The sequence below is a fragment of the Ammospiza caudacuta genome, chromosome Z (assembly GCF_027887145.1).
Source record: "Ammospiza caudacuta isolate bAmmCau1 chromosome Z, bAmmCau1.pri, whole genome shotgun sequence".
In the NCBI taxonomy this organism is placed as follows: domain Eukaryota; kingdom Metazoa; phylum Chordata; class Aves; order Passeriformes; family Passerellidae; genus Ammospiza; species Ammospiza caudacuta.
The window spans coordinates 22,336,464-22,408,552 of record NC_080632.1 but is presented as its reverse complement, the minus strand read 5'-3'; the positions used below and the strand labels follow the sequence as shown (position 1 = coordinate 22,408,552).

Sequence of the window (72,089 nt, the reverse complement as noted above, 5' to 3'; positions counted from 1 at the left end):
AGCTTTCTCTTCAGTGCTGGGACTGTGTCAGGGTTTGGTTGGCTTTTACCACAGCCAAACAGGAATGTCTGCCCCATGCATAAAAAGGAGTGCTCCGTGCAGAGTTGCTCAATCCAACCAACCTCTGAGGCACACTGCCTTCTGAGCAGATAACTCAGGCCATGCCAGGGGACTGATGTGGAGCCTCAAATGCAGTTGTTACAGTTTGAAGACAGAGGATTCAATTAACTATATTGGCAAGTACTGTAGTTTTGTTTTAAGTCCCAGTTAGTGCAGTAACATTATCTGACTTCCTCCTTATTAATAAAAAAATTAGGATTCTGGTCTTCAGAGTGGCAGAGAAAATCTTGAAAAATAGGGGCATACAAGAGACTCAAACACTAAAAAAAGACAGTAAGAAGGCAAAATACATTGATTTATCGTTTTAAGTAAATATCAGTAGCTTTTCAATATAAAAAAACTGAAAATTCTTTGCAAAGCAAAGAATTTAACACTACTTCACAAAATAACTGATGCTTTCTGAACTCTTGGAGATTAGAGAGACACAGATTTGCCCAGTTTCTTTAGTAGGAACTGAAAGTTAACTTATACCAGGAAACTGTAAGCTGACTCTCAGTTTATAGATAAGGGTTTCTAGGCCAAATTTTGCAATACCCTTTGAACAGAACATGATAATAAAGCACTGTTTAAATGCCCTTTTCAGAGTGAAAAGTTTTCCCTCTTCCAAATGACAGACTCCAGCAGACCCATTCACAAACTCTGAGCAATACAGTATTTTGTGGCACATGCTCTCTGGGTCAATACTGGTAGAGGATGTTTTTGGAGTATCTGACACACAAACCAAAACACTAAAGGATCATAAGCTATATAGAAACCCCTGAGTTAACATACCCCAGGCCTGTCAGAAGGCAAAAAACTCTCAAGATAAGATTGCTATTTAGGCTTGAAGAAATGGGAATTTGGGAGAATGATTATTCACATAGTGCCCCAGGTTACAAAGGTGCGCTGTTTAGCCAGCACTTGCAGGACTGATTCTGAGACTGTTGCAAGACTGTGCACCTCCTGCAGAACTTCCACTGCAGGAGCAAGAAGCACTTCTTGAAGGAATACCAAAGTGCTTGCTGCACTTTTTAGATATGGCAATAACAGTGGAGCTCCTTTGTGGCTTTGGCACTGCCTCCTTCATCATGCTACTCATTCCTTCAATCCACCAGACCATTCCCCCTCTGGAGCAATCACAATGAATCGAGCCATCCTGGTCCACCTAAAAATAAAAAGCCCAGTGTTGTACACATCTATTTTCCCTCAACAATTCCTGGTTGCTAAATGTGAAATTGTAACAGTGCTTAGTCATGATTTGCCTACAGGAAGAGGAAAAAAAGTCCCACGGGTGTATCCTTGCCCTGTAATAATGTATAATTTTTCCAAACAGTCTCAACCACTGGAATGTTCTCTGACCTCCCACTGTCTCACTTGATAGCTTAGTGTCTTGAACAGAAAATCATATGAAATAACTGCATAGGTTTGGTTGGGTTGAATACACATGATTCTTTTCATTGTTGAGAGACAGCTTTTTATATCACATCACCATCCCTGAATTTATAGAGACTAGAACATAGTTCAACGAGACACACTTAGATTTGCCATGTCAGGAAGGATTTTAGCAGCTGTTCCCAGAAGGACCTTGTGAATCTTTTCCTTAAGCCCCATCTGAAAAGTCAAATGAAACAAAAATATCTGACTTTTTTCTGAGAAAGGAAATAAAAATAGTTTGTTCAAATGCAAATCTATATGGTCTGCAAGAAAGAAGTTTTTGTTTTTCTTTCAAGATGTTATTAAAAAAAATCCACTTTCAGCACTCATTGCTTTAGTTCAGCAGAATATTTAACTAACAAAAACGGAGAGCCATGCTGTGCTTTTGACTGTGCTTTGTCCCAGAAGAAAACTCTTAATGGGAATTGGCTGCTCAGCAAGACAGAAAATTTTATTTGGTCCGTGAGGTGTCAGTCAACATAAAATGCCAACATTTATCAGCTTGGCTGGTACATCAAAATAAAAATCTCTGTTGGGTTTTGAGGATGAGTAGTCATTTCACTATGAAATACTCCATTTCTAGTGAAGTCCATGAATCCCAGGCCAACTGTGGTGGGCTGTATACAAGCCTGCAAGCTAGAAATAAATTTCTTGCTCTGGAATCAGGATTCCAACCTGCTAATTCCCAGAAATACTATGGGAACCTCAAGAACCTGTAGTGACTAACAGTGACAATACAAGTTTGAAAAGACAGTCTGAATAAAAAAATCTCATTAATTGGCAAACCACCCATACAGGAATAGAAGAAATAGATGAAAGAGCAAATACATGCACTGGAGCTTTAATGATACAGCCTCAGCCAGCTCTGAGTAATACCTTACCAAGACGTGATTCAGCCAATGTGGCGAACAAGAAACATTCACCATTTCTGCCTTTAGACAGGACATGCCAACCTGAATGTTCCGCAGGCAGAGCCAGCCTGCTGATGCATATGACCCTTATCTCTGCTCTGCTTGGCATGAGAGGAGCTGCTGTCCTCCCCAGCCCAGGTGCAGGATGTGAGAGGGAGCTGCTGCCTGCAGGCCGGTACAGCTGCGGCTCTGCTGTCTGCATAGCACAGGCCCTGCCTCATCTCTCTGTACAGACAAGAAGCAGAGGACAAAGAGCCAGGTTCTGGTCCAGAAATTACAGTTAAACTTCAACACAAATATTTGCACAGAAATAATGACCTATAAAGATCAGATAAGTCTGTCTTGCATAGAAAATTTTTGTGAGTGACTTGAGAAACACCTTTTAGTCTCCTTGGTTAAAACAGATGGTGTTCTCAGAACTACTGCAACATGTTTATTTTTAACTAAAGGAGTTCAATAATTGACTGCTTTAAGGTGAAGGATAGAGTGGAAAGATTCTTACAGTCACAGTAGCCCCAATAACTGAACACTGCTCAGAGGCAGGAATGAATGTGCAAAACTTGCCATTTTGGAACCCTTTCACATGCTTCCTAAACAACTGACCGTTGTCCACATGGCCTCCTGCCAACGTCCATATGTTATTTCATTCTCTTCTCTTCACCTCACATCTAGTGTATACCTATGACAGCAGCACTACTACTGAATATGATTGCTGTCTGAGGTAGCAACAGGGCCCTGAATTTCCTGTCAGTACCCTGCACCACAGGACACCATCATCATCATCTTCAGAAATACGAGACTAGTAAAACCCAGACTGGAAAACAAATATAGCCCTACACTTGCAAGTGGGATCAACTAATCAATACAAAAAATGTAGAGATAAAGAAACATCTGAGAACATAAAGAAAATAATTTTTTTTTGGAGGAGAAAACAATTTTCTTGCCTTGAGGTATTACAGTTTTAGCATGTGCTAAGACTACATGTGTCTCCACAGGCTTGGATGGAGATTTTTGTATGAATCACTCTGCTTTCTTAGGAGGTGGAGTGGCAGTTCCTGTTTGCAAATCTAAGTTACTTATGAGTGCTGAATTTATCACTTACGTATATAGTTCCATTACTGCTTTGCTCATTAACTGTCCTGGAAACAGAAGAAAGGTACTGAAGAAAGAATACCAAGCCCATAAGTTCCAAGCACACATTGTTTCACACTGAAGTGCCCTCCAAGCAGTATCACTGAAGTTTTCCTGTCATACATTGCTTGCAGCTGGAGTTGGAACAAAATCCTGGGCTGGCAGATGAAAGGAGCAGTGGTAAAGTGTTTAGGTTAGTCGTCTCTCAGTATGCAAGCCCCATAACAAGCTGCTTCTCTCAGCATACTAGGCTGTGAGTCTCACCATTCTGTCAGTGAATTGTACACCTGGAGTACATGATGTCTCTTCCATATCAGAGGGGTATACATGAGAGATCCAAAGGTCTAGCAGATGGATTCCAATTTTGTCTTGAAGGTTAGCATTTGCTTCAGTCAGGACTGTAATGCATGGGCAGCAAATGAGGATTTGCCAGCCAGGGATGCAACAGAATAGGATCACAGAAATGCCAATCCCTCTCAGATTGACTTTTGCCTTTTTAAATTATGTCAAGTCTTTTTAGGTCTTATCTTTCCCCTTACCTTCAGAGAAAATTTCTCAAATCCCAGGCCCAAGAGTTATAAATTTATTTTGACACTTTCTTGAAGTCCAAATTCGGGTCAAGCACCGTGAGACTGGCATTTAGAGCTCTAGCATGGACAATACCATGCACCTCTCCTTGTAAGACAACTCACCTAACCCAACCCAAATTTCTCAAATGTGAAAGACTCAGCCTGATTCAAGTAAAGCTGACTACAGCTTCCCTTGATACCCGGCTTTCTGTCCATAACCTGTCCTCTGATGTTCCGAGGAGGCTGTGCTTACCTTGAAGTGTCATGACACCCATGTTGGTTTCAAATGCTGTCCTCAGTGCAGGGAGACCCAGTGGCTGTGGTGAAGTCTTCCAGGAAGACTGCATTGGCCTGCACCGACCTGTGCTCAGCCATGTTGAGAAAGAGGTACCCAATTTAAAGGGATCTGGGCTTTCTCTACTTAAAGTAATTTCTTTCTGGTCCCTTCACTGCTGCTGTAGATGAATTCTGGACACTTGTATACAGCTCTCCTCAGTGCTTGCACAGATGGCCTTGCCTTGACTTCTTACATCATAGCACAGTTTACTTGGCAAGACCTGAATAAATCACACCACGAAGCTTCAGAGAGACACCCCAATGACCCACACAAGTACCTCCCCTACTGATTTGCACCAGTGGTGGACCACAAAATCAGTTGTTTTGACTAGTTCAGAATATTTCATTCTGACACAGAAGTCCCCACCTAAAGTTATCAAACCGCATTTCTCAGAGCAATCTTTTCTGCAAAGGGCCATGGTAAAGGCCTGTGGCCTTCCTCACTGTCTCTAAGCTTAGCTGATTAAGAAATCACCGAAGGACTCCCTTGCTCTTGCAAATGTAGGCATGCAGACTCCTAAGATACAGCACAGATTTTGATAGTCTGCTTAGGTCATAGGGTCCTCACAGTCTCAGGAAATTCAGTTTCCAAAAAAGAACAAAGCACAAATGAACTGAAGGAGAGCAGTGGAAAGTGGAGAGAGAGGAGAGAGTCCCAGACACTTTATTTTTATTGTCTTATTCACTAAAAAGACAATGGAATATTTTGATGCCATGTATTTCAGATTTTCTTACTTTGATCTGCTTCTTCCTGAATGTTTGAGGCATGCTCTGTAAGCTATTTTTGACTTGTTCTTATCTGTATTTTCAAGAAGGGAAAGACTGGTCTATGTCAGGTATAATATGCCACAGATTTTAGCTAAATACTGGCAGTCTTGAGTTCTTTAGTTCTGGGTATGCCATTCTCACATATGTACTACAGCTTTCTTCCTTGGCCGCAGACTTTTACCATACAGCTTATTCTCTGCTGCTCCTTCACTGAGAGAACCGTGTGCTCTTGAGTTCTGCAGCTTAAACAGAGACCTAGGAAAGCCCAGTCACACACTGGAAGCAAAAGCACAAATAGACATTTTTATTCCAAGCCATTAGACTGGCTGCAGAACACTCTGCAGCAGTTCACTAAGCAGCGTACTCCTGTGGGACTCCATGCTCCAGAGGGTGGAGTTGCGGCTTGGAGTGAGTACTGTATTTCTTTGTTAAAACAACTATGTGACCTAAAGGGAACAAGGAACCAGAAGACATGCTGTTCACCACACTCTGCCTCCTGCTGTGCCATGCTGTGGCAACCCTGGAAGTCCTCTGACACAAAAGGAGAGGCAAGAGCCCACACAGGTGGTGCCAAGTCCCAAAGTCTGGCCAGGCAGGTTTGCTAATACTTTCCCTACCTTCAGCCAGGGATGAAGTCGAGAATAATTGCACTCTTAGTTTCTTAACAGCCTCACAAATTATGTTTCAGGACACCACTCCTGTTCCAGGAAAAAACTGGACATCACACTGTCAGCTTCTCAAAAACACTGCGGTCCACATATGAGCGGAGGAAGGTGTTGGTTGAGTTAGATTCCAGTTGGCTACATACTGGAGGGAAAGGAGTTCTGAATCTTATCCCCTTCCAATGCATATTCAAAATTCCCAGTGGTGTCTTCATATACTTTAAGTGCCAAAGTTCCTTTAAAAAGTTGAGATTCCTCAATTAAAATCCAGCAAGCCCTGCCTGCCAAAAGTGGCTTTCAAACTAGACTGAGAAAAATCCAGCTAGGCCTTTTACAATTTTCAGCACCTCTGACTTTATTGTAGATAACTTCCTCAAACAAAATCTCTTTCAGCCTGCAATTTTGCACTCTACTTTCTCAGAGGTGATTTATTTTCCTGATTTATGAAGAATTTCAGTTTGGCTTTTTGGGGCTAACTGATGTAGAACATTCAGGACAGAACATTTTCAAAAACCTTTCAGATACCAGCAAGCCAATATACAGATAATTGCAACACATATGAAACATTAAAACTTTCAATAGGTTTAATGCTAGGGATTTTTTGAACTTGTGCACACCACACACACTTTCTTGTGCTTTCTAGAAGCATGTGTGACATTTATGAAGACAGACAACCTGAAGCACTGGGAAAAGATTCTGCTTTGAAGGCTTAGAAGGGAATTTGCCTTAAGATTCTCTGTGCAGAGGGTCTGTACAGCAGTGAATGTCACTGAAGAATTTGTGAAAGAGATATCACTCGTACACTACAACTTTGTTTCCTAAACTCTCCCTCCACAGTAGGCTGCTGGCCTCACACAAACAAAGAAATCTGCTAGGGTCCTCACTTGGAGTAAAAACCCAATTAAAACAAAATGTAAGCTAGAACATCCTCCACAGCCTTCCTGTCTCTGTTTTGCTCTTGGAGTGAAAGGATAAAAGTTTATGGCATATTGACTCACAATACTGCACTGATGCCAAAGCACATTGCTGGTAGACAGATCATCTCAAGATTTGGATGAGCCAAGTGCTGAAGTAAGTAGGGATCTCCCTTATTTATCAGGTAAACGAAAAGAAAAACTAGCTGCAGTATGTGAGCAGGATTTTTATTTTCTTTGCAGCACAGTGCCAGCTGCACAGCTCATTACAAATACATTTGCCAAGAACAAAAAGTCCTGCCCTGTCCCCTGCTCATCTCAAAGTATGAACTCACCTGCAGGGCTGCTCTCACACAGTACAATCTGTGTTTCTCCCCTTGCAATTAACAAGAACAGTAACTTGCAAGAAGATGGCTCTTTTTGCCTTCCAAGGAAAACTTACTTAATAAATACTCCTTTGAGTGTGGCCCTATATATTCCCTTCTGTGTGATGCCCACAAATATTTCTACTTTATCCTTTATACATAGGAAATATGCATAATTTACATTTAGTTTTCCTACCCCTGGATTTTCAATCATCTGTTGCAGTTTTGAATCCAGCACATTTCAGACCCAACATATTTCAGATTCTCATTTAAACTCTCATGTCAGAATTTGGCCTTTTGGTTTCAGGACAGTAAAAAGTGGACACACAAGCAAAGATGTCCTGTCAATCATAGTTTGAACCCGGGAGAAAAACAAATCAAACAGAGATCTGTACTTCTTCAAGAGAAGAACCCAGCAAACTGGTATTATAAGCAGCAACTTTCTGTGATAATTTATCTTACAGTCAGAAACAGGCAGGATGAGATTACAGGTGATCTGGGATGGAAAACTAGCATGCCTGTACATGCAGCAGCAGTACAATCCTGAAAATCTTCTCTCATTGGTAAAAGGGTTTTTTCTTGCTACTCCAAATGCCAACTAGACTCTAAGCTTAGATTCTCAGCTGAAGGACAGCAGTGACCAACTCTGATTTCAGTTCTTCTATCAAAGTCTCCCAATGCAGAACTCTCCAAAAACATGAAGCCCCAAATTCCAAGCACTTGGCTCAGGACCACCCAGACTGTATTCTCCACCTCTGAAGTACCAAGCAGCAAGGTTCAGATCTGTAAGAGTACTCAGGCTCCCAGACCCTTGCTACCTTGATACTTGAGGTCATATATTTTAAAGTGTCCTATGCCATCACAAATCTAAGCATATATCTGGTCTGACAAAACTGCAAAACAGTAGAATCAAAAACTGACTCCATAAAAAAAACCATCAACTGTAAAAAGTTAATTCCTGGGGAAAAAACCACAGGAATGTCTGTAATGCATAATTTCACACCAAACAAGCCAACACCTTTAAGATAAATATGCTCTTCCTCTTCAACAGGATCCACATCCTGCTCCTGCCCATCCACAGATACAACATTGAATGGAACATGTTTGCTCTGTGTAGAAGTTACTGCCAAGACACTAAGGAGTAACTCAGGAATTTAAACACAGGCATCTGATGTAATTTAGAGACCTTTAAGTAACCCTTAGTTATCAGCACACAACCTGCAGGAACTTTTACGTCTTCAGTATTTTATGACGTCTATCACAGAAGCTTAGAATGGCGGAGGTTGGAAGCAATCTCTGGAATTCATCTGGTCCAACCACCCTGCTGAAACAAGGCCACTTCATGCTGGTTGCCAGGACTACGCCCAGATGACCTCTGAAGATCCCCAAGGCAGGAGAATCCACCACCTTGATCACTCACACAGTAAAAAAGTCTTACCTGATGTTCAGAGGAAAATTCAAGCATTTGAGTTTGTGCTCCTTGTCTGTCACTGGGCTTCACCAAAAAGAGTCTGGGTCCTTCTTCTTTTTGCTCTCATTTCAGATTTTGAAGCACACTGATGAGATTTCCCCGTGAGCCTTCTCTGAGAAAGAGTACCAGCTCTCTTGGACTCTCTTCATATGAAAGATGCTCCAGGCCTTTAATCATCTTTGGAGCCCTTCTGGACTCCCTCAGCAGCTCCATATCTCGGCTCTACTGGGAAGCCCAGAGCTCACCACAGCACTCCAGGTGTGACCTTAACAGTACTGAATAGAGGACAAATATCACTCTCTCAGCCTGCTGGTAACACTCTTCCTAATGTAGCTCAGGATACTGTTCAACTGCATTGGCACAAGGGCATGCTGATGGCTCTTGGTCAAGTTGCTGCCCACCAGGACTTTGGGTCCTTTCCCACAAATTGTTTTGGCCAATTGATCTCCAACAAGTACTAGTGCAGCTGGTGTTCCTCCCCAGATGAAGGATGTTACACTTCCCTTGGCTGCATTGTATGATGTCAAAATCCCACTAAAGAGCAGAACCACCCTCTGGTGTATCAGCCATTCCTCCCAGTTTGGTGTCATCAGTGATCTTGTTGTGAGGGCACTCTGTTTCATCATCCAGATCATTAATGAAGATGTTTAAAGAGTGTTGGACCCAGTGTTGGACCCAGTATTGACCCCTGGGGTGCACTACCAGTTACTGGCCTCAAACTCCATGCCATTGAACACTACCCTCTGGGCCCAGCCTTCAACCAGTTTTCAATCCACCACACTGTCTGCTCATCAAACCCATGTGACAGCAGTTTATCCATTAATTTTATGGCAGTATCCAAAGCCTTACTGAAGTCAAGGTAGGCAGTACCTAGTGCTATCCCCTCATATATCAAATTAGTAATTTCATCATTGAAGGTTATTGACTTCACTAAGCAGGACTTCCTCTCTGTATATCCATGCTGCCTAATCCAAATCACCTTCTTTCCAGGAATAGTTTCCAGAAAGTTGCTTCACCATCATGTCAGGAGACAGAGAACCACAGAAAGAGTTGAAAGGGACACTAAGTATCATCTATTTCCAACCTCCTTGCCATGGGCAGGGACAATTTCCACTAGACCAGATTGCTCAAAGCCCTCTCCAGCCAGGCCTGGAACATGCCTAGGGACTGGGCATCAAAAGCTTCTTTGGGCAACCTGTTCCAGTGCCTCACCACTCTGACAGTAAAGAATTTGTTCCTAACATGCAATCTAAACCCACTCTCTAACAATTTGAAGACATTCCCTCTTGTCCTGTCATTACATGCCCTTGTAAAAAGTCCCTTTCTGCCTTTCTTGTAGGCTCCCTTCAAGTGCTGTAAGGTCACAGTTAGGTCATCCCAAAGCCTTCTCTTTTCCAGGCTGAACAATCCCAGTTCTCTCACTCTTTTTCTTTTTCCTTCAGGTCTCAGGAACCTCTCCCAGTCACTATGATCAGTCTAAGATAATTCAGAGTGGCCTCACAATTCTATCTGCCAGCTCCCTCTGCACTCATGGGTACACACCATCAGGGCCCATGGCCTTAGGTATTAATTTAGTTAAGTATTCCCTAATTTGAATCTCTTCCAACAAAAAGAGTACTAAAACCTCCTCCCTTCAGACTTCCCCCTACTCTCACTGATATTTAAACTAATTAATGCCTACAGTGCTTGACAAGCAAGCAGTCATATTGTGGCCAAACCCCTCCTTGTAAGCCATGAGGAAGCCATTGTTTACTGATACAGATCAAGGCAGGCAAGGTACAGAAGTGTCTTCTAAGTGTTGGCAATGCATGAATGGTGTCTCCAGTCTCCTGCATCAAATTCTGAGCTCCTTGGTTTGTTATTTGGCACCCAAGTGAGATAGTTTTGCCAAGTTGTTGGGAATTGAACAACTTGTTACCAGGTGCTGGGAATTGAACAAATACACTAGCATCAATAACACAATTAAACAGCAACAGAAGAATAGAAAGGGTCGTTTCTTGTGTGTGCCTGTGTGTACTCAGCATGACGCTTTCCAGATAGGGCTGGGACAAGGTTTATCACTAACTGAGATGACTATTCTTAGAGAAGAGATCCATGTATGGATGTGGATCACTGCTGTTTTCAGATGGGAGTGTGTTTTGTCTCTTGTCTCTCTGCTACTAACCAGAAACCTCTATATTTTGACCCTTAGCTGTCTTCTCCTGCTCTGATAATTTAAGCTGTGGAAGAAAATCTTCAGTTTCCCCTGCTCTGACCAAAGACAGAGGGTGAGCAGTTGTCAGGGTTATATCAGAACAGCTGGCTAAATCTTCCCAGAGCAGCTTTCAAGCCTAGACATATGATGACACATCTCATCTCAGAGTGGGAACAGAGCACTCAGTGCCTCTCACTGCTCTGTCAGGGAAGACATGACAGGCAGCTCTGAGAACACCAGCCAGAGCTCTCTCATGCACCTGATGACAGTGCATCCTTCATAAACAGCCAGCTCTATGAAGAACCAGGGTTTATTGGAAAGTGCTGACTCTTGACTGGTTCCCCTGGTATGCCTCATCACAGCCCTGAGGCAGAAGGCAGGTAAAGGCATTTTCCCAACATTTGGTTAAGGGCAGAGGCTGTCTAAGGACCATCCTAAGACATGTATGTTCTGTCCAAAATAAGCAAGTGCTCTTTTCTGCCAAAAGTCAGATCTGACCCGGCCTAACAGTCCCGTGGATTTGTTTCCTTAATTAAATCTCATGACTCCTGCATAATGGTCACAGGCATCTTTAGAAAATTCTAAGATCCACATTACTTTCCTGGAGCTAATCACTCAACTTCCTCAAAATATTTGCTGCTCTCATTTCCCTTCTGGAGCACCAAAACAAGCATCAGTCTAATTAACCAAGAAAAAAATCTTCACAGGTAAAAACTTGTAAATAAAATGTGACCTTCTTTAAATACACGACACCAGATGGGCCTTTCTTGTTTTCTAGGTAAACACTCCATACCATCTCAAATTAATCCTTCCTTTGGCCTGCTTCCATACATATTAGCTCTATAAATCTAGTGCGTCCAGACTCCTGCTTTCAATAAAATATAGGGATCACAGTTTATTTCTGCCTGAACAGTCAGAAGATGATCACCATACAAATACTTCACTGCACTCCATCTGTGCAGTATCCTTCAGAGCTTGAAGCTTTTGAAATTAGAAAAGCAGGGGTAAATGTTTTCCTCTAACACCACATAGCTTGTGTACTAAACCTTTACTCTGAGAACTTTGTTACATACAGCCACATTATTGGGATACAGCAGAGGACTTAGTCAAAAACTGGCTAAGGAGTAAGATCTGAATTCACTGAGTGTTGTAACAGGCTGTGAACATATAACAAATGTGATGCTGCTACTGCTAGCAGAAAGATGCCATTATACTGTGGAGGCTACTGGTTTTATTTTAATGAGTTGTGTTCAACTAAAAATATTAACTATTCACCATATTGTATGTTACTAGCTATAGAAACTCTCAACATTAACACACTGGAGTTTTATGAAGTACACTGGTCTTTTTATTAAATATCAGTAAGGTCTTTTCACCATCATCTGGTTGAATCTGTGTAAAATACTGGGTCTTACTAAGTCTGCAAACCTGAGGATTTTCTACACAGAGCTTCTCCATTCACGTCCCTCTTGACACAGAGTCTGTTGTGGGTCCAGGATCCACATTCCAGTTCTTTCAGACAGCCTGGTCAGGCGCTCATGCAGCAGATTAAAAGGGCAGGGGAAGGGCCCCAGCTCATCTGCCTCATCCACAGTCCCTCGTGGCAGTGGCTGGCAGAAATCACCTTTATTTCTGTCATTCTGGAAGTTTAGACCTTCCTTTCTCCTTCAGCAGCTTTACTGTGCTAATTGTTGTACTGAATTCCTCCGGTGTTTGTGGTGACATTTTCAGCTGAGCCTGCATGAACTATATAACAGTAGTCTGCTCTTTTCTTAGTGGATGTTTGTCACATGCTTTTTTACAGGAACAGCCTGGAGGCAAATAAAGGAGGGTAGAGCAAGAAAATGTAGTAAAGCAAGATTAATTGTTTAATCAGAGATTACTTGAAAAGTTCCTTCTGTCCCTCCTTGCCCTAAAGCAGAGAGAAGTAAGTATATCCTAGAAGGGGTCAGGGAACTTAACATTTACTCTCAGCTGCAACACCACCTCAGTGCTCTGAATGCCCACAAGGAGCAGAAAAAAACTTCTACAAATCATCCATGTCCATACTTCAGCTTCCTCCACACTAATACCTCATCACTTGGGGTCAGGGCATAAGTCTCTAGACAGTATAAACTGCCAAGAGATCAAGTAATCCTGTAAGATCTAGTAGAAAGCCCAGGCAATACTAGCAGGAAAAGGGTGATGCTACCTCCCTTTCAATAGGAAAGGTCAGTAAAAATGTGTGGAAAACAGACATGGCTGTGTGAAGTCATACATATATATCTTATGTATGACTATACTAATTTTAATATGACATACAACTTTACAAAGACAAAGCCTTTTTTATTCCCCTTTCACTACCAAGCAGCCAGGCTGCTGTCAGCAACGTGTCAGCTGTCCTAGCTGGCCAGCAGAAGGCAATGCAAGTCCCCTGTGCAGTTCCCTCTTCCTCAGAACACTGTTCAACGGGGTTATTGCTACTTGCAAGTCACTGGTCTCATCAAAGCAGGGGAAGACAGGGAGAAATTCAAACTTCTGCCAAATTGATAAAAATTGACCAATATGTTATTTAAAATGTAATATTTCTTTTAGACTGTAGGCAGAGGTGACTTTGGGCAACAGCATTTTACCAAGACTTCTTCCTTAAATGAGAGGCCAGAAGACAAGATAAGGCACTTGAAGGTCTGGTTTTGTGTGAGAAGGCAGGCGCTCAGTTAGGTCCAAGTATCTTGCACAACCTCAGGTGTCTCACAAGCCTACTGAAGATTAAGGAGAACACAATCCTCTCCATTAGTCTTGTGTGCAGAGAAGGAGTGGTGGACTGCTGTGGTTTAACCCCAGTTGGCAATGAAGCACCACACAGCTGCTCATTCAGTCCACCCTCTCATCAGGAAGGGGCAGAGAATCAGCAGACTCAGACTTCTGGTTTTACATAAGGACAGTTTAAAGGGGACAGAGAGAACATATTAATAATGATGGTGGTGATGATTCATAATAACAAGAACAACAAAAACAACGATAATAGTAGTTAGAACATGTAAGAGTGAGTGATGCACAAAGAAATGCTCAGTCTGCTCACTGATCCTGCCACTGATTCTGCCACTGCCCAAGCAGCAGGCCCCAGACAACTTTCCTCCCCATACTAAGCATGACAACATATGGTATGGAATATCCCTTTGGCCAGTTGGGGTCAACTGTCCTGGCTGTGTCCTCTCCCAGCTTCTTGTGTTCTGCCAGCCTTCTTGATGGCAGGGCAGGAGAAGCTGAAAATTCTCTGACATAGTATAAACACTACCATAAACTTAGTAACAACTGAAAATGTAAGTCTGTTATCAACATTATTCTTATGCTAAATCCAGAACACAACACTATACCACCTACTCAGATGAAAATTAAATTATCCCATCTAAAACTAGGGCACGGACACATTACAGAAATTACCTGCTGCTATTCTAAATCAAGGGATAGTGAGGGAAAATCCCGTTAAAGGTTCGCTTTATGCAGCCCCTGCCATCCCTCCTGAATAAAGCCTTACACTTATGAATTACCGCACCTACACAGGTGCGTCTGTAGAGGGTGGCTGAGAATAAAAATCATCTTTCAGCTGGGGAGGCCAGGACAAAGGTTTATTATACTGAGAGCCTCAAACACCTTGGGAATACTTTACTGCACCTCCAAAGACATTATTTTCTGCACACTGGGCAAAACACCAGTACAATTCACATGGCACATGGGACCAGGACAGGAACACTTGACTGCCCCTACAAGCACTCAGGTGTGCTCATTTGTCTGAAGGAGTTAGTGAGTTTTCAGAGGAGACTCAATAAAGTCCCAGGTTGACATCCCAGGCTCTTGGACTGCTGCTTTTGCTAAGTTTCAGGAAAAGTAAGAAGTCCTGTAACACAACAGACACAGTTCCTGGCACACGAGAATTTCCTGCAGTGCCACAGAATACAGTACTAAAGGAAAAAAAATAAACTAAATAAATGAACTTGCATTTGTATCAATCCAAAACAAAGACCCATCTCTAAGGGTACTAATCATCAGTAGAGTAGGAAGTAAAGGTCCCATGCCAAACAAATGATCAGTGACGTTTGAAGAAGCAGGATGACAAATGTTTGCAAAAGTGGAAAAGTACAGTAAGAAAGGAATGCTGTTTGGAGAAGCCCAAGGGAATTTGAGCTTTCCTTTTTACTAGTGTTGTCCCAGAGGAAAAAGAGCCTCAAGTTCTAAATCTAAGACTCTCTTTGTGTCAACAACAGAGAAATTTTAGAAACCAAGTATCTCACAAAGGGAAATTTCAATACAGATATTTTTCTCCCACAACCAGCAAATATGTTTAAAACCTATATACCTACATATATATTTATGTGTATGCCTATACATATACATCAGTGTAATGCAGCCCTGGGGGAAGAAAATCTGTTAATTGGATGTTTCAATGCTGAGAAGAAATAAGAGCTGAAAATACATATGTGCAGGATGAGACTTCAGTAGAACACAGTGTAACACTTTGGGTTTCAGATTAGACTAGAGACAGAAAAAAATGTATATTTCTGAGACAAAGAAAGAAGATAATAGCAAAGAACTCACAATGAAAATATACAGAAAAGAGAACCACACAGATCTGCATGCTGTGTAAAATGGGGGGAAAATGCAATGTACAGTTCACAGCAAACTAAGAAAATTACTCCTTTTCCAATTCTACAAAGCCCACCTTTTTAGAGTCTTTTGTGCTGCTTCGTTGTCCATCCTTTTGTTCTGATATTTTATTTAGTAACTTACCTTGTAGACATTTAACAGACTAAAATGAGCAGCTAGGAAAACATTGTGGCAACAGAATGCAAAAAAATTATAAATTACCAATTATAAACTGCCATGGCTATACAGGAGGAATCAAAATAGATACCAGTACAGCACACTGATGCGAATTAAAATAATATCACAGCAATATTCATGGCCACTACTATTGAACTGTTTGTGTACAGTGTAAATCTGGTCACAGAGAAAAAGCCAGTCAGCAAAATTTACAGGTGCTGTGTTGCTGACCTGCTTACTAGAGTAAAATGCTATAAATTTATGTGTTACTTTGAACATCTGTGTTCCAGGAAAAACAAGCAGGAAAGGAGAGAATGGCTGGAGACAAGCAGTTTCTCCATAAACACTAAGGCAGACATCTCAAAAATCAAAAGACATTCACAAAAAAATTGCAAGCACCCCAAGACGACCCAGAAATTTGTGGTCACACAAGTGTCTACAGCAGCTGGGGGCTCTGCACGAGAAGGGTAACTCCAGGGCTCCCTTGGGACAGGGTGGACACATACAGGCCCCAGCATTGTCTTGGGACAAGAAGAAACTGCAATCAGGCTTGTGAAGCTCTGGCTGCTGCTGTCTTCCAAACCTGTGTTTGGGAAGACTCACTTGACACGTTCCTTGCCTTGAGACAGCTGCAGATTCCTGTTGCTCTGACCGGATCTGGGTAGTCTTGGTGATGTTAAACACACTAGGTGTCATGGATATTAGCGGATAATAACCACAGAGATGCTTGGTAGCAGTAAAGCTGCCTGCATTTCCTCACCGCTGAGTGCTCTGAGGGTACCCAGCAGGGGAACGGCTCCCCGAGGCACAGGGGAGCGCAGGAAGGCGATACCGGGGGATACCCGGAGTAGGACCCCGCTTCCCACGCTGCCCTGCGGGGGTACCGCACGGCCTTAGCGCACGCAGTGCTGAAGTCTCGGTCGCCGGGACCACCCCGGAATACGGAGCAGCCTCAGCACAGCCCCTCATCCCTCGACCCTCCGGCGCCTTCCAGCGCCGCGCACACCCCTCCCGGCGGCGGGCGGAGGGCGGCGCTTGCAGGGCGGTCCCGGCCGCGGGTGTCTCTCGGCCTGGCAGCGGCAGAGCCGGCCCGGCAAAGCGGCGGGCACCGGCGGCCGCCATGGGGACGAACGCGCCGCCGCGCCGGGAGCCGCTGGCCCGCGGCCCTCACGTAAGTCAGGGCTGGGCGCGGGGGACGGCGGGCGGGCCGGGGGCGCTGCGGGGCCGTGCCGCGGCTGAGCCCCGCGGGGCGGCCGGGCAGGCAGCGCTCCGCCGAGCCCTGCGCCGAGCCGGCTCCCGGCACCGGGGGATGCAGCCGGGAGGGAGGGAGCTGCCTGCCCGCGCCGCGAGGATGTCACGGCAGGCGCCGTCTCCAGGGCCATCGCGGGACCCGCCTCTGTATCGCCGTGTTTTCAGCGGGCACACGGGATTTGGGGCCGTGCCGGCTGATGTGGAAGTTCTCGTGAGACCTGTGCTGAATGGTTGCCCTGGGCTGAATTTGTGCCCTTTCTCTCTGGCTTCTTTTCATTACCCAGTCCATAGCAAGCTGTGGGGAGCCAGTGACCTTTTCCGAAGCTAGCACACTGTTCCTTGTAACTGTGACTGTCGTTCTTCTATTTGGAAGATGAGAAATTAGATTCACCTACATTAGGTTCACCCATCCTGGAAGGTGGTCTCGGCAAGGGTCTAGAATAATTTTCAGTTTTATTTTGTTGATGAACCTGTGGCAATGATGAATGGCCCCAGCATTCCAGGTGCTATACTAGTACAAGGAAAAAAGGCATGCATGCTCCAAGGATTCACTTTCAAGCAGGATGTGGACAGAGTTTGGGAGAAGAGACTTGAATACAGGCAGGATAACAAGGGGACTTGATCTCTGTGGGCTAATTTTTCAGGTAGGTTTTCTCAGAAGGCGTTCAGCCAACAGGTGAAGTCAACACACCATTGAGGAGAAGGCAGAGGGGAACTGTACAGCAGGGAGGATAGCAAGTGCAGAAGGGCTGGAAATATGGCACTGGAGAGGGGGCCAAGACTCTTGGGAGGGAGCGGTCCAGAATCCTTGATCTTGGACTAGCAGTGCCACTGCAGGAAGTAGTCCTGCTGATGCTGTTGCTCCAGGCTATTGACTTTGCCACCTGTAGAGCAGGTTTTGTGGCTGACTGACAGCTGGTTTTAACTACTAGGAGCTATAGCTCTCTGCATGCTTGAAGAGTGTGCAACAGATATCAGAGGTGATGTCTGCCAAAATACAAAACAAAAGGTGTGTGCCTATCATGCAAGGAAGGCCTGTCCCTTTTCAATCTGAATGTCCTACCATGTCAGTTGTTTCTCTGAAGCTTTTCTTTACCTGTCCTCCCTTTCCCCTTGTGTTCCAGCCAGCTTTGACTTCAGATTTGGCACCAGATCTCCCTGAGATCTGGAGGTGTTGAGAAATACCACCTTGGCTATTCACCAGTGAAGGTATCCCTCTAGGACTCAGATACAGGCTTTAAATAAACTGATATCCAAAAAGCACTGAAAATATATCTGTCGTATTTATTTTTAAGTAAGAAATTAATTGACATTTTTTGCCGTCTAGTAGCACTGCTTTCCTATGGTGCTCTGAGTCCAAATCTGAAATCACCATGTCAGCACATCAGATACTGAAGAGTAAACCAACTCAGAGACAAAACTGAAAATTAACAAAGCTCCCCATTCATATTAAGGAAATCAAGGGTGCTGATGGAAATTATACAATGTTTGCACATCCCCCAAGATTTTAAATGAGAGTGTCAGTATACAGGAGCTGTGTGGATTGTCTGACTTGGGAGCAGGAGCACTCTTCTACCAGAAAATTTCTCACCTCTGATATGTGTGATGTGCTCTTTAAGCATATCGAACTTAACAAGACTACCTGCAGCCTGGAGATTTTTAACTAGTAAGAAGGTTGGGGGCCCAACACTTGGGGACATGAGTCCCATCAACACTGTGCTGCCTCGGGAAAGGCAGATTTTTATGGGCTATGTAAAAATGACACTAGGGCAGAGTCAAGGACACCCATAACATTTTCTGCAAATAAGCATGATTTCGTGGTAGAAGCCAATCACAGGGATTTTTCCGCTAAGTACTTACGACTAAGGATTGTCCTTTTCAAAATTGTGTTCAAATTTTATGCTTTTTCTTACAATTGTAATCAAATTTTAATTCTAATCAAAAGATTGAGCTGCATCATTGGATCTTTGAGAAAACACAGGCATGACAGCATGCCACACAATGCCAGTATTTCATAATTGCCTTTCAGAGACACACAAGAGGGTTTCAAAAAGCACAGGAAAAGTAAGAGGGAGTCTCAACCTGGAGTCTCATTGTCAGATACATTCAGGCTGAGTTTTTTATAAATACTGCCTCAGCAGCCAGGCCAGTCAGAAAGTGGTCTGTGTCCACCTCCTACACCCTGGCACAAAGAAGGCCTTGGGGAAACAGGCTGCTGTTCTCTTAATAGTGTATGGTCCTTCCTGGAGGGACTCGGTACAGCCTAAGGACATGGGTGTCTATTAGAATGTCTGTTGTAGACTTGCTCTTCCTGCAAAAATCAGGGAATATTTTAGCAGTTATATATCTCTGCAATTCTGGACAATTTTTCATCGAAACATCTGTTACTAAATCAAAGCTTTAATAAAAGAACATGGATAGCAAATCCAGCTGAGAAAATCAGACTATTCTAGAATAACAGCTGACTCAGGCGCTCTGCATGTGATTTTTTTTCCAGATTAGTATCAGAAAGCCAGAAGGAAATAAGTAAATGGCAATTTAGCATGTGGGGCTTTTTCGTTTTTTTCCTAAATGTCATCCTGAATTCCATAGATTTACTCTTCATCATCAAGATCTTGATTTACTGTCCAGTCAAAGCAAATTTACTGATGGTTTGTTGGTTGAAGGCTTTAGAAACAGAGCCTCTTTTTAAAATGGTGTGCTTGTTTTTATTTTTCCTTGACTTTTATTTGTTGTTTGGAAAAAACAAACTTTTCCTGGACATTTCTGGTAATGAAAATAAGGCCTACAGACAGTTCAAAAAACAAGGAGACTTTATTCTTTATTCCAGAATTAAAACCACAGATGTACTTTTGTGGAATACCTGATACCACTGTGCTTTTGACTGGCACTTAAGCCTTCTGTTGCATCTCTACAAGCTTCTTCAAATGGAAAATCTGAAATTGTTTCAGGGAATTATAGTAGCCATGTAATACATTAAGATTTAAGAATCCTCTGAGAGTCACATATTTAAAGGAGACATTTGAATAACTCACCTAATAATACCTAGTGTGTTGAAAGACAGGAGAATCCAGACTTAGAGAAGGTAGCTACTGCTACCCGTGTCCATTTTATATTGTCTCACAAAATTTCCTCACCTGTCTTAGTAAATGTAAACTGACTATCTGCTTTGTACTGTAACTTTACAATCTCATTTTCTTCTTTCATCATATTTTTTGTCTTAGTTAATAGCCAAAATCCACAAACTACACATGAAAGAAATTATTTTAATATGGCATAAAGGGTGGAAATACATGTTTACTATTATAATTCTTTAATCCTGATAATGGATCATTTCTTAATGGATTTGTTTTTTTGTAATTATGTAGTAGAATTAGTACTCCTTAAAATTAGAAATTAGCAATTACCAGAGAAGATATAATAATTCAAATATTGGTAATCTAATAGTCGCATTGAAAAACACAGTTACATTCAAGTAGGATGTGAAAGAGCCTCAAAAGGATTAGGAGAGATGAAAAAAAAGAACATAGCAGTTGGACAGGAACAGCAGAGAGGAATCTCTAGACCAGTGTGCAACACAGCAGGTATTTATTAATAGTGAGAAGTGGCCAGAGTTTGATTCCTCCTTCCTGCCAGACTTTTAACTTTCTTTTCAGCACTTCATGTCAATTTGAAGTGAAAAAAGTAGGCAGTCTTAGCGTCAGAACTGGTAAAGCTTAACAGAACTTTCTTTCCAGACTTTCACAAATGAGAGGCATTTGCATCTTTGGCTGTTGGAGAGTTGGCTCTTTTTTCTTCATGGTTTCCTCGACCAGGTATTTATATATATAAATCTGAGGTGGAAATTGGGTCTTGTACTTGGCAAAGTTACCCAGTGTCTTACCTACTGATGAGGTAAGCTTCCAATCAACTTCATTCTGCACTGGATCACATCCAAATATTCTGAGTATGTAGAGCAACTCTACTGATTCCATTTTGAACATACCCCAAGTTGTTTTAAGAGAACCACATTGTCTGCTGATCCAGGGGTGTAGATGCACGGCACCGTAAGAGGAAGAATTGCACCACAAGAACCACCCCAGCCTAGGCTGCCATCATTGTTCAAGACCAACTGGTCTGAAGCCAGCTTGGGTATGTTGAACTTCATCAGATTTCCCAGTGGATGTCTGATGTGTGTCAAAAAATCGTCAGCAGCAATCATTCCAGCAGGACTGAACAAGAAGTAGAGCTTCAGAAGAAACAGACAAGCTGTAACCCTAACAGCAAACAGACAAGCTGTAACCCTAACGGCATTGGTTACAAGTGAAGAAAACAGACCCATTTGAAGAATTAAACTGATCACATAAGCAGAGTTAGTCACATGATGACAGCAAAAAGTGGGTCAGATCCACTATTTTTAGATGGAGTGGGAAGGAAAAGTTTTGTGGTGTTTTTTTTTAGCAGAAATTAAGATAAAGGCTCAAGACATAGAATGAACTGGGAAAAAACACCCCAAACTATTGAGGTTTCCAGTACTCTTTCCACTGCTTTACATGGGTTTCACATGGATATTATCCTAGCCTACACTACACACACACCCCTCTCTGACCAAGGAATTCTCTATAAAGAGTTTGCTTTTTGTGCCATGTATCTATCACATTCTACAACTCTACCTAGTTAGAATAAACTTTACTCACATTTTATAGCATATATGCAAATGCCATTGTTTTGTAACACACCAGACACCAGAATATGCCATCTTTCCAAATAGGGAAGAAAAAGGTACTGTAATCTATTACAGAACATTGGAAACTCTTGGGAAAAAAAGTACAGAATGTTTTTTACCTAATTCCTAATTACTTCAATGAGATTCACAATTCTGCTTCTTACTTGGGTTTTTGAAGCACCTAATTTTAACACTGACTCATGGAATATTTAGATAGGAAAAGAACCTTAAAGTCATCAAGTCCAACCATTAATACAGCACTGCCAAATCCAACATTAAATCATGTTCCTAAGTGCCACATCTATGTGCCTTTTACATAATTCTAGGGGTGATAACTCCAGTACTTCCTTGGGCAGTTGCTTATAATGTTTGATAACCCTTTCAGTGAATAAATATTTCTGAATATCCAAGAATAAACCTCCACTGGCACACCCTGAGGCCATTTCCTCTTGTCTGTCATTGTTACTTGGGAAAAGAAACTGATCCCCACCTTGCTACTCATAAGATAGCTCCCTGCACCAGCTTCATTGATTTCTTTGGACAGTATCTTTCCAGAGATAAAGAACAAATTTTCATATAGTTATTGATTTCTTCTCCCTTAGCTGGGAATTCTGTGTCTTACAGTCTTAGATGTCCATTTTGTGGGCATAAGACGCTGAGCAAAGATGTAAGAGATCTGTGTTACGATGACAAGAGAATAAATCTCCAAATTTCCCTTTTCATAGCATCTATGGCATTGTCTTATCCCTGATCTCTTCCCCTTCTCTGGAACATCAGATATGAACTGTGATGTGTTTGTCCACAATTGCTGTTAACTGCACACCTCACCTGGTAGTTTTAACCAGGAAGAACAAACAGGAAAATGCAGGAAGGTAAAATTTATTAGGCTTTCCCTACTGTGTGTAACTATTTATATTCTCCTTATATCATGTAGTGCACGGTACTTGGTCCCTTTCTGCAAGGAATATTTATAATGGAGTGCATTCTCAGTAGCTGAACACTACCATGCCAGAATCTTCAGAGGTTATCAGTTTGGCTGTCTCAGAAGGGCCTGCTTTTCTGAAAGCCCCGATCTTTAAAATTCAAGTTGCTTTCAGGTATTTTAGGTTGGACAGTACAGAATTGTTACATTCAGCTGCTTTTGAAAACCTTAGTGGAAGTTCTTTTACTCTCAGCATGTGTCTTTGACATAAATAAAATGGACATAAATGAAAAATTAAGGAGAAATAATAAAGATTCACATCATGTAGATGTTGAAAAGTCATAAAGCTCTGCTTTCAGAAGGGAATAAGTAACACACAGTGGCTAGCACCAGTGCAGAAGATCAGAATGCTACTGATTCTGTCTGTCCACACTATCCATCTCCTGGCCACCGTCATGCACCGACCATCCCAGTTAAGCACCTTTCACCTTTTGCAGGATGGGTTTCCAGCAAATCCAAACCAGCTGCAAACCAAACCCGCTCTTCTATTCAGATCTTAAGCACCATGACCTCTCCCAAAACTAGTACGCTCCTCATCTCCAACATTTCCCAACACTTTGACACTAATGACCATTTAGTCTCTGCAGAGCCTTTACTATTCCTGCAAAGCTTTCTGATGAGGGAAGTGCCAATGAATTTTCTGGATACTGAGACCCTACTCCTCTAATGAACCCCTTCGCAGCCACAGGCCTTGTCAAGGCCCTCTTCACAGTGTCATTGGAGATTTTGAGCAGCAAAGCATAAAACCAACAGGAGCAGGCAGATTTTGGGCTGAGGCTTCTCCTCCCATCTCATCTCATCTCATCTCATCTCATCTCATCTCATCTCATTTCATCTCATCTCATCTCTCTGCACAGCATTTGTCTCTCTGCTGAGAAGCCTTGAGGCAGGGCTCACTCAGTAACAAGAAAAATTTAATCTTGTTTATGTAATATGTGAGGTCTGTGAGAAATAGCCAAAAGGAACATAAACTTTCTTGTTTCTTCTGCACCTTTCACTGTAACATGCTGAAACACCATTAGAACATTTACAGAAAAATTACATTAAGAGATGCACTGATGGTGTTGTAAGAGTAATTAACTCTCAATGTGGTTGCTTCTAGCTGTGTTAGTACTAGTTTAAACCGGAGTCTGCCCATATGTTCACACTTCCATACACTCATGCTCAAATATTATTCAGGCTCTTCTTCAGTGTTTCGGTGAAACCAAACAGATATGCTGGCAAGTTTATCATAACCTGAGAGCATTTACAGCAGACAATTCAAATTTATTTAATATGACATTTCCAGAATGTAAATGGGTTTTTAAGCAATGTGCATAAAGTAAATCTAGTGATGCAGAGAACAATGGAAATAATTTAAATTGGACATGAATTGAACCTAAGGTGCCTATCAGTTGCTATTACTGCATGTGGTCAGTATTGCAAGCAAAGATGCCTGGTAACTTCAGAAGTGGGTGTGCTGCAATATTCTCAAAACACTGAGTCTTTACAGAGCTATGACTCATTGAACCACAGCTGTCTGAGGACTTTCTGAATGTCAGCATAGGATAAGATCCTTTCTACCTCTCTTGGGAAACAGTCAGATCATCACTTTAAATTCCCAAGGGCAAGTCGTTAAGAGTTTTTACTTTAATAATCACTCTTGAAAATATTTTTTCTTTTAGCTGAAAACTTCAGTAATTGTTTCTTAAAGTCTTATTAAACAAATATTTGTAACTGCTAGGAAAGACAACCTTTTTCTCCCTGATAAAGGCTAGAAATGCAATTATCTCATTCCTTCCACCTGCTTTCTTCTAGGTATGTCAGACAAGAGTCAGTCTTACACCTAATTTTTCTAAGAATTAAAGGGCAAAGCTAGAAGGGATACGAGTCCCCTCAGGTTTATATGGATGAACAAAGATACAATCTGGACTGAAAAACTGTGGGAAAGTTCTGGTACCAAATAGCTGAATGTTGTACAGGCTTCCTCCAATGTATGGCCCTACCACACTAGACTTAGGTTTCAGCCACACAAATGTGAAATCAGAGAAGTAAAAATGGGCAAAGAATTATCCTTTTACTAGGACTGTGTGACACCATTTCAACTATTGCGATGTTTTAGGTAGTTTCAATACATAGTGGGCACAGGTGTTACAGATGTTACACATGGTGCCTCAGGTATTGAGCTAGGATCCAAGTCATAGTCACTTCATTAATGTGAGACTTGACCTCCAAACGCCTCCAGCTTGAGAAAACAAACCACATCTCTTTTACAGTCAACTGGAACGCAGACGACAGCAACACCTGGTAGTTGGTTTAACAGCTTTTTTGATTGTGCTGCATGCCAATGAAGTTGTCATTTGGCAACGCCCTGGGCTGAATTAATGCCAAAATTATAAAATTCTGCATCACACCCAGGCACTCTTCAGGCGCTTCTGGTAGGTGCTCTGACTGGGGGGCTGCAGTTCCGCACAGCCTGCACCATCAGGCTACTGCCGTATTCTTCCATACACCTCTGTAGGCTGTTTGTCCTGACTGTGCATCTCCTACAGCACCCCCACAGCCCCTCGTTCCCTGACAGCCCTCACTTTAAAAGGTCTTAACATGATGGCAGTCGCCACTCAAGCCGTGAGATCATCCAGCAGTTTTAACTAGCTACCTCAGATGTGTATATACGGAGTATTCCATATATAAACCGACTCTAAGGTGGGACAGTATCTTCTTATAGACGATATGGCTCCTCTTTGGGAGGAATTTCTTCACAGAAAGCCCGATGAGACATTGGAACGAGCTGCCATTGCATGGAGTCACAGTCCCTGGCGGTGTTTAAGGAAAGACTGGATGTGGCACTCAGTGCCATGGTCTCGTTGACAGGGAGGTGTTGGCTCCTAAGTTGGACTCGGTGACCTCAGAGGTCTTTTCCAAGCAACTGGTTCTGTGGTTCTGTGGTGGCAAACCCGCATGCGGCCCTAGGGGCGAGCCGGGGGCTGCCCGGGCCTCGGGCCAGCGTGGCGCGGCCGGGTCAGACCCCTCCTCTGCGCTCACTTCCTGCGGGGCGGGGCTTGCTGCCTGCGGATGCGAGCGGCGCTGGCGCCGGCAAGGTGACTGCGGGGCGGCCGCGCAGAGCCGAGCCGGGCCGGGCCGGGCCGCGTCTCTGCCGCCGATGTGCGGGGAGACGGCAGCGGCGGGAGCGCGGCGGGCGGGGGCGGGAGCGCGGCTGTGCCTGGGGGCGGGGCGGCGCGCGGGCCGGGGCGCGTCTCCGCGGAATGCGGGGATCCAGAGCCCCGGAGATGCGGGTGCGGGTCCCCGGGAAAAGCGGGATCCAGAGCCCCCGCAGGGGACAGGTGCGCACGGGGACACTGTCCAGAGGAGCAGAGAGAGCGGCGGGCCGCAGGCGTGGCTTGTCCCCGTGGCTTGTGCGGAAGAGGGGGAGTACCTGGGCAGCCTTGTGTAGCCAGTGAACGGCCTGAAGTGTCAGGGCGGGTTTAGATTGGATATTAGGAAAAGGCACTTCACCCAGAGGATAACTGGGACGGACTCCCTAAGGAAGTGGTCGCAGCACCAGCCTGACAGGGTTCAGGAAGCGTTCATGCTTCCTGAATGCTCTCCGGCACGTGGATGCTTGGGTTGTCCTGTGCAGGAATAAGAGTTGGACTCAATGATCTTTGTGCTTCTCTTCCAGTTCAGCATTGGAGTAATCATATTCTGTGATTCTTGGTGTATCAATATTTGGAGAAGCACAGGGGTTGATCCCTTGCACCAGGAAGGGGCCTGGTGGAGACATCAGCCACATTTATGGGGGGAATGGTGGGGAGCGTTTTTTGCCCTAAAACATGTGCAGGGCGATGGATGCTTTTCCACCCTCACAGAGGTGTTTGAGGATGTCATTTGATGTTTGGTCACCTGCACTCGGCTCTAGGAAGGGGCCCTGGGTGTGTGTGCACACAGGCGATGTAGAACCGATGGTTCAGTGCATGGGTGGAGAAGGGTGGTGGGAATACACGTACTGGTACAGGGTGTGGGAAGCGCTCAGGGTACAATAACCTGCGTGCCACACAGCAAAGCAGTTGGGTAGGTGAAATTGCCATCAACACATGGGAATACACAGAGTGTAGAAACAGGGTCTTTTATAAGCCAGTGTTTCAGAGGCGTGAATGTAGAATATAGAGTATGCGGGTGGTGTCATTTGTTTGTGAAAGAGTTATTGAGGATTGTCTCATGCTCTGAGCCTGCTAAGAGAAATAGTAGCTGCTTGGCTGCTGTTAAGTCTGGTCCAGAATTTCCCAGTCTCAAAAAGTCCTTGAATCTGTAATAATCTAAAAGCTTTAGGATGGAGTATAGAAGAGCAGTAGACCAAAGCACATGGAGATTAAGTATTTCAAGTAGTCCTTCATGTAAGACTGTTTTATTTCTTTACCCTTCTGCTAAAGATTGCTAGTTCCTACAAGGTAGAAGAGGTAGACCTTGGAACAGGAGGATCCCCCAGCTAGAGAGTTCTATGTAGATCAAGCTCAGTATATCGTCAGACATCTAGAAACTAAGAGGCAAATGTCCGGGATTCATTATTTCATATAATTTTGGTGAACAGTCCTGGAAAGAGATGACTTGCCTGCAAAAGCTGATAATAAATTCTAAAACCACACTGGTAACAAAATTTTGTAACTAGGTCATCACAGCTGTGCTTGAAGGAATTTGCTGTTAATGGCTGAAGGGACTTGGCCATTGCTTTTTGACAGTGAATACTGTCTGAAATTAAGAATTATTTTTTCTGAGCATTTAGGCTCAGAAAAGTTTGGAGTCGGGATAGAATAATGACTGTTGTTAAACTGTGATGTAGCAATACATCAGATGTTTAGGAAACATCCACGTTATCCTCGAAAACAATAAACCTATTTAATTAGTGGCAAATTTCCACATGCAGTTGATAATTATACTGCATTATTACCTACCTTATACTAGGGTAAATATTTTGGTTCTTCAGATAGGCAGGTGTTTAAAATTGACAGCAATAGAAAACCTGTCTGCACCAAGGCCAATGTCTGCACTTGTCAGCTTTTTGAAACTACTGTGTTACAGAGTTTTAAGGCAGTACTGGAAATAATTCTGCTTTTAAATATAATGTTAACAGAAGTTTAAATGGACAAATACCAGAAACTGCCTTTGATTCTAGTCAATTCAGACAGATTTGGAGTGTCTCCACATCTACGTCTAAAATTATTTCAAGAGACCATTACTACAGCCAAATACTAACTGTAATTAAATGATCTCTTCATCGCTGGAAAGATATGTGGGCTAGTGATTCAGTTCTGTTGGATCTGTGAAAAAATGGTGGAAAAAGAGATTTCATTTTTTCTTAACTTACAGACCTTCTGTTTTAGGAGATGGTATATTCTGTGTCTGGATGGAAGGTTTTTAGAATTTCAGACAATTCTTGAAGAAAAAAGAAAGAAAACTATTCTGCTTCTTAAAAGACTGTTTTGCATAAGTGAAGAGAAACTGCTTTGTTAGAGGGGTCATGGTGGTCCTATCTCAGACGGGTAACTTGGAGTTCAGTTTAGTTGTCTTTGTCACTTCCTTATTTTGCAGTTTTTTACTTTGGCTTCTTGTTTTATATAGTATAGAATATGTATGCAGCAGTGGCCAACTTGAAGAGTTTTGTGAGCGGTTTGGCTCTAGTTATACTTAAATTGTTCATGCAGTTTCAAAGAACAAGCTTATAGGTGTGTCAAAAGTGGCATTCACATCTTGAGCACCATTTTATTTGAATTAGTGGCCAGTTTTACATAAATAATGACAGGACATCGTGCTCAGAACCACCTCCGAAGAGAGGCTGTTTTAGAAATGAGGAAAAACAGTGGGGTCTGTTAGATCTGAGTCTGGCTGGTGTCACTGCCAGTGATGGTCACTGATAGTTTTCTCTGATAGTTTTCACTAATAGTTTTGCAGAGCCATAATGGATGGCAAGTGGACTAGAGATACCGCATTACCTTTGACAACTTGGCATAGATTCCTGATCAACCCTCATGTTGCTATTACACCAAAGCATTGTATGATCATGTGTGATGAAACCTAAACTAATGTCTTAAAATTAGGCAAATCTTGAAATTTTTTAAGTTGAATCTTGATTTTGTAAGTTTCATGAGAGTGTGATACCACAGTAGCCTTTCTTTTAGAACTTTACTGAAAAAAATCTGGATGCAGTCTAAAAGGAGCATGGAATTTCTCCTGTTAATATTATCATGCACTGTCACACATTTCTAGCTGGCAAAATCAGTAGAGATTGATACTGCTTTGAGTCAAGGATAAGCAAGCCTTGTCCATTAATCAAGAACAAGTTGCATCTGCAGAGTGGAGCAAAAATCTGACATAACATCAGATTTATACCAAAAGGATTGTGCTTACTTAAACTCTTGCTAACACCTTAGCCATTTCTGTTTGGTAGGAAAGGAAATTTGGGTTATTTTGATGTTTTGTATTATTGATTTTCTTAATGTACTTTGGCCTACAAAAGGGTATGTAGGGCTTTGGAAATAAATGTTTAACTTGCTCTACCTCACCAAAATGTGTTTAATGGAGATACATAAGCTGTCATAGTAAAAAATTTTTATTTTTGTTTACAGAGTCTGTCAGTGGATGCATCTGAGCAATTTATTCCATTCTTTTATTTGGAACATGAGATTTTCTTTCTTTCATTTACTAAGGCAGAATAATTTTTCTACTTATGCAGAGGTTTCCATCAGAATAGGGAGAAGTAATTTTACTGTTTGATTACAGTTGAACTTCATAACACTTAAATATTGTTTATACAGAATTTTTATATACTTTTTGTAGAAATAGAAGCATTAAAATTGAGTTTTAACTGGAAAAAATTTTCTCTTCTAAATTTTGGAAGGAGAAACCCATTTGTTCTGTTAGGTATTAGATGTCCATTACAAGTGCAGTAGTATCCATAGTTGGGGCTACACTTGTGTGTATTGTTCATGAAGTGATTGCCATTTGATGCAAGTAAATTACTATTATTAATTACACACTTCTTGTTTTCTCTATTATGCCAGGAGGTGTACTTCAAGAATCTTTCAAAACAGAAGCAGAAGGAAGTAATGGAGAAGAATGGAAACAACCACAAACTTCGTGTTTGTGTTGCTACTTGCAACCGTGCTGATTATTCAAAATTAGCTCCCATTATGTTTGGTATTAAGGCAGAACCACAGTTTTTTGAGCTTGATGTTGTGGTGCTTGGTTCCCACCTGATTGATGATTATGGGTAAGGTGAATTTTTATCTACCAGTTTCTGAGGTGTTAGCAATGATAATATGAACATTAGGTAAAACAGACTCTTGGCATGAGTGCAGACAACAAAGTTTTACTTTTTTTTCCCAGAATTTTATTTTGAGCTCCTTATGAGATTGCATATTTTATGCAATCATTTTTTTTCAGCCAGTCTTTGAATTGTAGAAAGTTTTGTGCAAATGCTGTAACTGACTCCAAAAAGAATCACAGGCTGTATGAAGTAAGAAAGTGATGTACTGCATTTTTCCCTGAAACCTGGTGATTATCAAATGGAAATGTGCTACAGTTTTTTAGTTTTCATAGAGAAAAGAGCCTCCTCAGTCATGTTAAATTGCAGCTCTTCTGCTTTACAGTTATTGGAGAAAGTACATATTGCATATGCCAGGAGAACACTGTTAGTTCTTACTTCCAGTGTTGTGGAGGCAGGAAACTGTCGTCATATGTTTCTGACAAAATGAATGACAAAATTTAATGACAAAATGAATGGCAAAATTTAATAACAAAATGATAGCTATATGGTTGTCTGTTCGTGTATGGTAGGTGGGAGAGAACTAGTAAGACAGGATGTTCCACTGGTGACTGTTCTCTTTCTGCACATTGCAGCGCTCTGTTCCTTGCTTTGTACTGGATGTTGTTTGCAGCCAGTAACATGGCAAGGTGCATTCAACATCACAAAAGTAACCTGATTCAGAGAAAAAAAAAAAAAAAAAAAAAACCAAATAGTTTAACTTCTTGACAGGTCAGTACATTGAATTGCACCCTCTCTGATTGGAGAAATAAAGTAGTCCCATTTAATTTGCCATAAAGGACAAACATGGAAACATGGCCCTGATTTCTCCACATCGCATAACCCTTGACTGTCTGCAAGACTTGTGCAAAGTAATACAAAATACTACTTTTCTAGTTCCAAGGTGTTTAACATTTGTCTCTGTATTGTGAATGATTTGTAATGCACAAAGCAAACAGTAGAGATTTTGATCTGGCAAACATAAATGCACAATCTCGCTTGCCTCCTAGATTTTCACCTTTCAAAAGGCAAAGAATGCAGAAACAAAGAGAAAGAAAGTTTTCTGAGATAAATGTACATAATCAGGAAGATGGTAGGTCTGTGAAGGATATTTGTAAATGGAGTTGGAAATTTAATGAAATTTATGCTATATAAATGCGAGGCCCTTTACTCAGTAAAATAAAAAGGATATGCCTTAAAAAAATACAGAGTCTGAAATAATATATGCTACCTGCAGGATGTTTTCTTTAAACATACAGGCCTCGGCTTTGCATCACATTGGTTGTTGTATTTATAGAGTTGTCCACAGAAATGTCAATAAACATACCCTTTCTGACAGGAAGTCATGCCATATCTATTCTCTGTAAGTCTCAGTGGACATATGAACAAAGAGTTTGATTTCTGAGGATTTCCACAATGTGTTCAGCGCAGTTCTTCCTTAATGGTGTCTAGGAAAACTGGATGTTTGGAATATTAGGGAGGATCTTCACATGGATGAGAATATTCTGTTAAAATCTTAAAAGCTACTTTCCTCAGTGAAGAAGATGTGGAAAGCAAGTCTTTTTTCAACCCCAGTACAGCTGTTGTAATTCATGTTTATTTTGTGAGGCAATATTGCTGTAAAATCAAGTTGTATTTACTCTAATAACGCTTTTTCTCTGACCTTCAGTAACACCTATCGAATGATTGAACAGGATGACTTTGACATTCATACGAGACTGCACACCATCGTGAGAGGGGAGGATGAGGCAGCTATGGTGGAGTCAGTGGGCCTTGCATTAGTCAAGTTACCTGACGTCCTCAACCGCCTGAAACCTGACATAATGATAGTTCATGGGGACAGATTCGATGCCTTGGCCCTGGCCACGTCCGCAGCCCTGATGAACATTCGCATTCTTCACATTGAAGGTGGGGAGGTCAGCGGGACCATCGATGACTCCATCAGACATGCCATAACCAAGCTGGCCCATTACCACGTGTGCTGCACGAGGAGTGCAGAGCAGCACCTGATAGCCATGTGTGAAGACCACGACCGCATCCTTTTAGCAGGCTGTCCCTCGTATGACAAGCTTCTCTCTGCCAAAAACAAAGACTACATGAGTATTATTAGCATGTGGCTAGGTAAGCGGGCCACTTCTTACGTTTTTCTCACATGCCTTTCAACACTAGACGAACTCAGTAAGTAGGCTATCAGTCAAAAAATAATATGTATTTTTAATAGTACTTGGTATTTCTTTCTACATTTGCTTTCATTTTGCCACATACAACTGAAACAAATCTATTTTACTGAACACTTCCAGACCTTTTGCCAAGTCAAAAAATAACTCCTTAAATGAATATTTTCTCTGAGCTGAACAGTTTAAAAGCAGAACAGTCTTACATGAGCAGTTACTTTGGTGTAGTAGAGTTTTAGTTAAATAGAATCAAAGCTGTTCAGGCCTAATGTAAAAAAAATCACACAGATTTGTATTATGAACCTTTTTTTGAGGAATGCACTGCAACAGGACAACATGCACCAAAGGCTTTTGGTGTTTAATACTGACTAACTTAGAAATAATTCCTGTTAACAGTGGAGTTTTATGTTTCCTTTTTGTCTTTGACAAAGCAGTGTCCTGTAGGGTTACCATGTGTAGAAGCAGGAATCTTTTTCAATCAGTATGTTTTGCAGATAAATGTTTATCAAATGTACTAAGACTAGTGTGACTGACTGTTTTTATACTGTGGAAATGAGGTCTTTGCTTGAGAATGGACAACTGACAGAAAATCAGAGCAGCTTCAGGAGCAAATCCAGATTTATAGTGGTGTCAGAGTAGTGTCTTGATCTCCTGGTATAGTCTTATAAAGCTTTAGAAGTAGGCTTGCAAGTTAACAGTTGTAGACATTTAGGCAGTGGTCTGTAAAATTATGAGACGTGCTTAGAGAGGCCAATAACAAGCTAGGCTACCCTGTAAGTACCTTGATTTTTATTCTAGCATTTTCCCTATGTGTTAGATATATCCCATTTGGTGCCTCAGCTTTTCAGGGTTTCACATCTGTAGTTCTAAAAGTATGTCCTTCCTTCCTCTTGCTATTCTACACCAATAAAAAAACTTCTCTTGCCCTCCATTTGGACAGGTGAAGATGTCAAAACCAGAGATTATATAGTTGCTCTGCAGCATCCTGTAACCACAGATATTAAACATTCCATAAAGATGTTTGAGCTGACACTAGATGCACTCATCTCCTTCAACAAGAGAACACTTGTTCTATTCCCTAATGTGGATGCAGGTGAGTAGAATACCTTCGTGACAGAGTGACACATAACAGATTGTCTTCAAAAGAGTGCTTTTATCCATGTCTTCCAGCCAGATGGAACTAGCTGGATTGTGTCAGCCTTGTGGGTGCATCTGCTGCAGCTCTATGTTCACATTGCTAGAAGACATTTCAGTTTTTCAGTGTGGGAAGGAAAATGAGGAGAAACCAGGTGACATGTAGGAGCAATATTAGTGCCTCTTAAATTAGCTTAAAACTACAAAGACACTTTTGCAGTGAATTCTTGTATCAAACTTTGGCATAAGTGCTGAGCAAAATGATTTACAGTTTAAGGATAAAAAGAGCAAAAACCAGCTCTCAGTGAGTGGCTGGCTACTATATTCTTTGTGTGCCAGGACTTTGATTTTAAAAGTAGAACTTAAATAATTTATTCTACTTTGCTTTTCTGTAGGAAGCAAAGAGATGGTTCGTGTGATGAGGAAGAAGGGCATTGAACACCATCCCAATTTTCGGGCAGTGAAGCATGTGCCATTTGACCAGTTCATTCAGCTAGTTGCTCACGCTGGTTGTATGATTGGTAACAGCAGTTGTGGTGTCAGAGAGGTGGGAGCATTTGGCACACCTGTCATCAACCTGGGGACACGGCAGACAGGAAGAGAAACAGGTACATGTTTTCTTAACTACGTTTTATAATGCAGGACAGTGTCTCAGAGGTGACACCATTGCTTTAGTGGGAGCAAGGGGAGGCACAGAACTGATGAAGAGTGATGTCAATCTGATGGGCATCTTGCCCTCACAGAGGAGCTAAAACCTTTTTTTTTTTTCATTTCTAAAGCAGCTCATACTCTAATGCAATTTGAGCATCTGATCTGTCCTATTATCTTAATTTTTTGTTGTCTAGGTGAAAATGTTCTTCATGTTCGTGATGCTGATACACAGGATAAGATTCTTCATGCTCTACAGCTGCAGTTTGGGAAGCAATATCCATGGTGAGTACACTCATCTTAATTCATTGAGGGGGATGTTAAAGCAGTAGAGTAAAAGGCATTTAGTCCTAAGGTGTTTCATCATATTTGATTGGAGTGCATTTAATACACTGATTGGAGGTTACAAATGATTTTTCATTTCAGAACCATAATGCAGTGTCTGGTATGCAGTAGTATTTACAGAGCAAAATGTTACTAGTAATATTTCAATACAAGTTCATTTAACATGTTCATGTTTCAATACGTGTTCATTTAACATCCAACCGAAAGTCAAGAAGACAAAATTTATATTAACCTAGACCAGTGATTAAGAGAGCTTGTTCTTTAGGAGCAGCATGGGAGAGAACATCCTGTCTGCCTACCTTGACTTGTGCCTTAAGGACACTTTGTGTGGATACAAATGATACTGAGAGCCAAAACATGGCCAGGATCAAGGAAGACTGTAAAGCCCTGGTGAGGCACATGAAAAACATCTCTGCCCAGGTCATCTCATGTATCCTACGAGTCAGAGAAATCAGGACAGTCAGAGGCAGACACATTGTTCAGATCAGTGTCTGGGTTTGTGGCTGTTGCTATCAAGAAGGTTTTGGCTTTTATAACAGTGGATTGTGTTTTTATTATTTTTAGCCTGGATCCCCCAGCTAAAAAGGGCATAAAAAGGGCAGTGTCTCTTTGGCAGCAGGCTAGCCAGTCTGGTGAGATGGACTTTAAATTGAAGGACTGGGAATCAGGGTGCAAATGGCAATAATTGTGCCATTGCTTCCTCCTGGGGAGCAGGTCGTAGCAACCGCTGCAGAGTCAGATGTACCTTGGCTGCAGATTGAAGATCTGTCTCATTTTGAGGAAATTTAAAGAGGTGGGCACTCTGAAATGAGTAACTTCCCCTTGATTCCAACCAATCCCTTTCTACCAATAAGGAACAACACATAATGAATGGAGTAAATGCAAGTGAAAAATAAGTTTATTAAACAAACAGGATGCCTGCAGGTTGGGTGTGGGAGGGGGGAAAGGAAATAACTGTTAGATACCAAACTGCTAAATCTCACAACCCCACGGGAACAGAGAGAGACCTGAAATGCCAGAAATAACTGTTCCTGAAGTGGTGCCTGCCAGAGGCAGCTGCATGGCTGAAGGACAAAGGGAAAGGGGCATCACACCCTTCCCTTCCAAGGTGGTGCCTCCCAGGAACAAAGAGGCAAGATGGTGAGAACCCGCTCTGGGAAGGCAGGAGTCTGCAGAGCAGTTCTGGGGGCAAATGGAAGCTTTCTGGTTCCAGTGACTGCTGCCACTTCCTCCTGCTGTCCATGGGCTCTGCCAGCGCTGCTGCCGTGCTGCTCTACACCATGGTTCTGGGATGGGCTGGTGGGGAAGGAGCACTCCATCCGCACTGGCACTGGGTGCCCAACCCCAGGAACTCGCTGGCTTATCTGCTGCCAGCAGACCTTGCAAAGTTCCCTTTGATATAGTTTCTGACTGCAAAATGCAGTTTTTAGACTGGAAAACCCAAGGCTGCCACAAAAGGGAGAAGGGAGAAGATCTACTCCCGTAGTCTTCTCTCCTGGAGCAGCTCGGGCTGAGGCGGGGCCAGCCCCTCCCTGCAGCAGCAGGAGGGCACATACAGACTTTGCCCCAGGACAGCCCAGAAACGCCAGCTGGAGTCTGGCTGAGGCAGGGTGGGGTGTTGGGGGGAAATGAAAAGAGAACCCAAAAAAGGAAGGGAAAAAAATCTACCAAAACAAGGTTGAAACAGCCCTCAAAGCAAACACTAGCAAGCAAAAGGCAGGAAACTGCCTGGGCAGGGTAATTTTAAAAATACCCTCCCTCCTGCCACATGCACACGAGGTCCCCAGCTGCAGCGTCTTGAAGAGACAGTGTGGTATTTGCTGGGTCCCCAGGATGAAGGAGGAATTGAGAATCTGACTGCATGTTCTTAGAAGGCTAATTTATTATTTTATATTATATTAAAGATTGCTATACTAAAACTATACTAAAGAATAGAGAAAGGATCCTTACAGAAGGCCTAACAAGATACTAATTAAAAACTCATGACTTCTTCCAGTCCTGACACAGCTGGATGGTGATTGGTCATTAAGTAAAAACAGTTCATATGAAACCAATCAACCACCTACCTGTTGAATAAACAATCTCCAACCCCATTCCAAAGCTGCAAACACAAGAGAAGCAATCAAATAATTATTGTTTTCATTCTTCTCTAAGACTTCTCAGCTTCCCAGGTGAAGAAATCCTGGTGAAGGGTTTTTTCAGAAAATATGACAGTGACAAGACAGTAATGATTTTTTGGCACAGATAGTTGTGGAATACAGCATTATAGATCACTCCAGGACAGGATCATAGGGCAAAACACATCAAGGGTTTTCATGACTGTGGTGTTCATGACTCTCACACCCCTTCAAGCGGCCTTGTTGCTTGATCTTCCGTAAAGTGCCTGTATACCAGTGCACTCAGCAAGTGTAATCTAGTAAACTAGAAATCTATGTGAGGTTGCAGAGCCATGATCTCATTGGAATTACGGCAACATACCTGGAATTTTGTCATGGATGGCTATGTGTGGAGGTAAATGTTGTCATGGATGGCTATATCTAGAGAGGACAGATCAGAGAAGCAAGGTGGTGGAGTTGCTCTTCATGTGAGAGAGCAATTGGACTGTATCAGGCTCTACTCAGTGACAGATGAACAAGTTGAGTTTATGGATGAGAATTAAGTAACAGGCTAATATGGGTGACACTCTTGTGGGTATTTACCAGAGGCTACCTGATGAAGAGAGGAAGTTGATGAGGCTTTGTGTGGGCAACTGAAATAGCATCACAGGCCCTGGTTCTCCTGGGAGATTTGTACCTGATGTTTGTTAAGAGTGACAACACAGCTTGGCACAGAGTTCAGGAAGTTCCTGCAGATCAGTTAAGATAATTTTGATGCAGTGGTGGAGGAGCCAGTGAGGAAAGATGTGTTCTGGACCTTTTACTAACAAACCAAGAGGCACTGGTTCAAGATGTGGAGGCTGGGGACAGCATTGGCTGCAGTGACCATTAGAAACTCAGAATCTGCCCCTGGGGAAGCAAAACAGCAAGCAGGATTAGAACTGTTTAGTTTAGGAGCTCTTTCCTAAACTTGGAAAGAGCTAACTTTAACCTCTTCAAGGGCCTGTTTGGAGGAATCTGATGGGTTAGGACTCCAGATGAGGAGGGTGTCCAAAGAGCTGGTCAGTATTCAAGCATCACTTCCTCTGACCTAAAGACCAGTGTGTCCCTATGATCCAGAAATCAGGCAAAGAGGGCTGGAGCCCTAAATAGATGAGATTTTAGTAAAACTCAAACAGAAGAAAGAAATTTATGGGATGTGAAAAAAGGGGCAGGCCACCTGGGAGGACTGTAGGAACATTGTCACAATATGCAGGGATGTGGAATTCAGTCTGGCCAGGGATATAAAGGACAACAAGAAGGACTTCTACAAATTCATCAGCAGCAACAGGAAGAACAGGGGAGATGTGTGGCTGCTGCTGGATCATAGGGGTGTCCTGGTATTGGAAGACACTGAGACGGCTGAATTATTGAATGTCTTCTTTTCTTCAGTGTTTACTGCTGAGAACAGCCTTCAGAAATCCCAGACATCAGAGTAAGAAGAAAAGGTTAGAGAATGGAAGACTTGTTTGTAGAGAGTTGAGCTAGAGATCAGCTAGGCAGATTGAAGACCCATAATTCTATAGACCTGATGGGATGCACCCATGTGTGCTGTGGGAGCTAGCAGATGTTGCTAAGCCAGTCTCCATTATCTTTGAAAAATCATGGACTGGGAAAGATGCCTAATAACTGGAAGAAAGCCAATGATCTTCAAAAAGGGCAACAGAGAAGGGCTGGTGGGAGATATGGTTGTTGGGGGCCATTTGGGATACAGTGATCATGAAATAATAGAATTCTCAATAATTGGTGAAACAAGGAGGGGCACAGAGAAAACTTCCACACTGGACTTCCAGAGGGCAGACTTTGGCCTATTCAAGAAGCTGATTCGGAAAGATCCTTAGGAAGCAACCCTTAAAAACAAGGGGGTACAGAAAGAAAGTAATCTTGAAAGCACAGGAGCAGGCTGTCCCTGTGTGCCAAAAGATGAGCTGTTGGAGAAGATGACTGATCTGGATGAAAAAAGAACTTCTGAAGGAACTAAGGGAGAAAAAGATGATGACCTTTGGAAAAAGGGACAGGTAATTCAGGAAATATTTAAGGATGTGGCTAGGTCTAGTAGGAAAAAAATCTAGGGAGGTAAAAGCCCAATTAAAACTTAATCTGGTCACTTCTATGAAGAATAATAAAAATATTTTTATAAATACATTAATGGCAAAAGGAGAGGCAAGGATAATCTCCATTCATTATTAGATGGGGAACAGAAAGATGATGAAGAGGCAGAGATACTTAACACCTTCTTTGCCTCAATTTTTAACAGAAAGGCAGGTTGTCCTCAGGACAGCTGTCCTCCTGGGCTGGTAGGTGGGGACAGGGAGCAGAATGGTCCCCCTGTTATCCAGCAGGAGGCACTCAGAGACCTGCGGAGCCACTTAGATGCTCACAAGTCTATGGCCCCGGTGGCCATCCCAGGGGGAGGAGAGAGCTGGCAGATGAGCTTGTGAGCCTCTCTGCATCATTTACCAGCAGTCCTGGCTCACGGGGAGGTCTCAGATGACTGGAAGCTGGTCAGTGATGTCCATCCACACAAAGGGCAGGAAGGAAGGTCCAGGACACTACAGACCTGTCAGCCTGACCTCTGTGCCTGGCAGGAGAATGGCACAGATCATCCCAAGTGTGGTCATGTGGCACCTCCAGGATGGCCCAGGGCTCAGATGCAGCCAGCATGGATTTAGCAGGGGCAGGTCCTGCCTGACCAACCTGATCTCCTTTTATAACCAGGTGACCCACCTGGTAGATGAGGGGAAGGCTGTGGATGTTCTCCACCTGACCTTCAGCAATGCCTTTGACACCATCTGTCCACAGGACTTCCACCCCTGGAAAAGCTGGCAGCCCATGGCTTGGACAGGAGCACTCTTTGCTGGGTTAGGAACCAGCTGGATGGCCGGGCCCAGAGAGTGGAGGTGAATTGTGTCACATCCAGTGGGTGGGCAGTCACCATGGTGTCCCTCAGGGGTCTGTGCTGGGGTCAGTCCTGTTTCATATCTTCATTGATGATCAGGACAAGGGGATTGAGTTCACCATCAGTAAATTTGCAGATGACATCAAGCTGGGAGCAAGTATTGATCTGTTAGAGGGTAGGAGGGCTCTGCAGAGGGACCTGGACAGGCTGGATGGATGGGCCAAGTCCAAGGATATGAGGTTTAACAAGTCCAAGTCCCAGGTCCCAGACTTGAGTCACAACAGCCCCCTGCAAGCACATGGGCTGGGGATGGTGTGGCTGGACAGGGCCCAGGCAGAAAGGGACCTGGGGGTGCTGGTCCACAGCCAGCTGGACATGAGCCAGCAGTGTGCCCTGGGGGCCAAGAAGGCCAAGGGCATCCTGGCCTGTGTCAGGAATAGTGTGGCCAGCAGGAGCAGGGAGGTCATTCTGCCCCTGTACTCAGCACTGGTGAGGCCACACCTCAAGTGCTGTGTCCAATTTGTCAATTTAGGAAGGACGCTGAGATGCTTGAATTCATGCAGAGAAGGGCAACAAGGGTGGTGAAGGGCCTGGAATACAGATCCTATGAGGAATGGCTGAGGAAGCTGGGAGTTCAGCCTGGAAAAAAGGAGGCTCAAGGAGACCTTATCACTCTCTACAACTCCCTGACAAGAGGCTGTAGCCAGGTGGAAGTTTAGGCTAGATATTAGAAAGAATTATTCACAGAAAGAGTGGTTTAGCATTGGAATGTGCTACCCAGGTGTGAAAGGTAGTATGAAGTTCTCCTCATTTGCCTCATGACCATCCCAAGGACAGACATCTGGAGCCTGATTGGAATTCTGGCCTGCAGGTGGTGGATGAACTTCCAAAAATCCTGAGGCCCCTGAGCAGAATTCTGGCCTGCCAAGTGATTGTTCACAGCTGTATCTACAGTGACTGCTTCTAGCAGGGCCTGCCAAGGGGCGACGCGCCCTATATGCTTGCACCTGCTTCATGACCATAGCCCAGGAATTCTCCCACCTCTTGGCCAGATGAACTTGCTGGAGCAACTTTGGTAGCCCTCCCATGGAAAATCCTTCATCTGCTCCACTACCACCATGATGGACAGAGATTGATGTCCCCCTCCTAAGGACTGAGATTGAGACCCCCGTAATTCTGATCCAGGGGTGCTGGCCTGACTGAAGCAGGATGCCTGCTAAGTGCTGCCTGCAGATGTGTTCACTGGACCTAGACTGGTTTCCCATAGAAACCAGTGCTGAAACACAATGGGTCCTGCTCACTGCTGATATTGACTTACCCTGCTGAGAACGTGGGCTGTCTGTACCCATCTTCAATACCTTTTTCCCCTCAGCCATTTCAATAGACTTACTTCAAGATCTGTTCCCCCCCTCAGCAATGGACTATAGTAGAACCCTGAGATAACCAGGACTTTGAGATCTCCCTGACATAACAGTTGGGTCCTCGGCCGGACTGCAAAGGATTTCATCTCTACGTTTGGTAGCTATAAGCCCACCTCTTTCTCTCTCCCCCTTCCTCTATCTTTTTTCTCTCCCTTAATCCCTCTATCGCATTTGCTGTGGTCATTCAATAAACAGTGGTTTGTTTTGATTAATACTGAAATCCCCACTGTGTTGTGTTTTGCACTCTGAACCATCACAACCCCTGTTCGTATGAGCAGATCGTGACACCAGGGAGATGGTTGAGCTGCTGTCCCTGGAGGTGTTTAAAAAAAAGACTTGATGAGGCATTCAGTGCCATGGTTAAGCTGATAATGTTAGGTAACATGTTGGATTCAATTGTGTCAAAGGTCTTTTCCAGCCTAGTTTATTCTGTGATTCTGTTATTTGGGGTCTGGAGCATCTCTCTTATGAGAAAAGAGAGAATGTGGAAGCTGGCCCTGTCTAGACAAAGACAAGGCACAACTGAGAGCGGGGGCCTCTTCAATATATAATAATATCTCCAAGGCGGGTGCCCAGAGGATGGTGCCAGACTCCTTTCAGTGGTTCCCAGCAACAGGACAAGGGGTAATGGCCATAAACCAAAACACAAGTTACATCTCAACTTGAAGAAGAGCTTTACATTGAGAGTGGCAGACCACAGGCAAAGATCACCCAGGTATGTTGTGGAGTCTCCCTCCCTGGAGACATCAAAATCCCACCTGGATGAGTTCTGTCACCTGGTCAATGTGACCTGCCTTGGCCTAGATGATCTCAAGAGGTCACTTCCAATGCAAGCTATTCTGTGCTTCTATGACACAATACTCAATAACTGATTTGACCTCATGATGCATAGAGAGTCCTGAGTGCAAGCTTCCAGGGAAGCTGCAGAATTCTGGCAAGGTGCTTTTCCTTATTCCTCAGCCCTAATGAGTACTGACTCATTCATCTAAGTTCTTATAAAGTTTGATAGATACTTGTTCAACTAAGGACAAGGATAAAAAGAGTATTTTTGAAGAATCTAAACTGAACAGTAAAACTGAATTCTTTAATACCAAGTATCTGATGCTGTGTATGATATTTTAGAAACAGTCATGTTGAAAACTGACATGAATGTATGGTTTATTATTACATAGTTGGCATCTGTGCAATAAGTACATCTTACTTGATTTGTACCACATAAACTGCCCATATTTTTATTTCTGCTTCATTAAAGGTAATTTTACAGGGATTTTGGTATCACTAGTTTCCAGTTTTCTGCATTCCAGTTTCATATTCCAAAATGGAGCTAATGCCAGACTTGAAAGATCTGTGTGTGTTGTTTAAACTACTGTCACTATCTACCATGTCTCATGACAGTCTGTCATAGTGTGAGCTGCAGTATTAGCAGAGTCGCCAGATCATAATATTGTAATGATACTGTTACACTCTTCTGCCATACAAAGAACTTTATAGATTCCAGTGTTATTTCAAATTACATTAATTCTTTTTTGTATTATAGCTCAAAAATATATGGAGATGGTAATGCTGTTCCAAGGATTTTGAAGTTCCTTAAATCTATTGACCTCAAAGAACCATTGCAAAAGAAATTCTGTTTTCCTCCTGTCAAAGATAATATCTCTCAAGATATTGACCATATTCTAGAGACACAGAGTGCTCTGGCAGTGGATCTAGGCGGAACAAATCTCCGAGTAGCAATCGTCAGTATGAAGGTAAATATTCTGTTGTGCTTTTAGATATTCTGCCAACTCCACTGGGCTTTGTGGGTACGGGCTTGTGATGCCAAATAGCTCCAAAACGAAGCAGTATTATCAACTTTTGTTGAGGGACAAAGAAGATTTCTCACCTTCTTTCCTGCCTCTCATACAGTCCTGATAAAACTTGCTTATTGCTTTGCTCTTCTAAGACTGATGTTAAACTAGCAATGCCCATTTGGTGGTGCGGGGTTTTAGCTGCTTCTTTGTGGGTTGACTACAGACTTTGGCGAATAGAACAGCTTTTGCATGTGTTGGTTCTTCTTAAAAGGTAACTCGGTTCAACCTGCAAGGTTTTGTATGTCAAGCAAAACATGGAGGGCTGCAGTATTAGTTTTTTTGCTTCCCCACTGCCTTACACTTACATTAATTGACACAAGACCATTCTGAGCAACAACCAGCATCTAGCAAATCAATTTACTGAACTCTGCAGCGTTTCAAAGATGTGAATAAAATTCATGATGAGAAGTATTTTGCTTTTGTTCTTAACAGTATTGGACAATTACACCTACCGTTATACTTCATATTTGCAGATAACTAGATCAGTTCAATAATAACTGCCCAGAAGGTAGAATAAGGTGCCTGAAGCATGAAGGGTTATGTAAAGGGATCTGACACAGTCCACAATTTTCACATTAAGAGAAAATTTTCATTTCAGAGATGTCTGACAGATCTTCAAGGTCTTAAAGACAGCTTTTAAAAGTGTAATATTTTTAGAAGCAAAATTGACACCACATTTTTTCCTATGAGTCAACACAGACTGGAAAAAAATAATGTAAAAAATTCTGCCCACTTTACAGAGCTTGAAGTTATATTTGTGAAAATTGAAATGCTGGCACATCAGAGTGAAAACAATCAGACTTTCATAATAAAATTTACACAACAGATGTAAGTATTTAACAGCCAGTGGCAGAATATGAGATTAAATTTTATTTTCACAAAAAAAAAAAAGATTTAAAAATTCCTTTTAGAAGGCCTTATGTCTTCTGATAATATTTGCTGCAACCTTGTCTTCCAAATCAAGTTCTCTGATGCACCCTCAAACCTAAAAGTGAAAAAGAAACTAAGCATCCAAAATCCACAAACTGTCACTTATGTGATACTGAGATGGTGGGACCCAGTACTCAAACCCATTATCAGTTTGGAATTTTCCAAGTTCTTTCGCAACAATCACTCAGCCATGTTTTTTTATAGACTGTCATTGTTACTCCTCTTTACTGAGTTGCATTAATTCAGTGCAGTTCACTGAGATGCATGGTACAGGGGATTTAACAGGGAGAATAACACTGTTACACAGGATGCCTTCAGCAGTCTCCTGGCTTAATCCTGCCATGTAAACATTGAATTAATTCCTTAGTGCCCATGGATTCCAAGCATGCATCATGAATACTTTCATTACACAGCATGAACAGGGTTGAAAATAATCTTCATGGCCCCTCCCCACCCTCTCCAAAGTATTTACAAGGGCATGTAGTGACATGAAAAGGGGAATGCCTTCAGCCTGAAAGAGGGTGGGTTTAGATTAGATATTGGGAAGATGTTCTTTGTTGTAGGATGGGGAGGCACTGGAACAGGTTGTCTAGAGGAGTCTGGGATGCCGCATCCCTGGAAATGTTCAAGGCCAGGTTCGATGGAGCTCTGAGCAGCCTGGTTTGGTTCAGTGTCCCTTCCCATGGTAGGGAGTTGGAACTGGATGACCTTTGAGGTCCCTTTAAACCCAGACTATTCTGGGTACCATCAAGTGTCATGATGTATGACACGATGGTACTCCACAGATATTGCAAGTAACTCAGAAGTCTAATCACTTAGAAGATATTTCTGAAAGTATAGTCAATTTTTCCTTGAAATTTCTAGCATTTCTGTCTGTCTGATTCTGCCTTTTTGGTGCAGAAACCTTTCAGAATGCAGTCAGATTGGAAAGATTTTATTTTTAAAGCACTGTGGGTTTTCCGTCCTTTTTAAGCAATTGTTACTTTTTTTTTTTTAACGCAGTGTTGAGCTTAAGTACATTGCTCTGTCATGGTTTATGCATAACAACAGTTGCAGCAGCTCTGGTGATACTTCCTCACATGAGCTATGTGTTCCTTAAAATGTGTATTTAATTTCAGATGGGGGGTTGATTACAGAAGCAGAATGCAATGCCTAATCTTACAAACTTGTACCCAAGAGCTGTCACGAACGTTGCCTGCAAGCCCAAAAACTAAAGTATAGCATTTGTGTTTTTTTAAAGAGATAAGTTATGGCTCTCTATTTTCAAATTCACTTGTAATTTATGTGGAAGAGAAATTTCATCATGACATACATTTCTGTGGGGCATGTTTTGTTGTTTTTAATTTCTAGGGTGAAATAGTTAAGAAGTATACCCAGCTCAACCCTAAAACCTATGAAGACAGACTAGCGTTAATTCTAAAGATGTGTGTAGAGGCTGCATCAGAGGCAGTAAATGTAAACTGCAGAATTTTGGGAGTAGGTAAGTTAACAAATACTTTTTACATCTGTATTTTCCAACATGAAATCAAATCACTACTCATTAATTTAAAACACCTCTCTAAAATGGATCTTCTGTACTTCAAGTTCTTACATATTCTTAACAAACAAACATTTCTAAATAGCTAAAAATGAGAAGCTGACTATAAAAACTGAAGTTTCTACAGTTTGTAACAACCATTAAACAATCTGTTATGGTAAACTATATCTAAAATGTGTTTTTGTAGTACTCTGGATTATGAAGCTCTCTGCTGTCTTGGCCTTGTGAATCAGATGCTCAGTGTTTAGTGTTTATCAAAACAGCTCTTTGCTGTCTGTAAGCCTTTCTTTAGGGCTAGGATCAACTGTGCAGCAGAATTTTCAGATACACCAAGGCAAACTAAAAAGGCAAGAAAGTTAGGAGTAAATTTGTAGCTAGCAGAGACAAAAGCAGCCCTTCTGCTGACTTCTAGTTCACTTGCAGTACAGTGTATTAAACTGTGTATTAAACAGTGTATTAAACTGTATTAAACTGTGCTTGTATCAGACAGGACTTCTTCAGTTTGATGGTGACTAGGAGATTTGTCCTTAAATATTAGTTATTTATGAAGATGTTGTTTAATGTGTTCTGGATTTTTCAGAAGGACATAGAATATTCATTTTAGCTGAGAAACGTTCCTAAAGAAAAGTAGTTTGTTCCAGATGAAAACTTAACCCGAATCACACACTACAAAGAAAAATTAACTTGAACTTCAAAAACAGTGTTAAGTACACAAAGATGTAAGGAAAAATGTTAGCCCTTCAAATCTGATCTTTTTTACACCTTTAATGTTCAATTCAGCTGCTTGTTTTGGAGCTTTTATGGCTGCTTTCCATTACAGCATTAACCCTGGAGCCATCTTCATATATGAGGCAGTCATATAAGCTCTGTACAAGAAAATGTTCAAACTTAATTGTCTAGAGCTACCTACCTCCGTTATAGACACCTGCTTTTCAGTGGTCCTGAGAGACTCCTGCCAACTCTGGAAGCCTCTCCAGAGTTAGGAAAAACTGGGCTGGCCAATAGAGCTGGTTACTGGCCTACTTTGTTCAGCAGACAAATCCCTGAACACAGTTTTGATCTTTCACAAAAACAGTGTGTTTTTAAGGCAAAATCAATACTCTAGGTCTAGTAATTATTTTAGTCATTCTGAATCTTGAGAGTAATAGCAGACTTCTGGACACTAATAGAGTTCCAGGATTTGAATAATTTATTTTTTCTGTTACGTCTTTTGTACCCACTAACAAGAAAGGCAGCTACTAAGTGATTTGCTGCAATCTTGCCTGAAGTAGGAACATTAACTCTCTGACTAACAACCACTACCTATCTAGTCAGTCTAAAGATACTTGGTGCATTGTGATTAGAGGTGTGGCATTCTATGAACTGTCTTCTTTACTTTGAGGGTGACTGAGCACTGAAACACACTGCCTGGAGAGGTTGTGGAGTCGTCTTCTCTGGAGATACTCAAAACCCACACGGACAGAATCCTGTGCCACTTGCTGTAGGTGAACCTGCTCTAGCAGAGAGGTTGGACTAGATGATCTCCAGCAGTCCCTTTCAACCCGAACCATTCAATGATTTTGTGATCTGTACATGTCTAAAGAGTAACTGCCAGTAATACTTCAAAAATTTTTACTTTCATACTCTGCTTCAAAGCCTAATATTAGGGGGAAAAAATGTTGTCATTAGAGAAAGAAAAATAGGTTTTTACTTCAAGTCTGTTACACAGACTTAGTTTTCATTTTTCTCTCCTGTATTTCTGGGACTTAGGTATTTCCACCGGTGGACGGGTAAACCCTCGAGAAGGAGTTGTGCTTCACTCTACAAAACTCATTCAGGAGTGGAGCTCTGTGGATCTCAGAACTCCTATATCTGATGCTTTGCACCTGCCAGTCTGGGTGGACAATGATGGAAACTGTGCTGCTCTAGCAGAGAGGAAATTTGGTCATGGAAAAGGAATAGAAAATTTTGTAACACTGATTACTGGTACAGGTGGGTATGTTGTAGTTCAGTAAAACCCAAAGTCCAGCACCATCACTTAGAGGCTCTATAGGCTAGGCATAAACATTACGACTGTGCCTGGAAAACCAAAAATTCTTTTGCTATACTGTTTTTTTGGTATAGGGTGCTTTTTAATTTATTCTGGCAAATAAAACCACTTCCATAGTTTATAGACTTTTTGATCAAACAAGTTCTTCTGGTACTGCTACACAGGCAAGTAAGGAAAATCTGAGCAACTTCAGCTGGAATAATTTGGCATTTTTCAGCTCTACAGATTAATCCTTTTTCAACTTTAGAAATGCAGAATATGTATCTGGAAGATAAGCAACTGAATATACGAAAGTATGCTTAACTCCCAAATGCAAATGTGGGGTAACTTTTCTCATTTGTTAAGTATATAGTCTTTTAGATGGTGGCAGTAAGAATTAGCTGAATGAATCTACACCCAGTTTGGGGAGGGGCGGCAGAGGCCTGCACATTTATCTGTCCTGGCCATTTAACACACAGGTTTAGCTGTCTAAATACACCATTAGAACTTCTCTTCTGAAGTGCAAAATTTTAAGGCCACTTGGATAGTTTTCTGCATAAAGAGTATGATTCACAAGCTTAAAAGATCTGTCATATTTCAGTACCATCCATAGGTTTAAAAAAATACAAACATTATATACCATTTTGATACATATATGAATAGGAGGGAGCTATAAGCTTGTGTATTAAGAGTGTCAAATCACTGAAGCAAATTATTTAATCTTGTCTACATCAGGATAAAGCAAATGTCAGTGTCTTGTAGTCTTTAAAAACTGTTGGGGAGCAGGGGCTGTTTGTCCTTTTTTTAAACAAAAGAAATCTTAATATCTTTGCAGGAATTGGAGGTGGAATTGTTCATCAGCACGAATTGATCCATGGCAGTTCTTTCTGTGCTGCTGAGCTTGGGCACATTGTGGTATCCTTAGATGGACCAGAGTGCCTGTGTGGCAGCCAAGGATGCATAGAAGCATATGCCTCAGGAATAGCGTTACAGAGAGAAGCTAAGAAACTGCACGATGGTATCTATTTACTCTGGGTTTGAAAACACTGTTACTAAACTGCAGTATAGGAAGACATTTGAAAAGAAGGTATTAAGAAAAAATTAATCTGCCTTCTTTTTCTAGGAGGAGACAAGAATAGGTACACAGGCAGCATACATAATACAGATCATTTTCAGTAGCAAGGAACATTTGGAACCACTGGTCTCAGAACTTGCAGAAGCACACAGTAGAGCTGGTCTTTTCTTTTTAAGCTTGATGAAGACTAATCTGACAGGCATTCTGTGACATTTGGTTTCACAGTGATTGTCTTTCAGCTAAGGCTTCTAAGTCTTAAATAATATGAGAGTATTTATATTTTATTTATTTTGGGGTCCAACAAGACTAGTGGATATTATATATAGATATAATATATAATATATATTATATATATATTAATATATATATTTTATATATTTTTATATATATATATATAAATATACCACACTTTAACTGTTTGAGTTTGATTCCCTGCTTCTGCAAGTAGTGTCCCAAATAACATGGCTATGATTACTTCAGCTAAACTCAGAGTTGAACAGATTGTTCAGGATTCAGTATACAAGTAAAAGAGATGGAAATATTTTTTCTTTTTTTTCACCCTCTGACTTGCCACGTTATCATATTTTGCTCTTGGCTTTCTCTCCTTTTCAGATGATCTGCTTTTAGTAGAAGGAATGTCAATGAAGGAGGAGGAGATTGTTAGTGCTGCACACCTTATTCAAGCAGCTAAACTTGGGAATACAAAAGCAGAGAGCATTCTCAGAACAGGTGAGAACATAGTCCAGAGGGTGAAACACTTCCATGATTGTATTTTAGGGGATACAGAAATGGTAGTTCACTGTAACACTACAAGCAGCCTGTACATGTTGAGGCTCTCTCAATATAGAAATTGAGATATCTAATGGTAATGAGATTTTAAATATAAATGTTGGAGAAAATGTCAGCAGAAGTGTTAAAAGTATCTGTTCCAGTAAAAAAAAAAAATATTAAAAGGCTCTGCTTTAAAAAAATAAGTTTTTTATAATTTATCATAATGGAACATTCTGGGACATTTCATTGTAAACAAGTGAATGGCTGTTAGAGGTAGCAAAGGCAATTTATGTTATGTGCTACTTTACATGGTGGATTTTATGGATTTACTAGTTTTAAGCATAGTCCTTCCTTGTACACAGTGGTTAACACTGAGGTGGTAGAGCAATGCTTTCCTATTTCCTCCTTGCTTACAAGCATGCTTAATGCCTTGTTTTGTCTTTTCACATCCATAACATTGAATAATGCATTATTGTGCAAAAAAAATTGCCTTTTCTTTTTTTTACTTTCAAAAGAAAATTTAATAGCAGACACATATTACCTGATAACATAAAACTCTGTGGAACAAAACACTTAACTGACTTTCCAGTGTTACTTGCTGCTAACAGAACTGTTTCACCCACTGATGCCAGAAGTGCTCTGAGTATTCTACTTAATTTCTTTTTACTTCATCTTTCAGCTGGGACAGCGCTGGGCCTTGGCGTTGTGAACATTCTGCACACGGTGAACCCGTCTCTTGTGATCCTTTCTGGGGTTCTAGCTAACCACTACGTTAATGCTGTCAAAGATGTGATAAATAGACAGGCACTGTCCTCTGTTAAAACAGTGGATGTGGTGGTCTCAAATCTAGCAGATCCTGCTCTTCTTGGAGCTGCTAGCCTGGTACTGGATTATACCACACGTAGAATATACTAAAGAATTACAGAAGAATTAGAGAATTGGACTATTCAAATTCCTAATTGGTGGAGGGAATACTTTGCCCCAAATTTTTCTTTGATGAGAGCAGCTAATGAATCAAAGTAGTGTTCTGAGTAGTTAGTGACTACTTAAGCATTTCCTAATTGAGGTATTATCTTTTTATATTTTTCCTAAATTTCAGCTGACTTCATTGGAAGTAATGTGCAATTCTGGTTTTTTAAGCACCTCTGTTGTTAAGCCTATACATTACTTTTGAGTGTGGCTGAATTATTTATGAGCATCTCTTGCTGTATGGGGATAATGTGTATGGTGTATAGAATTATTATAACTGTTGGGGACCGATATCTCATTTCCCACTTCTGTGAAATGAGATGCTTACCAGCTTTTCAGTTTCCAGGATTCCACCCACAAAGTAAATATGATGTAATCACCAGTAGCAGGTAATAATTTAAGTGGGTGGAAACCAGGGCCTCTACAATAAAAAAGGTTATACCTAGAAGAAATTCCTTTCCATGAAGGACTTGGTAGAGGCAACCAGGTTTATTTATTAGATCATCTCTGAACGCCAGAGTCCCATTTTAGAAGCTTTGCATATGAAGGAAAAAAACTACAGTTTAGTGAGCTTACAGCCTGCAGAGGATTCCAAACAAACTCATAAGAAAGCAGTGAGCATCTTTGTCTTCTGGCTATGGCCAGTAGTAAATTGTTTGAATTTTAATCTTGAAGGACTTTTCAAGAGACTTAATGTACTACTTTAAGAGAGGGGGGCTGCTTATTCTTTGGTAGCCAGTTAGCTGAAATTCAGCCACGTGGCACAGCTGATCATAAAGAACCTTTCACTACAGAGTGACACAGTGCATCCCCTCAGCCATTCAGGTGGCTGAAGGTGCACTGTTCTTGTCCTGCTTTCACCATCAGCTTTCAGGATGGAGAGTCAAATCTGACCCTTATCCTTGCCTTCAGAGCATTCAGAGGCCTAGTAGAAAAGTATGTCAAGTACCAGTAAAGGCTTGCCTAAGTAAGCTGGTTTGTATTTCTTTAATGAGTCCTTGATATACAGTGCTGTCTTTATCCAGTTGCTTTTTTAGCATTCTTTCAAGATGCTGGAGGAATTGAAAAACCAACCCATCTATCAGCTAATCCAGAAAGATAGCTCTGGAGGAACAGTCATAAGACGATATATCCTGTCCTGAATTTAATGACCTATTTTGACATCTAACTCAACCACTGATATTCTCAAGAGTCCAGTAGTGTGTTAGTACAGAGGCTATTTTCACACTTGAACTTCTCCTCCAATCGAAATGAAACAATCTCTGCAACCATTGCCCTGTCCTATACAATCAACTTGGACTGAATAGCTGCTAGTTCATTTGCTAATTCTGGGATGTAATCTACAGAGATTGTCTTTACTTCACCCTGTCTTCCACAAGGAATTGGTAACTCACATCTTCAGAGCAGATTTCAGGAATACCACCAGATCTCCCTCCTGATGTCTCCAGGAAGAATCCTGCAGCCTCTATACCACTGGCAAATAACTGGTTCTTCACTCTGCCAAGTTATACTAGGCTTTATGTAACCAAGGAGATTTAGTTGCTTTTCCTACGACTCTTGGTTCACTTGATGAGTATTGAAGGTAATGAAATTACCTTCAATGCCACAGCATTAGCTCTATGAGCAGGTCAAGGAGAAACTGGCATTTCTCTGCAGTGACAGTAGCTTAGATCAGGAGTACTGACGTTCTAACAGTGAGGAGGCCTGTCATTTGATCTTTCCATCCTCTACTATGACAAGGAACGCCTGGCTGGAATGCCTGGCTAAAAGTGGGACCAGGCTTTTGCTTTCCAGACCCTCTGAAGCTCTGTATTTCTTGTATCTCAGACTCAAAATGTTTTTTCCTAGCAGCTAAAGGGAGGGTGCAGGCACAGAAAAAACACAACAGACTAAAACACAGTTGAAAAGTTTTACACATTTAATGTCATGTTAAGAAAACGGTTCTTGAAATGTTTTTGAAAATGCTTTTTTTCTGTCAATTGGCCAAGAACTTGCTGCATATGTAGAAGCAGTTTATTAAATCAGAAAGAATAAAAAATCATGTTTAATAGTGTAATAGTGGTTTTGTTTGTCTCTACTTCTTTCTCTGTTCAGAAGCATCTTTTGAACTTCAGGTACTTGAATGTGGACCAGAGGTTTTATGGATATTAGCCCCCTGTTGTATCCAGCCCCAGAAGGAGCAAACATCAGATGTTCACAGAATATCTGCAGCAATGTGCTTACTTGATGCTGGCCCAGTGTTCTTTAGAATAACCCATACCATCAAGTTTAGTTACTCAATATTTTGAATCTTTGATATGCCACCCAGACACTTGGAAATAACAAATTCATTCATTTTCTGGTGGTCTTAAAGCACTGTCCTTCCTCCATTTAATTGTAACAAAATTGTCAAAAACTCGCACCTATTATCAATGGAGGCAATGGCAATTTTGTATTAAAAAAACACAACACAGAGTAAGGTGCAGACAGATTTTACACTTGGATTCAGTGAAATCTGATCACTGTGTCGATTTCAAATGCCATGGAGATACCACAGGCAGTAGTAAGTATATAACACCTGGGCTGTACACCCCTTGGACCATTCCAGGTAATTATATTTGGATTAGAACTAGTGAGACAGCACACAGTTCTGCAAAGGAACTTGCTTGCTTGCATGACAGGTACTGCTGGGGGAATCCTCTTGGCAATGACTGTAGACACCCATGTTGTCCATTCTGATATACAAGCCAGTAATCTATGTTTGCCTCTTAACTGGCTGCTCAGAAAAAAACCAAAAAAACAGCAGGAAAAAAGATAAGCTGCACCATGAATTTTATGGCTGCTTAAAACTTAACCGTGTTCCACAAGCTAAGAGGATGAATGCATAGTGCTGTTGTTTCCAGGCTCCCTGCTTTCCAATGAACCCATGACCTCTCCATCCCCCTTCTTCTTTACAAATGCTCTTTGTAATTTCAGACTGCCCGGCTGCTGGCTGCCACCTGATCAGAAGCTAAACAAAGCAAGTCCTATACCAGGACATATTCAGCAAGAGTCCACAGCTTCTCTCCCAGTACTGCATGAGATCTTCACATGCATGCAGCTGGGATTTTATCTGCAGGATAGGAAGCGTCCAAGTTTTTTTCCAGATTCCACTGGCAGAAGAGGTAATCTCTGCACCAGAGTTAGTGGAAGTAATCAGAACCCACAGAGCTGCATTTTAAGTGTTCCAGCAGGATGAAATATGTGAAAAATCTGCAAACACTTTCTTAAGCTCTGCAAACCCGGCATATAGAATACTGCTTTAACTTCTGTAATACTGCTTTGGGCTTGAATTCGAGTCTTTGCCCATTTTCTTGGATTGCAGCTCTAAGCCACACTCATAGCCAGATAAAATATTCTGTAAGATTGGAAAATGTACTGGTCAATACATACCATCATTCATTTGGTGTGCAGGAACCCCTCTAACCTGTTGATCTTTGAAATTCTCTTCAATTCATATTAAGACTTTAAAGACTGTATTTAATGTAGTGGACTTTTCTTTATTATCAGGTCATTTTGAACATCTTTGTTTTCAGAGCTTTTGAGTGTGCAGCAAAAAGGAAATTTTCAGTCAAGGTGAATACGTAACTAGGCAAGGCTAGGAATGATTATCAGTATTCTATGGACTTGCTCTGTGCTTCAGTCCTGTTGGGACTCACCTGCCATGCCCTTGTGCAGTTCAGAAGATACTTTCTTGCTCTAATCTTCCATGGAATCAAGCTTTCTGACTTGTAGTCTACAATCATTCTCATCACCACACATCAGTAGCATGTGAATACACTTGCAAACACAAGAGTAGGTCAAGCCATTACAACAGTAAGGTACAGCTTAACTACTGCAGCCCAACTGGAAACCATTTATTGACTACCTTACCCACCAAAGGGACACAGCTGCTGTGCAGTAACATTTTGAGCTTTGGTCCATCATAGTCTGTATCTGCAACTCTTTTCAAACTACCTGGACTAACCTTCCAGCTTGTACATAAATGTTATTAAAGCAATTACACTACACAGTAGTTAAAATACTGTGTCTTTGATAAACATGGTGGAATAACATAGGAGATTGAACAGATTAGTTTTAAGACAGACAGCTAAGGTAAGGTTTAACAGAGCAAGGCTAGAATACAGCCCCTGTGACTGCTCGGTGAGCAAAGGAAGCAGAACACAGATTTTCTAGATCACTTTGTTTCTGATTCAACCACCTCGGCAGACAGAGCTCCAACCTAGAGATGAGCAGCAGTAAGAGGAAGTCTTCCCTCCTCTTACTCTCCAACTCTCCAGTTCACCACCCTAGTGGGAGGAAGTGTCCGCAAAGGTCAGTGAGGACAAGCACGCAGTTCAAAAACATCCAAACTGCCTCTGCACCACAGATCTTTGCATATGAAGACTGCATTGAAAACCTCGTGGAACACAATAAGCAGTAGAATACCAAAGGCTTTAACTGCAGTGCCCTCTCCTTTGTGTTGAGCCTCAGACAGCCAGAGTGACAGCAGAAAATTATACACAACTACTTACCTGCAGAAGGCAGTGTCCTCAGTCCCACTGGAAGCAAGATAAGCCCCTTAACAAGCCTGCTGTTTAAGTTTTCTTGAGCTGCTGTCTAGTGTGACAAATTGGATAGTGGAGAAATTTTTAAACTAAAGCTCTCAAGAGCTTTAAGAAAGGTTAAAGAAACAAGGAGGACAGCCTTGCACTGCTGGCTGGACATTCACCAGCAAGGTGAAATCACCAGCAATCAAGAGAAATGTTTACTCACACTTAATTCAAACACACTCTGTCAAAAAGAAGCAGGAGACCTTCTCAATTCATCCAAAGTCAACACATTTTGTGTTTAAGAGATCTTTAATATCAGTAATGTAGGAAGTGACACCTTGGTGCACAACAGCACAGAGACTACAGTTTTGGAGGTTCTCCCATTTCAGACACAGAAAGGAAACATCAGGAAGAACATGCAATCAAACGATGATCAGCTCTAGATACATCATGATGTGGTCCAAAAATACACATTGAAACAATTAATAAAATTACTGCAAACATAGCTTCTCTGGGTAAGGTTAAAATATTGCATTTGTAGTGTCTCCATCGAGCTTTGCTTCAGCGAACCAGTGGAGCCTGCTTGAGTGAGATGAGGACTGAACGCATGCGGGACACATCTTTTGCCTGCTTACTAGACTTGGGATTAAAGTCACAGAGCTGAGCCACACGTTCCCACTCAGTGCCAGGAAAATCTTCTGCATCATTCACAAAGGCTTCTTCAGCTGCCCTAAAAGCAATGCAATGCACCTTGTGTTAATGCCCAGCATGTAAGGCACTCCTTCCCTCTTAGAGGATGCAGTTTCTTTCAGCATGTTTCATAAGAAATGTGACCTGACAGCTGCTTGTGGACATTATGGCCACGTAAGCTCCCACTGCCCCAGTCCTGGAGATGAAAGTAGACTGCAGTAGTATGCTATGCACAAGCAGTGCAGAGGATCGCAGAGGATTGTGTAAAATGTTGGAATACAGGTGTTTGGTTTTAAGAATACTTATTGAGTCTTTGCCTAAGGAGTCACCACACAAGGTTCCAGGAAGTAAGGTACTTCTTTTGTAGGCATTTTATTTATGGAGAAATGCCCAGGTCTTGAATAGTTAAGCCTCTGCTGCTTGATGGCTTATACTGGACATTTGCCAACTGGAAATTTACAACTGCCTGCAAGCATGTCTTAAACAAATTCTGTTTGAGGATTTAAACCAGCCCCAAGGCCTACAGGCCATCATAAAACTATCTGCTGATGATTCCCAATGCTGTAGTGAAGCAGCATGAATCATAAGGAATTTAAGTCAGGAATCCCATGCTTGTGAATGCAATGAACTACAGCGTATCTTGGCAGAGGAGATGACTTGTTTGAGGTCACCTCACAGAACAAACGGAATTCTCCTGCTCTCACCCTTAGGAGACTCTAAGGCTTTGTACATTATGTACTGGATAGTGCCAGTGGCTTCCCAGCTGTATTACTTTGGCTTTTCTATGCTGCCAATAGCATTGCTTCAATGCAGGGATAGCACTCCAGCATCTAGTTTACATGATGTGGGGCCCTGGTAGCTGCCTGAGTGCAGAAGCAGTAAGCATCCAGAGATCAAACCAAATCCATCTACTCCAACAAGCAGTACAGAGAAAGCAGTGAAAATGACTCTCCCATGAGGGTTCAGCACTATTCACAAGGATGATAAGGTTACAGACACCACTGAAGACAAGGATCACTACAACACTGCTACTTTATGTGACATGACACTTGTAAAGGGCAGTGAAGATTTTTTTACTTAACTGTTCTAGGCTGTAGCAAGGATGATTTATGTTTGTGCTTAAAGGTGAAGAGAAGAAAAGAAACAAGGAGAGAAAGTTTAAGTCAGATATAGAAAATGAGAATGAGTTTAATGCAGATGATTAGCTGGCTGAACATGCACTAGTAGCTTAGCCTACATTCAGGAAACAGGCAGCCAGTTTTATTATGCAGCACTCACACTGCACATTTGCATTGGACATACAACAATAATGGTTTTATTGTAAAAATCTAACAAAATCAACTCCAGGAAATTTCAGAAAAGTTAAACACCACCTGTAAATCCATCATTTCACAAGTCTTGGTTTACATCCACCTACAGTTAGCTGTGAATTTCACACCAAATCTTCAATATTAATGCACTCAAAGCCAGAACACGGCTCTCCAATACACCTTCTAAAGGTGTCACCTTAGAATCTGTGACATGTCCATCTTTCAATTCAAGTCTACAAATTAAGGGAAGAAATTAAAATACACGAACAAGCCAATGAACATTGCAATCCTTCTACCCCTCAGAAACTAGCATATTCATTGGGGCTTGAAAGTCACAGCTCTATTTTCACTGACCTATTAGGCTGGCAAAACATCTACACTACTCCTAAATGTCTTCCCAGCAGTTTACACTGATTTCTCAATGCCACCTTCTTGTACTTTATATCTGTTCTCTAATGGCCTCCTATTTCTACATGCATGCACATTTTCTTCCCTGATTCGTGTCAGGCAATTCCCCTCCACCTTCCTTGGCTTCCTTGTGAACCTTTATGTGCAAGCATTGCTTGAATATTTTTCTGATATGTAGGCAAAGCAGGTGGTGACTGCCTATTACAGAATTAAACACTGCTTCTCTGTGGAAGGACTAAATACAGCACCCATGTGAAACTGCAGGCACTAACCCACATCCCCAGCAAAGCATCTTGCTAAGCAATGTTCACTGGCCTGGAAACAACTGTAAACCCTTAGGTCTAAAGAGTACTGCAGTCGTTACCATAATTCCAGGGCTACGTACACTACATGACTTGATCTGAAAGTGCTAGGATTTGTGCACTGCATACAGGAGAACCGCACTTAAAACTGCAGACCAGAAGTGGTCCAAAAAGTAAATATTCAGAAGGCACCTTCAGACACTCAGCACTGTTTTTGATCCTGCTTATTATCGTGTTGACTAGCAAGCATAATTAGTAGTTAAGCAACATACACATAACCAATCACGTCAGCGAAGGGCTGTTTGTAGAAAGCTTCATCTGCCACCCTAGGTAGCAAGTAGTCCAACAGGCAGGCAAGCAGGCAGGAGAAAAGAGATAAGGATGAGAAGTACGGAACACAGCTGGAGGCAGTTTTAACAAGCATATCAACCTTGCATCACCTAGACTTACTGTAACAGGAAAGCAGTTACCACATGGAATGGATCAATTAAGCCATTGGTTAGAGGGGCAACACAGAAATTCTTCCACATCCTAGAAGTTTAGATCAGCTAGTTGAGGACTAGAGCCCCAATGTTAGCATAAGACTACTCCCAGAGGACAGAAACTACCAGCAGGCAAGAGATCTCACCAGAGTGATGAGAATGCCAAACAGTTCTGTGCAACACCTGTTTAATGTGCCCTGCTCCAGACTCTGTATCCTGCACTCAAACACTGACCATAATAAAGCCATGAGGGTGTCATGAACTCTGGCCACCAACTAGGAGAGTATTAATCCTGTTTCCCTTTCTTCACTCAACGAAAAGGTAGTGAATTCCTCAGTGAATGTTATGGAAGTGGCAAATCCATAATTCTGAAGGCAGTGTAGGCCTCCTTTCTTCCTTTAGAAAGGAGAGTAGTCTATCTAGGACTTCATTTAATAAAGACAAAGCTGATGGCTATTTTGACAAGAAAAGCAGTATTTCAAAGAAATAAACTAACAAAATACAACAAAATGAACAAAACAGCAGTTTTGAACAGCAGTTTTGAACCCTCTGAGTTCCAAAATATAAAGCAGTCTTGATGATTACCTGCATAGAATGAAGTAGAGATTTAAGAGGCATTAAGTCAGTTCTATCACTTTTACCATCATGTACCTTGAAGTCAAAATTCCACAGGGAATTTCTAAGAAAGTGTAAGAGCTTATTATTCCAGCAATCAAGTCATCACTTTCTACCACAGGACCCATAATGAGACAATTCAAACCACTACAGACACAATCAGCATTCAGTTTTTCACTACTAGAACTGAGTAATGTAATTTCTGAACTGCTTCCAAAAAGAGCAGCAAAAGATTTTAAGATATTTTATGAAATTACCTGTAGCAAAGATTAACTAGAATGCCACTTCCATATGTTATAAAGTAAGCAAGTAAGATTGCTAGTCTCAGGGTAGGTAACTACAGACATTGAAGGCCTGTACAGCTGGGAGCATGACAAGTGGGCAGAGTAAAATATTTTCTGGCCATGTTCAAGCTTCATGTCTGAAGGAAACTTCAGTAATACTTGATCATCATCTTAATGCTTCCTGGATATTTAATCTAGATTATCTAAGAAAACTTAAAAAGGTAGGTCATAGGAGTGTTTACTTTAATGATCTGAAGGACCATTGCCTTAGGACATAGAAGAAGTATTCTCACATCCCTTCCTAATTATTTTCATAACTAGAACCATAACTCTCCTGATGACTGGAAAAACTTTACCTGTTACTGGCTTTTGTTTTCTCAAGCTTTTCATCTTGCCTTGCATACCACTCTTCCAACTCTTTTATTGCTTTCTCTTTCCATTCTGCTTCCTGCTTTCGTGAATTTGCATCTGAAGATTTAAGAATTGCTTTGTCAGTCACGTTTGTATTCAAATGCATCTTGCAAACATTTCAACTTACGGTTCAGGGTGCACTCTAGTGCAGACAGTTGCTTCACCAACTCAGGTAAGGGTTAGGAGATTTCCTGATTTAGTCCTAGGAGAACTCTAAATACTACAAACATTGAAAGGATTAGCTGAACAGAACTCCTGTGCTGCATAACTGGGACAGTCCACTTCAGTTTAGGATAGGCACTTTGCAGAGTAGCTCAGATTCAGTCAATCTGTTGGTCTGCAAACTGCTCAAACCAGAAACAGTCACCTTGCTATGCCAGTGCTAGAACAAAGCTTAGTAAAGCCTCTATGCTTAGACAAAGTGAAGGAACCTGGCATTCCACATACTTTTTACACACAGCCTACAGTTCAAGACAACCTCACCTGCTGTAACTAATACAAAAGAGGAGTGAAACTGTCAGCTTTATCCAGAATTACATCTTAACAGAAGGTTCTGTCCTAACAATTTCAAGCAAAGGCTCCTCCACCATGTAAGTGGGAAGCACACCAGTTTGTAGTCTCTTAGACATTGTCCATGGGTAGGTACCACTGCATTTGATAGCTGTATTTAGTTTAATTAATAATCCATTATTTTCTTAATTTATTTATTAGATTAAGATCCATGTGACAACAGATGGCCTCGGCAATTACAAAATGATTAATCTTTATCCTTTGAAATAAACTACTAATGCCTGTAGTATTTATTATCATCAAAGCTTAAAAAAGCTTTTCATTTTCTGTCAGCTCATCTCTAAGTAAAGGTTCAGAGAGCCACTTGCTTGCTGACTCCCACACCAGTCTTAAGTCTGCTTACCAGAAGACTCATCCAGGAAGCATGTTAAGACTCTGAAGAAGCACTGCCATGGTTCAGAATTCTATTGCTTAAGAATCATAGAATGGCTTGAGTTGGAAGAGGCCTTTAAGATCATCTAGTTCCACCTCCTCTGCTGTGGGCAGAGACACCTTTCATTAGACCAGACTGCTCAAAATCCCCATTCAGCCTAGGATGGGGCATTCACAGCTTCTCTGGGCAGCCTGTGCCAGTGCCTCACCACCCTCACCACAAAGAATTTTTTCCTAATGAGTAATCCAAATCTACCCTCTTTCTGTTTAAAGCCATTCCTCCTTGTAAACTACACAATGCTCTCACTCTCTTGTAAAAATTCCCTCTCCATTTCTTCTGTAGGTACTGGAGGGCTGCTCTCAGGTGACCCCAGAGCCTTCTCTTCTCCAGGTAGAACACCCCCACCTCTCTCAGCCCGAGAGGAGCTGACATGAGGTTACTCAACAAATACCATGCTTACCAAGCTGCTCCAGACGCTCCTTTTGCTCCTCTCTCCACTTACGAATACTTTCTGGTTCTGACTGCAGTCGATCTACTTGGGAGATGGCAGCATAGCAGTCTGTGGGACCATTACTCTCCTTGGAGGAAAGGAACAGCAAAGTCATTTGTGTAGAACAAGTGATTTCAGATAACTGCCTGCCAGCTATATAAAATTATACTCTATTTGAACTGAGCCAATAAAACATTCATTTGATGTTATAACACATTTCCACCATTAAAACCATCTTGCTACAAATTACAGCACAATCAAAGGAAATTAAAACAGGGCTTCCTCCAGAAATCAGGAATCAAACAAAAATTCAACACAACTGGAAATACAAGTGCCACAGACACTTAGTGCCAGAGCACTAAGCCTGCAGAATGCAGAAGACAATGCCTAGCACCTCACTACACAGTAGTAGGCCATATACTGAGTTCATCTCACCTTAAATATTTTTTGCAAAATAATTTTCTTCATGGTTTTGTGCACAGGAGTACAAAACATTCTTTGCAGCTTATTTGTCTACTTCAAGAGACATTTGCATATCACATTACAGAATTTGGATTGCTGTATGCAGCTTATAACCCAAGAGGCATTTTAATATTTAATCATCAGAACAGTGAGAGTACTAGCATCCGTTTCACAATGTAACATCTCAAAGACTCAAAATGAGTAGGGCTAACATTAATACACCAGATTTACAAAGCTAATGAATACTGTGGTATTTGCTACAGAAGATACTCCAAGTTTAACGACTTTTATTGCTTCATCCTACCCCTAGCAGAGTTAAGGAATACCACTCATAAGAGTACCAGGTTGACTGCGGCTGACCATAGATTTGGCTTGCCCCTCTCTGGACTCCCTGTAGCCCTCAATGAAGGAATATTGCAAAGAGAAGACACTAGGCTGGTGCAACACCACCAGGCTTCACATTTCATCCAAAGCAAAATAAACTGGGCAGCTGCAGGGCTAGCTAGTTACAGGTAGCTAAAACCTATGTTATGTATAGCCCATTCAGTCTCTTCTTTCTGATTAAGAGGAAGCTCTGTCAGCCAAAGCAACTGATCTCAGAATTTCAAACACAAAATCAAGGTACCTAAAAATGGAAATCTGCCTTCTCTTGTACAAGGAAGAGCAAAGGGCCTGTGAAATACAGGTTGTCCCATCAATCTCACAGTAATGCTGAGGATATAAGAATGTCAGCAGCAGTGAAAGTTGTTTGTGTCTCCACAAAGCTCAGCATTCACTTAAAACTCTAAGGAGAAGTACATCGCTCACAATGCTTCTTTCCCAAGCATTCATTTAACCACGGTAACAAGTCAACTGTGACACCAGGCAATGACCATGCCGTGAAATTCAGTTACAACAAAGTGATAGCCTTAGCGTGCCTCCTTCCTCCCTGACACCAACAAAGCAGGTATCTCCTTTTTTTGTCATCATGGCTGTCTAACGTGCTTTCATACTGTGGCTGAGCTTTTTAGCCAGAAGCTTAATTTCATGCATCTTCATGTCACTAAGAAATGTATGTTTTCAGTCCGTTCCTTGTAAGACTATTTTGATAAGACAACCAGGATGCATGAATTACCTTTAAAGAGCAAGCAAATCTGAAAACTCTACTTTAAACTAGGTAATCAGAGCACACTTTCAGCTTAGCAGCCAGTGAAAGTCAATGTAAAGTCATATCGCAGAGCCTAACAGTCTGCTTTACAGTGCTTACATACTGTTAAGCCACATTTCAAAATGAACTGCTGCTTTACATGGCCTCTAAGTTCAGAGGATGGGCATAATTAAGAAGAATGACAACTCCATGAGATGAGTTACCAGTACAGAAAACCCTCCTCAGATATGAGACAAATTTACTTTAAAGACAAGAAATAGGAAGTATTAGTCTACATTAAGGTAAAGTTCTCAGAGTAGAACAGCACATTCTAAGTATAGAATACTTCTATCTTACCTTATAGACATCCCCGTTAATCACTCCATCAACGGCATCTGCAAAGAGGTGACTTGTTTAGTCATTTGAGAAAGATACAACAGCTAGATTTACTGATTTCTTTAACTTGTATGGAAAGCTTTACTAAAGTAGGTAATGTGGGAGTTGTGAAAGGGAATGTTACTTGATACCCTGCAGGGACACTTCCTTCTCCCTGCACTTTTCTGGATAGGCATGAAAAACCAAGTGAGCCACTGTTCTGCAGAACCAGAAATACAAGGTCATTTCTTCTTTATGAGATCCTGCTTTTAACAACACAAAAAGCAGAGCTGATACTGCTGAGAATCTGCTACAGACTGTGTTCTAAAGCTACTCCCACTTTGTCCTCATCCTCCCTCTCCTAGAAGCTGACTACTATACAGCTGTTCTTAAGAAGGATGACTACCAGTTTTTTAGTGTCTACCTGGAAGATTAACAATGCTGCAGCCAACAATTAGTAATTCTTATCTTACTGTTGTTATCTCATAATTAGCTCAGAGATAAAGCTAACATTCCTAGCAAAGTCACCTTTCTGCTACCATCTGTGATGACATGCTTGATAACTCCTACTTCAGCTGCAGCATTATTATCTCTGAAGTGACAGTGGCAACACAGCCGTCGGGAACAAATACCAGGTGTTAGTCAAACCTTTAAGTTTTTGAAACTATTTAAATCTATGGACTATACAAAACACATCAAGATTTTCAGAAACTCCTAAGTCTCAGCAGGGCACCTCTCTGGAGCAGGGCTACATAACATCTGTCAGCATGCCATACCAAGTACTCATGCTACTCATATCACCATGGATAAATCTATTACACAAAAGTGTGTCCACCATAATACACCCCTCAGAGAAAGAAGTGACTATACCAAAAAGTAAGCAAAAAAATCACATTATTTTGCACCACTGTCTTAAAAACAGATAGCTGACTGACCTAAAACTAAGCAAGTTATACTGCTGTGTCCTCTTATTTGCAGCTAGTTTCGCACCAGTTTCATAGTTCAAGTGAATGGCACACAGGAAGTTCTTCATACTCCTTTATAAGTGAACTGAAGAGCAATCATTAACTGTGTTATGTAGAGGACTGTAAATTCATCAGTTCAAGAATGGCAGTTAAGTTGGAGAATACTAGTCCCCAAGAACATAGTTACTAACTTTTGCAGGGGAAGACTCAAATTAAGAAAAAATAGCTTTTCAGTTATGAGAAAATATATTTTATAACTAGACTCCCATAACTGAGATATGGTTGCTGCTTTGTTGGACTCCTACTCCTCTGGAAGGTACAGGAGGCCTTTAAAAAGACTAGAGTCACCAGCTGGGCTAGAGGGCTCATAAATTTTGAGGATGTTTCCAAGAACATTGAAAATATGTTTTTCTTGTCACACCAAAAAACATTCATTACGGTTTTCACTACTCAGGCTGGCAGGTAAAAGGAACAACATCATTGTTTAAGGCTGTGCCTGAGATGAAACACATAGGTTTGTCTAAGGGCCATTTTTGTTCTGCACAGAAACAGCCACTAACAGAAACTGAACTAAGTGTTTCCAGAGGGCATCCAGGTTAGAAGCGTTAGCAGTATTAGAACAAATTTCCCATCTGTTCTGAGCTCCCTAGAACTTGCAATTAAGCTGCAGAGTCAGCATGCTGACTGAGCTAATCACAAGCAGAAGAGGAAACAGAAATGTACCAGCACACTGTCATATGCCAATACAAGTGTGCTAACTGCAACAAGACCAATAGTCAAACATTCCTTCCTTTCAGCTCTCCAGTCTTCATGCTTGTATAATTAAGTATAAAGTACAGAAAAACTGTCTGTCTGCCAGCCTTCATATCAGTAACCAATGCTAGTTGTGTATCAGACTTTTCTGTTCACAGAAACATGCAATTTCATAAGCTTCCCACAGAAAAAGCCTAAAATCTGCTAGTGCCATCATAACATTTTCAGCAGCCATGAACAACGAGACTCCTCTACTGGTTTCAAAGTCCATCCAATTCTATCATAGTATTGTATCTCCTGAAGTTAAAATCCACATGTTTAGAACCATCTCAGTTACCAATGATCCATACTCCTTTTTGTTTGCTTTTGAACTTCAGATAAACTTTTATTTTTAAGGGCACTGTTGCAATGAACACATATAAACATCTACAGTTCTGCAACACATGCTGACCATAGGGTAATAATGAACATTCATACAGCAACACAGATACCTTTTAGAGTCTGGAAGAGCATGGAGAGGATAAGTCATATCAGCTGCCTTGCATTCCCAGGAGATACAACATCCAAGCTTGCCAGAAATAGCTAGCATTAATGCCCTCCACATTTACTACAGCTTACAAAAGAAAAGACTGGGGAGTTTGAAGATGAATACAAAAAGCATTTTGTCACTTACATCTTAGAAGTCAATATATGGCCTCAGAGATTTATCACAATGATGATTAACTATTCTGAAGGCTGCTACTATAATTATTACCACTCAGGATCATTTGGCCTGAAAGGAAGCTAGCTTAGCCTTGTTCACCAGCCTCTCTAAAGTCTTATTCTCCCCTAAAGTCAGAGGCAGGGCTTTGCAGTATACTGAAACATTTTTCTTACTCTCTTTTAAAATAGAAGTATTTTTTAGGAGTTACCTGCAGCATCTCTTTTAAACAATAAGTACCCTAAGTGCTGCTACTTTCAATAGGTTAGCAGCTCTAGTTAAAGAACAGAAGAACATAAAGTTTAATATATTCTGACATAAGGTTAAGTAACTTCACCACTCAAGGCCTAGTTTACCATCCTTTTTTCTTTTAGGCACAGTCATGCTTTAATTTTACCTACTTCTAACCCATAACATGATAAGAAAGAAGGATCTTTCACAAACCTTTTGTTTACGGAGTTATGAAAGAACCTGGAGAAGAAATAATTTTTCTAGCTATAACTCATCCTCATGCCTGTGCGCAAAACAAAGGCAAGCAGCTCAGGAAGAGTGCTTCTTTCCAGTGTTTTAGTTTAATCCGCTGTCCTATTAAAAGCCATGAGTTCCTCATTTTCAATATAATCAGTAGGCTAGAATTAAAACACATCTGCAATAACACTGTGCCATAACAGCTTCTATAATCTTCCAATCTAACAGCTTCTGTAATTTCCGCCTTCTGTACATTTCCACTAGTATTCTCTTGAAAACAAAACAAAACAAAACAAGATTTTTCTGTCCTGACTTCATAATAATGCAGCATTACTAACACAAGCTAGGCAGATACCACTCCTTTTCTCATACCCTTATCAGTGCTGTCTTATGGGGCTCTGAAGCCTCTGACGCTGATTGCACAGCAAAACCCAAATCAATGGCTGTTCAAACAATCAAGAAAGAATCAATAGTCAGAAAAGAACTCTTGCTGTTTGTGGTGCTAACTACAGAGACAGGAATAAATTCTTTCCTAAGCAATTTTGAAGCAAATTGATACTCAGCTCCTGAAAGGCTATTAAACGAAGTACCTAGAGAAACCACCAGACACAATTAATTTTCTGAATTGCTAGAGGCTCACGAACATCTTTCGAAGATAGAGAAAAATAATTTGGTCAAGTTCATATGAAACTTACAGGCGTGAAAATGTAAAAGCAATGTTTGAGACTAGTCAGCCTACATTAAAATTGTGTATTTACATGATTTTCAACATCTATAACTGTTTGTCTTTAAATGAAATTCCCCATAAGAAGCTACTTGGCAAACTGCCAGGATGATTTGTATTGGCATACGGGATATAGAAACCACACATTTCCCCTTGAACTCTCTTGCTTAGAGAACATAGGAAGTGAACCAATACAACCTCAAGACATACTATTGTCAGAATCTCACTGCAAATACATGGACATTGATTCATCACTGAAAAATAAATGTCATAAGATATCATGTTACCCATACCTAAGCAACAGCATTGTATTACTTCATTTATACAGTACTCTCTGCTTTCTGGAGCAGGGATTATGCTTCACCTTCCAAGGGAAATAAGATTAGGTTTTTGCATGCTCAGGCAGCTTGAATGGCATAGCTATTTACATAATGAATAGCCTACTGGATCAGGCCTGGATCAGTATTCCAACCCTGATCATGGCAACATGAAATAATGCTGTGTGAGACGCACAAGCCTGGCAGCATTCCGCTATTCCCACCATACTCACCCAGTATCCACCACTACGACAATTAACAGAATTCCCAATAATGATATTTACAATTCATGAAGCTCACTTCTGTCCATGTATTTGTCTAACTATTTAAAGAGACTGAAACTGAAAGACTGTTTGTTGATGAGAAACTATGATTCTTAAAAAGTGTATTTCAAGAAGCTGATGACTGCTTGTGACTGTATCTGAAGTTAAGATCTTCAAACTCCAGTTGAGAGCTGCCCAAGTTATTAGTTTTGGCCCAGTGTTTATAAAGAACTTATCCAAGAGACCTGTAAATGAGGAGTTCAAGAAAGGTTACAGTTAAAAAAAGTAAATCCACAAATCCCTGGTCATTATGCTTAAGGATTTACATAAGAACTTGCATTGTTTCAGGAAGAAATTTGCATTCCCCTATTCAATTACAGAAGAGTTTAATGAGCTAATATGCCAGAGACTACAACTGTCTGATATTTATTAAGGTACTGATCAGATGATAAGAAATGTCTAACACAAATGGCAACAGATGTCATTAGATCATTTGTCACCCTGCCTGAACCAGTACATTTTGCATGGCTGAAGTCTGTTCTTTTTGACATGGAGCAAGCAAGTACAGGCTCTGACAGTCAACAAAGATCAATGTCTGTTAAAAAACAGGGCCACCACAAGTCCACAAGCATTGTCTACCATGCCTATTTAACAGGCCAGAGCATAAATGCAATCCCAAGGCATAAAAACAAGCAAGATGATATACAGTTCCTGCCTAGGGTTCCCAGATCCTTGGATCATATTATCATATTTATTATTTTATTAACTTATTCCTAAAGTTCTCCAATAACCCTTTTGCACTTCATGACAAGTCAACTTACATGACTTCAGAAAAAGTGCTTAAAAGGCAGTTTAAGAACTACTTCTAAATAAGAAACTAATCTAGAAGCATTAAACAAATCAACTTTTTGAAAAGGAAACACTTTGCAATAGTCATCATTACATATATGTAGAGAACATACTCTTCTAGTTGTTCTAGTATATTGTGGGCAAGGTCAATGATAGATTGTTTTTTTCAACTAAATTAGTTTTCAAACAACCACTTTAATGTTCCAGAGTCTGTTTGGAACATAAAGCCCACGTAAGGCATGATGTTTGTCTAAGACTTCTGAAAGTAAGAAGGGAAGTGACCAATGTGTCTTGTTTCTGCACTATACATAGAATACGGAAGTCAAATTATGTATGGTACCAAAACAGGATGGTGTTCTGATAACAATTATCCTCAAGTTCTTGTACTGGAACAAAACAGTCCCCAGTAAATACCTTTTTTTTCAGCAGTATGTAATCCATGTTTTGGAACTTATGAGTGAGCTGATGCTAAGAGCAGCCCTACCTCCAAATAAGCACTGGAAGGTCTCCATTACCCAGTTTATCTAGATGAGCTTTATTGACTGAGATACTACAAACCTTCCCCCTCATACATAAGATACGTCAGTAATTTCTGATATCAGGTTGCAAAATGAATACTTAATTCTAAAGATGTTCCAGCAATGAACTGGGGAGCAGTTATTCAACTCAGTCTGAAGGAGAGTGGCATCCTACTGCAGTGACAAAGGGAAGTCACATGAGAGAGCAAGTATGTCCCCAGTATATATTTGGCCCTGGTGATAAGTAGAAGCAAAGTCTTCTGAGAGTGTTGCAACATCAACCCCTTTCCACTCGGGCTTCGGTTAAAACCTTTCAAAAGGAGAAGTGTTTATTCTGGGCTGCTTTAGCCACCATTAGACTATAATCCATACTTCTCAACACTCAGTTCCCACCCTTCTCCAAACGCGGGTTCTGCAGTGTCGGGCTTGCTACATTCAGTACAAAGGTTACCAAGGAACAAAGGCTAAAGGTTTAGTAAAATTAAACATTAGCTTAACTCCTCTTATGCTTTAAGACTAAGATCACCCCCGCTGAAGACAGAAATTCAAGTGGCGGATTTATTCAGCTTTCAGAAGCCTTCCTTCAGACAGGCTCCTGGATTAAACGAGATCAGCACCGTTCGCATTAGGACACAGGCACGCCTTAGGCATCTTCAGGGGACACAAACTATAACCGGGGAGCAGGGAGGTAGCTCACCTTGCGGCGCAGCGCACCCAGGACGGCCCCGACCCACCCCCGGACCAGCCCCGGGCAGCGGGCCCCGCTCCGGGCACAGCGAGGGTCCCGCCGGCGCCGTCCCCGCCCGGCCGCGCCGCCCCGAGGGACGAGGGGACCCGGGACCCCTCAGCCCCCGCCCCACCCGTGGCCCCCGCAGGGCGTACCCGCGCCGAGGCCCTCGGGACCCTGCAGCGCCTCGGGCACCTCGCCGTTCTCCAGGATGCCGTAGCCCACGTCGTTCTCGATGCCCGCGATCTCGTTCTCCTGCTGCGCCAGGAAAGCGGCGGCGGGATCCTCCTCGCCACTGTCGGGCATCCCGTTCCCGGTGGTCGGCGGCTGCGGCTGCTGGGCACCGAAGAGCTCCATGTCGGCCATGGGTGAAGGCGGGCAAGCAACTGCGGCTCCGCACCGCGCCTACGCCGGGCAGCAGCGCGGAAAGGGCGGGGCCGCCCCGCCTGCACCAATGAGCGGCGAACACCGCCGGCTCCGCCCAATCAACGAGCGGCCGTGGCGGGGCCTCCGAAACGCGAGCCAATCAGTGCCCAGAGAGCAGCGAGTGGGCGGGCGGGGCGGAGCGCGGCCCCGGTGCCCGGAGAGCCGGGTGGCACCGGCGGGCTCCGCTCCATCGGGATCCGCTCCATCGGGATCCGCTCCTTCGGGCTGTAGCCGGTCCGGAGTCGCCTCTGCCAGCCTGCCAAAGCACAGGCGCTCCGCTGGGACAAGACACGGGTCCATCGGCAACTTGGAGAGAAATTCGAACGTCCAAAACATGGGTTGTGTCAAACATCTTTCGTGATATTGGGTGTCTTCTCTCTCACATAGGGAAACTTAAGTCACAGAAACATAGAAGATGTTGGAAGGGACATCAACATTGGGTCATCTATTCAACCTCCCTGCTTAAGCAGGGTTATCCCAGAGCATTTGGCACAGGATTGTGTCTATATGGTTCTTGAATATCTCCAGTGAGGGAGACTTCACACCCTCTCTGGACAATCTGTTCCAATACTCAATCACCCACACAGTAAAGCTCTTTCTTATGTTCAAGTGGAATTTACTGTGCATCAGTCTTTGACAGTTGTCTCATGTACTAGTGGTTGGCACCACCGAGAAGAGCCTGGCTCCCTGCTCTTGACACCCCTGCCTTTAGACATTTTTACACATTGATGAGACCAAACCAGTGTAAATTCAAGAAGCATGTGTTCTATTGACAAAATGTTAATCAGAAGGGCACTAATTTCTGATACAATTTTTTGGACAGTTACTTTGATCATGTTCTTGTATCTGGGTATTATAACACAGATGGAATCATACAATTGTAGAATGTGAAGGGATTAGAATGGACTAAAAGATCATCTATTCCAAACCCCTGCTGCCTTGGGCAGGGACACCTTCCACTAGAGCAGCTTATGTTAGGCCTTATCCAACTGGCCTTCAACACTGCCAGGGTTGGGACATCCACAACCTCCCTAGGCAACCTCTTCCAGTCTCTCCCCAGAAGACTAAAGAATTTCTTCCTAATGTCTAACCTAAATTTCCCCTGTTTCAGTTTGTACCCATTACCCCTTGCCCTGTTACTACAGTTCCTGACACTGACTCCCTCTCCAGTTTCCCAGTAGTACCCTTCAGATAGTGGGAGGTTGCACAACCTCCTCTTCTCCAGGATGAACAGACCCAACTTCCTCAGTCTGTCTTTGTAGGGGAGGTGCTCCAGTCCTCTTACCAACACTGCGGCCTCCTCTGGACTTGCTCCAGCAGTTCCATGTCCTTCTCATGCTGAGGGCATGGGAACTGTGTGCTGTAGTCCAGGTGGCGTGGCATGTGAGCAGAGCGAGGGACAATCACCTCCTTTGACCTGCTGGCCAGGGATGAAATTTATTGGCATAGCAGAGAGGAAGAGGAAAATATTTATGTAACAAAGGAGAAAATGATGCTGGCAGCCCTCAAGCTGGTGTAGTTGCTGCAAGATGTACCTGCTTAATTCTGCTTACATAAGTCTGTGTGTACATTTCATTAAATATTAGAGGTAATGCCATCCAGGCTTATGTTATAGTCCCAAAAAAGGGTTCAGACATATTTCACAAGGAGCCCAAATTCAGAGAAAAATTTAACTCTGAAAGACTGTTGTAAATGTGAATTTAATGGGTGAGATAAACCACATGCTCAGTTACACTTTTTCCCCCCATCAATATCATTTGCTAGAGAAAAAAAGTACAAGTAAATTCTTGTAGTATGACAGATAGCTCCCTTCACCTCATTTAGTCAAATAAAAGATGTGCCTAGCTTTTCCTTTGAAAACTCAGAATCTGGTATGGTAGGAGGCTAGACCTTCCTGAATTTCATCTCTCATAGAAAAACAGCAAGGTTATTTAAATTAAATAATCTCCAACTGCCATGGAAAAGCTAAAGAATTAAAAACAATAGCAGTAAGTGGGCCTGTAACTTACGACAGGAGATGATAAAAATGAAATGCCATCATGAAGTGTATGCCACACTAGCAGAAATGTGCTGACTTTGTTTCCACAAGTTCTTCTAAAAAGATACTCCCACATTTTCATCACTCCTCTTTCCTTATACGTAAATAAAGGAATATTGCACTGCTTCCCTTTAACTATGATTAGTGGATGTTGCATGACTGTCTAGTTATTTCCTCTTTTGCTTTACCACTGCCTCTTAGCCCTCTGGGGGATTTCTGATGGCACAAACACAAGTAGGACATTGTGACTTAAAATGAAAAGCAAATCCGGTTACTTGCTTGTCTAAAAATTGCAGAACAGGGATTAAGGAATTTGATACATAAACAGAATTGCAATTTTTCAAATAACCCAAGAAAATTATTTTCTGTGTTCTATTGGAATGAGTAACTGAATGTTATTGCTTTAGATGCAAGGGAAAATACAGTGAGCAATTAGATCTGTTTTGATGATGAATTCAAAAATTTGTATGTCATTTATCATTCAGATGCACTATGAAGTGTTCTTGCACTGACAAAGGTATTATTACTTTCCTGCTTTCTTACCCTGTATAAGAAGTCAAGATATCTCATTTTCTAAAGGCAGATGTTACTCCTTAGAGAGTAGTACAAAGCACAAGAGTAGCACACCTTTGTTATTCATCCATCATGGTTTGTTGATGTGTCACACTAGGGAGAAGAGTGTATTACAGAAATATTAGGTGAATAAACCCTTATGGAATTATGAAAAGGCAAATAGACTACAAAGGAGTGTCAGGATTGTTCTGTTTCTTTCAAAGATGATAAAATTTAATTCTAGTTTCTATATGTACTGAGATTTTGTTTACAAGTAGTTTAAAAATATGTTTTTGAGCATTTATGAAAAGATGGGTTTGCAACTCAGCACTTCCTACATTAAGAAAGGCATTGCAACAGAAAGGCATTGCAATCCCACAATACTGGGATTTCTCTGACTCTTTCACAATGTTTTTTATTTAAGAAAATAAATAATTAGTAGAACAGATGTTTCTAGAGAAAAAAAATTAAATGCAAGCCCATACAATACTCTGTTAGTATGCAAATGAGAAAGGCATTGCACAGCTGACATCTGGACAGGAAATCTTTCTAACTAGAAGTGCCCTGCACAAGAGCC

The 72,089-nt window shown here is 41.7% G+C and overlaps 2 protein-coding genes across 4 annotated transcripts; one reads left to right on the top strand and one right to left on the bottom strand.

Moving 5' to 3' along the window:
• Positions 1-16,742: 16,742 nt before the first annotated feature.
• GNE (glucosamine (UDP-N-acetyl)-2-epimerase/N-acetylmannosamine kinase) lies at positions 16,743-51,778 on the top strand. Its single transcript, XM_058823628.1, has 12 exons — positions 16,743-16,825; positions 29,627-29,835; positions 31,538-31,989; positions 32,983-33,135; positions 33,572-33,784; positions 34,022-34,109; positions 42,162-42,372; positions 44,755-44,884; positions 46,691-46,912; positions 47,785-47,967; positions 48,637-48,753; positions 49,475-51,778. Exons 1-12 carry the CDS (start codon positions 16,775-16,777, stop codon positions 49,708-49,710), a joined length of 2,265 nt encoding a protein of 754 aa, XP_058679611.1. The 5' UTR covers positions 16,743-16,774; the 3' UTR covers positions 49,711-51,778.
• Positions 51,779-54,616: 2,838 nt separating this feature from the next.
• Positions 54,617-68,886, bottom strand: CLTA (clathrin light chain A). 3 transcript variants are annotated; one of them, XM_058823697.1, is made up of 7 exons: positions 68,652-68,886; positions 62,195-62,232; positions 60,220-60,337; positions 58,762-58,873; positions 57,297-57,350; positions 56,087-56,122; positions 54,617-55,044 (listed from the first exon to the last, which is right to left on the bottom strand). In XM_058823697.1, the coding sequence occupies exons 1-7, from the start codon at positions 68,860-68,862 to the stop codon at positions 54,876-54,878; spliced, it is 738 nt and encodes a 245-aa protein (XP_058679680.1). In that variant the 5' UTR covers positions 68,863-68,886; the 3' UTR covers positions 54,617-54,875. The 3 variants fall into 3 exon arrangements, with proteins under 3 accessions (XP_058679680.1, XP_058679681.1, XP_058679682.1); XM_058823698.1 differs by lacking the exon at positions 56,087-56,122; XM_058823699.1 differs by lacking the exons at positions 56,087-56,122; positions 57,297-57,350.
• Between the last annotated feature and the right edge of the window lie 3,203 nt (positions 68,887-72,089).

Excerpts from the sequence above, each read along its gene's own strand:
- GNE (XM_058823628.1), top strand. The coding sequence starts at position 16,775 with ATGGGGACGAACGCGCCGCCGCGCCGGGAGCCGCTGGCCCGCGGCCCT. Across the intron at positions 46,913-47,784 it reads AACACTGATTACTGGTACAG|GAATTGGAGGTGGAATTGTT; the intron begins GTGGGTATGTTG and ends ATATCTTTGCAG. Across the intron at positions 47,968-48,636 it reads AGCTAAGAAACTGCACGATG|ATGATCTGCTTTTAGTAGAA; the intron begins GTATCTATTTAC and ends TCTCCTTTTCAG.
- CLTA (XM_058823697.1), bottom strand. The coding sequence starts at position 68,862 with ATGGCCGACATGGAGCTCTTCGGTGCCCAGCAGCCGCAGCCGCCGACC. Across the intron at positions 57,351-58,761 it reads AAAACAAAAGCCAGTAACAG|GGTGGCAGATGAAGCTTTCT; the intron begins GTAAAGTTTTTC and ends CTTGCTACCTAG. Across the intron at positions 56,123-57,296 it reads GCTGACGTGATTGGTTATGT|CACAAACATAAATCATCCTT; the intron begins GTATGTTGCTTA and ends TTCACCTTTAAG.